This window comes from Rosa chinensis, chromosome 1 (genome assembly GCF_002994745.2).
Source record: "Rosa chinensis cultivar Old Blush chromosome 1, RchiOBHm-V2, whole genome shotgun sequence".
Taxonomy (NCBI): Eukaryota; Viridiplantae; Streptophyta; class Magnoliopsida; order Rosales; family Rosaceae; genus Rosa; species Rosa chinensis.
In genome coordinates this window covers 57,247,898-57,308,845 of record NC_037088.1, presented here as the reverse complement: position 1 = coordinate 57,308,845, position 60,948 = coordinate 57,247,898, and the positions used below count along the sequence as shown (strand labels likewise).

At 38.3% G+C, this 60,948-nt stretch overlaps 2 protein-coding genes and 2 pseudogenes across 2 annotated transcripts; all 4 read right to left on the bottom strand.

The window, feature by feature from the left end:
• Positions 1 to 18,755: 18,755 nt before the first annotated feature.
• LOC112170524 (heat shock cognate 70 kDa protein) lies at positions 18,756 to 20,953 on the bottom strand. The gene is made up of 2 exons (XM_024307855.1): positions 20,740 to 20,953; positions 18,756 to 20,113 (listed from the first exon to the last, which is right to left on the bottom strand). The coding sequence occupies exons 1-2, from the start codon at positions 20,951 to 20,953 to the stop codon at positions 18,756 to 18,758; spliced, it is 1,572 nt and encodes a 523-aa protein (XP_024163623.1).
• A 677-nt stretch (positions 20,954 to 21,630) lies between these two features.
• On the bottom strand, positions 21,631 to 25,103 carry LOC112182688 (annotated as a pseudogene).
• Positions 25,104 to 25,581: 478 nt separating this feature from the next.
• On the bottom strand, positions 25,582 to 33,502 carry LOC112170516 (annotated as a pseudogene).
• A 16,465-nt stretch (positions 33,503 to 49,967) lies between these two features.
• Positions 49,968 to 52,264, bottom strand: LOC112182684 (heat shock cognate 70 kDa protein). The gene is made up of 2 exons (XM_024321200.2): positions 52,014 to 52,264; positions 49,968 to 51,521 (listed from the first exon to the last, which is right to left on the bottom strand). The coding sequence occupies exons 1-2, from the start codon at positions 52,219 to 52,221 to the stop codon at positions 50,173 to 50,175; spliced, it is 1,557 nt and encodes a 518-aa protein (XP_024176968.1). The 5' UTR covers positions 52,222 to 52,264; the 3' UTR covers positions 49,968 to 50,172.
• Between the last annotated feature and the right edge of the window lie 8,684 nt (positions 52,265 to 60,948).

Here is a 60,948-nt window from a genome sequence, read left to right as displayed (position 1 = left end):
AGAACCCTATTGAGCTTCAAAGATATAAGAGCCAATGGTTTTCATGTGGAAACACATTGTGAGAATGGACAAGAGTTCATTTGCATCACCTCTAATGACTACGGACATAAACGAGTATTAGAGAAACTTATGTTTCGATCTAGTGGGTTGTATGCAACCACTATTCGAGTACTTGAATCCAATCATGTTATGAGAGATGATTTATGGGATTCTGACACATATAGGCTTTGGCATGACCGTCTAGGACACCCAGGTTGTGATATGATGATCCGTATATTAAAGACTTCACACGGACATCCATTCTTCAGAACGAATAGAAGTATAAACCAAAAATTGGTTTGAGAAGATGCACATGCGCCTCACGGAGCCAAGACTGTGCAAGACTGGCCACTTAGGGCTGGAGTCATCTACCCTCTATGGCAACAACATGGCATTGACGCCATGGATCATTGTTTGACACATCCTTCTACTTCTAAAGTCAATTGTGACTTCGTGGCTACACCAGAATCCTCATTGGTTGTTTCTAAAGCCCATCATTCATTCTGCAAAGCCTGCTCTTTAGCAAAATTAGGATCGAGACCATCCTATGCAAAGGACACTAAAGAAAATATACCATTCTTACAAAGAATCCAAGGTGATATTTGTGGACCTATTCAACCATCTTGCGGACTATTTAGATATTTTATGGTGTTGGTTGATGCGTCGACACGTTGGTCACATGTCATGCTATTGTCCACTAGGAACGCTGCATTTGCTAAACTCCTAGCACATATTATTAAGTTAAGGGCTCACCACCCTGACCATCCTATTAAGTCTATAAGATTAGACAATGCTGGGGAGTTTACATCAAAAACTTTTGATGATTATTGCATGTCCATTAGGATTGATGTTGAACATCCAGTTCCTCATGTTCACACCCAAAATGGTCTCGTAGAAGCCGCCATTAAACGACTACAAATGGTCGCTCCATTTGGTAATGCGCACCAATCTCCCTATTTCTGCTTGGGGTTATGCAATATTGCATGCAGCTGTACTTATTCGTTTGAGGCCCACTGCCACTCAACCCTTTTCTGCGTCCCAAATGGTGACTGGGTATGAGCCTAATGTCTCACACTTACGCATATTTGGGTGTGCAGTATATGTGCCCATTGTGCCGCCACAGCGCACCAAATTGGGTCCTCAACGACGATTAGGCGTCTACGTTGGATATGATTCTCCAACGATTATCCGCTACATAGAACCCTTGACAGGCGATCTCTTTACCGCTCGATTTGCAGATTGTCACTTTGATGAGACTGTCTTCTCGTCGTTAGGAGGAGATAAGAACATCAATGTTCAACAGGAACGACAGGAATTGTCGTGGTCTGTCCCCACTCTGTCTCATCTTGATCCCCGAACCCCATAGTCCGAAATTGAAGTGTGGAGAATTCTCGATCTTCATAACGTAGCAAAATCGATGCCTGATGCGTTTTCTGATATCGCTAAAGTGCCGAGATCACACATACCTGCTGAAAACGTGCCTGCAAGGATTGATGTCCCTAAAAATAGAGGACATGACGCCATCTCAAGGGAAATTAAGCATGGAGCCAACGTCCCCTCTCACAGTGATGGTGACGTTAGGCCCATGGCCCCTGCCAGGAAACACGGGAGGTCCATAGGTTCGATGGATTCTCACCCAAGAAAGAAAGCGAGTTTGGCACAGAATAATCCATTAATCATCGATGTGAATAATTCATCTCATGAGAATATTTCGGATTATGGTTATGTCCAAGAGACATCATTGGGGGACGCTCCAATGTCAGAACCAACTCCACAGAATAGAGAGATCTCCATAAATTACACTAGTGTATATGAGATGATGGATAGAAATTCTATGGCGATTGATGATGCATTTGCATATCATATTGCAAAAGGAATCATAGAATATGATGATATCGAACCTCGCTCTGTTGAAGAATGTCAACGAAGAGCAGATTGGCCTAAATGGAAAGATGCGATCTAGGTTGAATTGGATTCACTAACAAAGAGACAGGTATTTGGGCCTGTAACGCAGACACCCCCAAATGTAAAGCTTGTTGACCATAAATGGGTCTTTGTTAGAAAGCGTAATGAGAAAAATGAGCTGGTAAGATATAAGGCCCGCCTTGTGGCGCAAGGTTTCTCACAACGCCCTGGAATCGACTACGAGGAGACATATTCTCCCGTAATGGACGTTATAACGTTCCGCTACCTTGTCAGTTTGGTAGTTTCCGAAAAACTTGACATGCAGCTTATGGATGAGGTTACAACATATCTCTATGGGAATCTAGATTCAGAGATATATATGAAGGTTCTAGATGGACTTCAATTACCCAAATCAAGTGGCTTTAAACCACGGAGCGCGTTTTCAATAAGATTAAAATGCTCACTATATGGATTAAAACAATCCAGACGGATGTGGTATAACCGTCTAAGTGAATACTTGATTGGGAAGGGATATATTAATAATGAAATATGCCCATGCGTGTTCATTAAAAGAACAAGTTCCGGATTTGCAATCGTAACAGTTTATGTTGATGACATGAACCTAATTGGAACTCTAGATGAGTTAAAGAAAACTACTAAATATTTGAAATCCGAATTTGAGATGAAAGATCTTGGGAAGACACGGTTTTGTCTCGGTTTAGAACTCGAGCACCGTAGTGATGGAATTTTGATCCATCAGTCTGCATACACTCAAAAAATCTTAAGGCGTTTTAATGAAGATAAAGCAAAGCCTGTGAGTACTCCCATGATTGGTCGTAGTCTTGAGCCCGGAAAAGATCTGTTTCTTCCAAAGGATAAGGACGAAGAACCATTAGAGGACGAAATGCCCTATTTAAGTGCAATAGGCGCATTATTGTACTTAGCTCAATGCACAAGACCAGATATCTCATTCGTAGTGAACTTGTTAGCTAGACATAGCTCTGCGCCAACACGCAGCCATTGGATTGGTGTAAAGACAATCTTTCGATACTTAAGAGGTACGATTGATATGAGCCTATTTTATCCCTGCAGAGAGAAGAGGAATGACGGAAGAATGGGATCGGACCCCATTAGGTATGAAACTGCCGTCCATAACATGACCGTCGGCCATGTTGTCACCGCCAACGCCGCCGCCGCCCATGGTGGCCGGCCTCACCCTATTCCCCTCTATAAAAACGACAACAATGTTTTGATGGGTTTTGCTGATGCAGGGTACCTCTTGATAGGAGCATTTTAATGCAATGTTTTAATACTTATTTCCTCATATTTTACTTAGTTATTTCCTTAAATAAATAAGTTTTAATTTAGTTTTTATTTTCTAGGTACATTGGAATAAATGGAGAAGAAATGAGCTGAAATGAAAACACATGGCGAAAAGAGAGGAGTCCTGAGGGCATTAGGAGACCACATGATGACATGACAGATATTTTGGGAGATTAAATCTGATTTTTGCATGGGAAATCAAGGAGATTACGTTGAGAATATCAAGGGAGAATTTCAAGGAAGAAAAGGTTCAAAACAAGTCCAGATTCGTTCCTCAATTCCCTCAAGATATGTTGGCTGAAATTAGAGAATAAAATCTGTAATTTTAATGTGAAAATCAAGAGAAAATCAAGGGGAGGACATTAAGGATAAAGCCATGAAGAGATTTAAGGGAGAAAAGGTCCAAAATGAGTCCGGATACATTGTCTAGGTTCATGCCTAGATATTTGGCCGAAAATGGTGAATAAAATCAGATTAAATCTTGGAAAAATCAGCAATAACATATTTGGAAAGATTATGGGATTGATTTTGGAGCTTTTTGATTGGTTGGATGACACAACAGAGCTGACGTGGCGCTATGTGATTGGTAGAAGCTGTGTGGTGCAACCAGAAAATACTTTGGAAATTAAATTCATAAAGCCTTGCCTTCCTCTATATAAACCCCCCTATGCTACACCAACACACCTCTTCATTCAGAAAATTCTCTCCATAACGTCAAGCTTTCTCTCCATCCTCTAGTTTCAAGTCTCTGCGTCTTCAAGCAAAGAGAAGAAGAGAAGAAGAAGCCGTGAAGCCTCCTAGTCGCCATCATCCACCTTGTGTCGTGAAGCTTTGGAGCCTTGCTTTCAAGATCCAAGACCAACGTCTCAAGCTTTCCACCATTCATCCTTCATGGTGTAATTCTATCTTATTCCTTGTAACCTTTTCAGGTTTTCTTTGTTTGATTTCGTATGAACTTGATTTCTAGTTGACATAACGTTTAGGGCAAAGTTTAAAGCCCGTTTATATGTTTTGAAGTAAATTTGTGATTTTTATATGTTGATTTATATGTTGCTTATGTGAGATTGCTTGATTGATTTTGGATTACAGAAAACTTTTGCATGTTTGTGTTCTTTGGTGGCCAACTTAGGATATATGCATGTAATTGGAGCTAGATTTAAGTAGTAAAGGCTTTGGACAAAAGTCGAAATCAATTAAGGAGGATTGCAAATAGGTGAACTTATTCATAACTAGGTTGTGCACTTTGGTTGACATCTTTTCTTTGTTCTTCATGCATTGAAGTCGCGTTTGTTAATATTGGCCTAAACCCCTTTTTGGTACCTAGTTCAGGTCCCTTAAGGTTGTGGGCAGCCTTTATTAACACTTGTTGAACTGTCTTCACACTTATGAACTTTTTTATCTTAGTAAGTATAACCTATGTGGAATGGTGTCTAGGAAGGGGACAACGTTCATGACGGGTTTTCGAATCCAGAAGTGCTTACAAATGGGCCTAAACCACAGTGTGGGAGCAGCTCATGCCAAAATGGATTTTTCCTCTCGTGTGCGTCCTCCCCCACCTGGCCATTTCAGTAAGGTTGCCCAAAGGATGTAAGAGGGAGTTTGTGTCTAGGCGACTATACTTGGGCCGCACGTCCACTTGATTTACCGCTTGGAATTAAATTCGATATCAATAATATTTATAACAAAAGAAAATGTTGTGATACACTAAGGTACAAAAAAAAAACACTTGTGTAAATATTTTTCGTGTTTTTTCCTTTACTCACTTGTGTACTTAACTTGTGTTTTGTTTAAATTATACTTGTAGTTTGTAATTCATAGTTACTTGTTTATATATTTTATATTTTTCTTTTTAATTATAGTCACTAACTTTTTTTTTAATGGAGGTACCGTCTGGCTGAAAGACGTTAAACTCAAGCGCTGCTTGGGAGGCAACTCAATTCAGAAGCAGCTGTGAAGGAGTCAATAACACATTTTCTTTCTCTTTCCCTATTTCTTTTTATATTTTTAATTTTTCTTCTTTGTTTTTGTTTTAGGATTTGTTTTCGTGAATGTCTTCTATCTATGCTTATTTGTTTCATTGCATGCTTATGATTGATTACATTGAGGACAATGCAATATTTAAGTGTGGGGGAAGGGATTTATACTTTTGTTTTGAGTCATATATATTGAAAAATACAAAAAAAAATTGAAAAAATGTCAAAAATAACAAAAAAAAAATTTCGTTGCATTTATTGTGTCATTGAGTCATTTTTGGGTGAAATAATTTCTTCATCGTAGGCGCATCTATTAAGGTGTGATGTCTTAGGTCTGGTTTGGATCCGAGAAGTGCTAGCAAAGGGTCTCGTCCCCTGCTGAACAAGTGAGCTGAGCTCCACCAAAATCGGTCTCTTCCTTACCTGGTCACATCCCAAAGGAGTTACCGAAAGGAGAAAGGAAATAACCCTAGTCCAAAACACTTGTTAGCGTGAGTCTTAGTCCTTTGTTTTTATTTTCGAGTCATAGGATGCCCTTTCAACTGTCTAGGATGATTCTATATCTCTGAAATTATGGCTAAAAGATGATCACAAGATTGAGATGATTTAAAAATGGTATTCTTTGGTTAATTGAGATATATGAAAAGTGTATGCATGAGTAGTGGATATGGATTTCGTGACTTTGGTACAGAATATGGGCATGTTATGATGAGTTTTGATTCATAAAAGCCCATGTGAGATATTCGAGCCCATGTCCCTTTTCTTGGAGTGATAAATGAAAAATATAATCTTATTTTCTTGGCGATGTTTTGATGATCTCATTATTCTTTCATTTGATTGATTGCTTGCCATAGATTAAGTTTGATGGACTAGAGAATGCTAGAATTCACTCTTGTGCTTGTTGAGACTTTTATCAATACATGTCCCTGATTCTGGAAAGGATAGAGGCACCCTAGGAATTATCACCATTGCCAAATAAGCATGTGTCCCTATTTGTGCCCGTCGTGGGACTCCCCTAGATAAACCCCTTTGAGCCTACATTAAGCCTTTTCTTTCATCACCCTTAAAATCCTTAACCCTAAACCTTAGTATAGTTACAACCCTACCATTTGTTCTACGAACTTAGTGGAGCTATCTTTTGAGACTACTACATGGAGTTGGCGTTTAGGATGAAGTGTGAGAAGAGGTGAAAGTTCAAGTGTGGGGGTAGACTTGTTCATGAAAAAAAAATGAAAAAAAAAATTATGTGAAAGCCGTGAAAATGAAGAAAAAAAAGTGTACGGCTAGAAAAAGAAATATGTCTATGGATTTTAGTCCCCCATACTTGGTGAGTTTGGAGTTTGTTTTGAATTGAAGACCCACTACAGAAAAATTTGGTCTTTGTCCAATTCACGAGAGTTCAAGGGAAGTTTAGAGTGAAAATTAGGCCCAACATGAAGATATTAGGCCGTTTTATAAAGCCTCTATGGGTGTGACGTTTTGAATGCCTTGGTGGATTTCTACAAGTATCTACATCAGCATGAGCTCTGCTAGGTTTTTAGGACACTTTGTTAAACTCCTTACCCTTTCATTTCTTAAAACCTTGAGCCTTGGCCCCATTACAACCATTTATAAGACCTTCTTGATCCTTAAGATGGGACAGCCTTTGATCTGTGGAGATGAGTTACAAGAGTTGAACCTATGGCTTGGGTCCATTCGTGCAAGTAGTTGATATCTTTCATGAGATCTTTTGAAAAAAAAATTATATTCACAAAGTGCTTTTCATTTCTTATATATGTGAGCTATTTGATTGCCTTACAATATGTTCTCTCACATATAATTGAGTAATTATAAGATTTTAAGCATTGCCTTGATCTGAGAGAAGAAAGAGTGGATATACCTTGTGAGGATATGAATCATACTTGTCTGAAACATGCTGAGCTCCACCCCATCACCATTGTTACAACCAAGTCCTACTTGTGTATGTGTGGATTATGTGTTTTAATTAACTCTCGAATGCCTAAACATTGATTCTTGGTTGAGTGCTAATCTTGATGTTGTGAAAGTAAGAGATTTATGAGATAAAATGTTGAAGGCAATAAAGTCTTTGTATATTGTAACGTTTGAGTCTTTGCCTTTTCTTTAAATTTTGTTGAGTCCAAGTTGTTTTTTTTTTGTTTTGATTTTGCTAAGGGACTAGCAAAAGTTAAGTGTGGGGGAATTTGATAGGAGCATTTTAATGCAATGTTTTAATAGTTATTTTCTTATATTTTACTTAGTTATTTCCTTAAATAAATAAGTTTTAATTTAGTTTTTATTTTCTAGGTACATTGGAATAAATGGAGAAGAAATGAGCTGAAATGAAAACACATGGCGAAAAGAGAGGAGTCCTGAGGGCATTAGGAGACCACATGATGACATGACAGATATTTTGGGAGATTAAATCTGATTTTTGCATGGGAAATCAAGGAGATTACGTTGAGAATATCAAGGGAGAATTTCAAGGAAGAAAAGGTTCAAAACAAGTCCAGATTCGTTCCTCAATTCCCTCAAGATATGTTGGCTGAAATTAGAGAATAAAATCTACAATTTTAATGTGAAAATCAAGAGAAAATCAAGGGGAGGACATTAAGGACGCGGATCCTCTCCTGACCTCTTTTCTTTCCTGAGCTTCCTGAGCTTTTAACCACAACACACCATGTGTAAAGGTCCAGATCTAATGGCTCAAATTGCTTGGATTCACATTCCCAGGTTTCCTCTACTCTTCTTCTTCGTTCTGCCTCATCAGTTCCATTGCCACTCTCCCTTCTCTTATCATATTTTACTTGAAATTCTAAATCCTGAAATCTAGAACAACCTACTTCTAAAGGGAGCAAGTTGTTTATAGAAGAAAATAGCTATGCTAAAGATAAAGCTACAATCTTGACAAAGCTCCACCTATAAAATCTGGAAACTTTGCTCAAATTCCATCATGGGTCTCTTTAAAATCCTCTGCCATTGTTGAATATCCAACAATTACAGATTGGGCAAGTCGAAAATGTCCACTTGATTTCGTTAATGAAACAGAGGAAGATGAAAGAAGCCCGCGAATTTTTGCAGCAAATGAACGAGGGTTGATTTTGTTTGCAAATCAGAGAAGCTCACTAGTTCAGTGGCTGTCTCTTTGCTTTTGGGGTTTATTTTTCATGATTAAAAATGATCAATTCAAAGCTTGATTCTGTCTTTACCTCATTTCCTCAGTTAGCAACTGGATCTTTTGGGCTTTCATCTAGATCTGTGGAGAGTTGTTCGTGCACTCAAATGAAATCTTTGAACAGAAAACAGTGATTTTTGACTGATGGATAATTTTGTTTTAGCTCTCATTTAGACTGAAATCTATCTGTGTTCACGTTTTATTAAATGGTCTTGTTGTTCATATCCGGGTTGTGTTGGATCTGCTACAAGATTTTCGTCTTAATTTGATGTCTTAATCTTTGATTTCTTGGTTTTTCTTCTTTCTCTCCCCAACCCTCTTCCTTTATTCGTTAAAATCTGAATATAGTTGTTCTTCATTATCCTGGATTTATTTAAGAAACTAACACAACACCTATTACCAGATCGATCAAACCAATACCCAGATAACTCAATGACTCTATAGACACACATCACTTCAAATTCTCTTCCGATCTAACCAGAGTCAAGTCATAGTAAACATTTGCAATTCGAAGTTACAAGTAGATTTGTTCTATGCAATTTTGGGTTGTGAGAGTGAAGAAGAAGGGAAAAAACAACAGAAGAGACGAGAGAGTGAAGAAAAAGAACACAACACAATACAAAGAAAGGGAAGAAAGAACGTGGGGACTGGTTGTGAAGGAAAAGGGTAGGAAATAAGATTGAGGAATTGTAGACCATTAGATTTGAAATAACCACGTGTCATCATCAGATTAAAAGCTCAGGAAGCTCAGGAAAGAAAAGAGATCAGGAGAGGATCCGCTTCCGGACATTAAGGATAAAGCTATGGAGAGATTTAAGGGAGAAAATGTCCAAAATGAGTCCGGATACATTGTCTAGGTTCATGCCTAGATATTTGGTCGAAAATGGTGAATAAAATCAGATTAAATCTTGGAAAAATCAGCAATAACATATTTGGAAAGATTATGGGATTGATTTTGGAGCTTTTTGATTGGTTGGATGACACAACAGAGCTGACGTGGCGCTATGTGATTGGTAGAAGCTGTGTGGTGCAACCAGAAAATACTTTGGAAATTAAATTCATAAAGCCTTGCCTTCCCCTATATAAACCCCCCTATGCTACACCAACACACCTCTTCATTCAGAAAATTCTCTCCATAACGTCAAGCTTTCTCTCCATCCTCTAGTTTCAAGTCTCTGCGTCTTCAAGCAAAGAGAAGAAGAGAAGAAGAAGCCGTGAAGCCTCCTAGTCGCCATCATCCACCTTGTGTCGTGAAGCTTTGGAGCCTTGCTTTCAAGATCCAAGACCAACGTCTCAAGCTTTCCACCATTCATCCTTCATGGTGTAATTCTATCTTATTCCTTGTAACCTTTTCAGGTTTTCTTTGTTTGATTTCGTATGAACTTGATTTCTAGTTGACATAACGTTTAGGGCAAAGTTTAAAGCCCGTTTATATGTTTTGAAGTAAATTTGTGATTTTTATATGTTGATTTAGATGTTGCTTATGTGCGATTGCTTGATTGATTTTGGATTACAGAAAACTTTTGCATGTTTGTGTTCTTTGGTGGCCAACTTAGGATATATGCATGTAATTGGAGCTACATTTAAGTACTAAAGGCTTTGGACAAAAGTCGAAATCAATTAAGGAGGATTGCAAATAGGTGAACTTATTCATAACTAGGTTGTGCACTTTGGTTGACATCCTTTCTCTATGCTTAATGCGTTGAATGTGTTCTTAATTAGCTAGCTTTCTAGACTATGATTGCATGTTCAATAGGATTGATTTAGGTGCTTTCACTTAGATTAATTATTCAAGAAAAGTAAAAAATGGGAAATCGTTTGTTTTCTAACGTTTCACATGGTCAACTTCTTTCTCATGACAAAAATAATCAACTATAGGAATTGTGATTGGATTTCTTGCATATAATTGTGGTTTTGATCTTTGTTCCTTGCGTTCCACCCTTGTATATATATTTTTATGTTTTCTTTATTTTATTTATTTTAACTTTTGTTTTAATAATTCTTAAACCCCCCTTTTATTTCGTTATTTGTATATATTTTTGTAAATAATATACTTTGTTTTTATTTTAATTCTTTACTTGTTTTACAATGACAGGTGTACCCTCAATCCCCGGAATAGAACGATCCCTATTTACCATATACTAACGATGACATTTTCAGGGTTAAATTATGCGCTTGCTTTTGAGCGTATCACCTCTCTGACCCTGATCACAAAGGTCGCTCCCAAACGGGTTATGTCTTTACCATGGGAAGCACTGCGATATCTTGGAGGTCTACGAAACAGATCCTTGTTGCTACTTCCTCGAATCATGCAGAGATTATTGCTCTACATGAAGCCGTTCGTGAATGTATATGGCTAAGGTCTGTAATTAGACATATTCAAGGAAGTTGTGGTTTGAAGTCTACCACAGATGAACCTACATGCATTTATGAGGATAATGCAGCTTGTATTGAACAAATGAAGTTAGGTTTCATCAAAGGTGACAACACCAAGCATATATCGCCTAAGTTCTTTTATAATCAGCAACAACAATCACTTCTAAAGATTGAAGTGAATCAAATCCGATCAGAGGATAATGTAGCGGACTTATATATTCACTAAGTCGTTACCTAAATCCACCTTCGAGAAACATGTGAAGAGCATCGGATTGAGAAAATTATCTGAACTCTCACAATTGTAGCAGTCAGATGGAGATATCGATATCAGGGGGAGTTATGATGTCTACATGTTCGATCTCGAAGAGTGAAGGACGTGTTGTGCTCTTTTTGTCCTTCGACCAGGGTTATTTTTATCCCACAGGGTTTTTGTTACCTGGAAAGGTTTTTAACGAGGCAACGGATGAATCGTCACTGCCAAGATTGAATGGCACAAGGGGGAGTGTTGAAGGAATATCGATTTAGTGTGCCTTATCAAACTAGGAGTAGCAATAGGAGAGAAGGTTCTAGATTTCCCAATCCTACATAGATTGGTATTCCTTGTAACATTAGAACTAGTACTTTGTAATCCCTATATATAGGGCACCTATTCTCAATAATATGACACAATTCTCTCACCAATTCTCTCTAGAATCTATTTTACTTAAACATCCAATATATATTTCAAGGAAAACACAGAATTATTAGGGATTTCAAGATCTTATTCCTCAAATCCTTTAAATTGGCATGATAAAAGGTTAAAAATAAGTAAAGATGTTAATTAGTGTAGTTGGACTATTTCTTACTAAATATTGGAGGAAAGAAATAGTCCAATATTTAGTAAGAAATAAGTTTTTGTTTTAGGGAATATGAAATTAAGAGATATTCGCTGTGTATTCTCATTGATAATAGGGGCCTCTTTATATAGAGGATTACAATGCATAGAATCTCAATCATACAAGGAAAGTAATTCTACATTGATTAGGATTCTATATCCTTCTAATTAAATCCTATTACCACTAGGTCAAGTAACCTAGAGTTTGGGCTAAACACAAATTAGGTTTTCCTTGAACACTCCCCCTTGTGTTGCCCAAACGCGGTGCTTCTCTCATTGCCTCATTAAAAACCTTACCGAGTAACAAAAACCCAGTGGGACAAAAATAACCTCGGTCGAAGGGGAAAAAGAGCACAACATACCCTTCACGTTTCGAGGTGAACATGTAGACATCTCCCCCTGATGTCTGCGCCTCCCCCTAATGACTACGATTATGGGAGTTCAGATAATTTCCGCAAGCCAATTCTTGCCACATGTTTCTCGAACGTGGATTTGGGCAATGACTTAGTAAACAAGTCTGCCTCACTGTCCTCAGATCGAACCTTGTTCACTTTGATCTCGAGGAGTGTCTGTTGTTGCTGATTATGCTTGGTTTTGTCGCTTTTGATGTAGTCTTGCCTCATTTGTTCAAAACAAGTAGCATTATCCTAAATTTTTGTAGGCTCATCTATGGTAGACTTTAGACCACAATTGTTCGAACACGCGTAACTATGGATCTAATCCATAGACATTCACGAATTACTTTGTGAAGAGCAATGATCTTTGCATTGTTTGAAGATATAGCGACGGTCTATTCTGTAGATCTCCAAGATATCATGGTCTTTTCCCATGGTGAACACTTAACCAGTTTGGGAGTGACCATTGTGTGGGTCAGAGAGATACCCAACATCAGCAAAACCTTCCAAAACACATGTCGTTTTGGGATGGGGATAATGGACGCAGGCCAGTGTTGGCAGCGTACCTGGTGTGTGATGGGTCCGAATCCATCATCTCTTTGTAGGAATAGAACAAGCCCATATCAATCGTACATCTCAAATATCGAAAGATATCTTTTACACCAATCCAATGGCGTCGCGTTGGCGCAGAGCTATATCTAGCTAACAAGTTCACAACATATGAGATGTCCGGTTTTGTGCATTGGGATAAGTACAATAATGCGCCTATTGTACTAAGTAAGGCACTTCTGCCTCTAGCACATCTTCGCCATCATCCTTTCGACGAAGAGGATCCTTTTCAGGATCAAGACTATGGACGATCATGGGAGTGCTTGAAGGCTTGACCTTGTCAAAATGCCTAAGCATCTATCGACACAGTGCTCAAGTTCTAAACCGAGACATAATCGTGTTCTCCCAAAATCCTTCATCTCAAACTACGGATTTCAAGTGTTCAGCGGTTTCCCTTAACTCTTTAAGGGCTTCTAATGAAGGTCAAGTCCAACATGAACCGCGATAGAATCCGAAACTTGTCATAGAAACGCGTGGGCATATCCCTTCCCAATCAAGTAGTCACTTTAGTGAGCGTTTCAACCTCATTGTAAACGCGCTCCGTGGTCTATAACCTCTTGACTTGGGTAAATGAAGTTCTCCATGAACCTTCATGTATATTCCGTATCTAGATCCCTATAGAGATACGTAGTGACCACATTTGTAAGCTGCATGTTTAGTTATTCGGAAACTACCAAACTGACAGGGTAGTGGAGTGCAATGACATCCATTACGAGAGAATATGTCTCATCGTAGTCGATTCCAGTACGTTTTTTTGTGAGAAGCCTTGCGCCATAAGGCGAGATTATCGTCTCTTTTCCTCACTACGCTTTCTAATGAAGTCCCATTAGTCAACAGGTTTTATGTTAGGAGGTGTTGACATCTCTAGCTCGAAAACCTTCCTCTTCGTTAGAGAATCCATCTTAACCTGGATCGCACGCATCTTTCCATTTAGGCCAAAAACTCTCTACGTTGGCATTCATTCATCAACGGAGCGTGGTTCGGTATCATCGGACTCAACAAACTCATGCGTAACTACATCATCAATTATGATGGAGTTTCTATCCCACGTCTCATGTAAACTAGTGTAATTTTCATAGAGCTCTATATTCTCAGGAATAGGTTCTGACGTTGAGGCGTCCCCCAACGATAACCATAACCCGGAAGATACTCATGAGATGGATTTTGAGTCTTGATGATCAAAGGATTGGAATGTGCCAAAGTATCCTTCGAACCCACGGGCCTCCCACGCATCTTAGTTAGGGCCATGGCCTGTAACGCCAGAGTGCCACTCTCTTTGGCATTGGCGCCATGCCTACCTCCGTGTAGGGTGGCGCTACGTCCTCTCGTATGAACGTCCTTCCTTGCAGGTATGTTTGCAGCATATTTATGTGATCTCGTCACTGTAATAGGGATCGAGATAAGACATAGTGGGGACAGGCCACGACAATTCCTGTCGTTCCTGTTGAACATATGTGTTCTTATCTCCCCTGAACGATGGGAAGACTGTATCATCAAAGTGACAACCCGCAAATCTAGCGGTAAAGAGATTGCCTTGCAAGGGCATTAACTGGCGGACGATTGTTGGAGTCTCAAATCCAACGTAGTTGCCCATTTGTCTGTAAGGACCCATCATAGAGCGTTGTGGCAGCGCAATTGGCACAAAAATGGCTTACTCAAATGTGCGTAAGTACAAAAGACGTGTACCCAGTCACTAGCTGTAACGCAGAGGGACATTGAGTGGCGGTAGGTCGTAGACGAATTAGCATAGCTGCATGCGATATTGCATCACCCCAAGCAGATGTAAGAAGATTCGTGCGCATTACCAATGTTCGGACTACATCGTAGTCATTTCCGTGAGACCAATTGGGTGTGTACATGGGAATGTGATGTCCAACATCAAGCCCATTGCAATATCCATCGAAAGTCTTTCGATGTAAACTCTCTAGCATAGTCAAATCCAATTGACTGAATAGGATGATCTGGGGAGTGAACCCGTTGTCATATGATATGTGCTAGGAGTGTAGCATAAGCAGCATTTATAGGTGGACAATGGCACAACACGTGACCAGCGTGTTTGCGTGTCAACCAACATCATAAAATATTTAAGCGTCCGCAAGTTGGTTGAATCAATCCACAAGATCCCTACGGATTCTTTGTAAGAACAGAATGAGTATTGTCATATCCTTTGCATAGGACGGTCTCAGTCCTAATTTCCCTAAGGAACGGGCTTTGTAAAACGAGCGAGAGGCCTTAGAAGCAACCATTGAGTATTTTGGTTAGGCCTGAGCGTCTGAAATGCTATGTGAAGCAAGTTGGTGATAGCAATATCACCTGGGGAGCCATCACCATGATGGATGCTATCCATGGCGTCATGGATAGGGACTGCACCAGCCCTAGGCTGGTGGTGGACGGAGGCAGTGCCCTAGGCAGCTGCGTCGGTCACACTTAGTCGGGAAATCAATTTTTGATTCATGCTTCGTTTTGCTCGAGAGAAAGGATGTCCGTGTGAAGTCATTGTAGACGGATCATCATATCATGACTAGGATGATCTATCCTGTCGTGACAAAGCCAATATGTGTCTAAATCCAAGAGATCTTCTCGCATAACTTTATTGGATTAATAGCTCAAACAGTGACATAGAATCCACTAGAGAGACACATAAACTTCTCTAAGATGCGTCTTTGTTCGCAATCATTAGAGGTAATGCAAAGGAACTCATTTCCGTCTCTACATGCATTTACATGGAATTCGTTGGCTATTCATAGGGTACGATTTGCCCTAAGAGAGTAGAGAGTTTCTGTGACAACTGTAATCAAGGTGCCATTTGGCAAGTGGAACTTGGGCTATTCCATGTCCTTGAATTAATATTGATGGCCTAGCCATCGTAGTCACAAAGTAATATGCTTAGAATCAAAATTGAGTCATAATGAAAAGAACTCGAAATTTTATTCACAAGCCAACGAAGTACATCATTGTTTCTTTGATCAAAGAAAATCTAATCCAATAAAAATAATATGGCAATCGCCTACATCTCTTGGAAAATAAAGACTTAAACAGAATTGGCGATCTATTGATCCCAGCCAGATTTTGAGTCTTCAACCCTTCACTCTAGATCATCTTCTTGATCTTCTTGTTCCACATAGTGAGCTTCTCTTGCTTCACAATATGCTTTGTAGGCGGTGACAAGTTCTTCACGAGCACTACAAATGTGTGCCCAATGCTCAGACACTCCACATCGAGAACATACATCTCTTTGCTTGAACTCCATTGATTGAGGCGTTTTGAAAGCGTCATTTAGATGGCTCTTAGTGTTGGTGGCGCCACCAACATGGCCAGAGGCATTGCCTCCCTCTCTCTTTCCACGCTTACCTCTTCGGTTCCGTGTTCGCCTATTTTGGCTGTTACCTTCCCAAGTAGAGCGATTATATGGATCAGAATGTCCAGAAGTATACCTAAGATTAGGGTTTCGCTCTTAGCGCTCTCTCTTAGATGTGCGACTATAATTGGATTACAGAATATGTTATGTTTCCACGGATCTCGAATTATAGTTCTTCATAAGGATATTGTCATGCTTTTCAGCGACATTCATAGCTCTAATGAGCTCATGAAACCTTGTGATCCATCTTGCATTTACATCGATTCGATAGTTCTTAGCAACCATCAATGCAGAGACGGGGAAGGTAGAGAGAGTCTTCTCAATCAACATCGCATCTGTGATCTCTTTATCACAGAATTCCATTAAGGATTTAATGTGAAGTGCTTCCGAGTTATAGTCAAGAACTGACTTGAAATCACAGAAGCGGAGGCTATGCCATCTCACTTCTAGGTCAGGAAGCAAGGAGTCACGGACGTTGCCAAATCTTTCTTCAAGTGAGACCCACAGCCTTCTGGGGTCTTCTTCATTCATATACTCGTACTGGAGCGAATCATCCATATGACGAGTCAATAGGATGATGGCTTTTGCCTCTAAGGCTGCTCTATTTGCTTCCAAAGCTTGAGCTTGCTCAACAGTTATCACATACTGGCTAGGCTCGAAAATCATATCCAAGATTCCTACAGCCTTGAGATGCTGGTGGATATCACGAACCCACCTATGATATCCAGAGCCAGTTGTTCCCAATGGAGCAAAGTCCAATTTGTTCAGGTTACTCATCCTGAAAGAGAACAAGAAAATTAGGGTTAGTTTCGGAGCGAAATAGGCTACCACGAAAACATATGAAATTTCTAAGCGTAATCGCTTCCAAGAAATTAGGAATTTCCGAGCGTAGTCGCTTCCAAGAAATTCGATTCCAAGAGATATTGGATTAGATCGAAACAATGATGTAAGTGGTCGATCATAAATTCTCTACAAACTCTAAGTTTGGAGATCTCAACAAGCTCTAAGTTTGGAGTGAGCACGAACCCCCACAGTTCGGCTTTTGGTCTCCCCTATGTAGAGAAAGGGGGGTAGAAGAAGGGATGTTGGAAGTCCCCGAGAAAAGAAGAAGAAATTAAAAAAAACTTCAAAAACGGGAACTTTTAGAAAAAAATTACGTTAAAAATGGCTGGAAAATGACGCCTGAAAAGTCATTGTAGCTGACCGGAAAAAGTCGTCGGAAGTGGCCGGAAAGTCTTTGACCGGGAGTTGACCGTAGACTGTTGACCATTGACCTATGCTGACGTGGCAGTGGGTCCCTGTGTTGACGTGGCAGTGGGTCAGGGTGCTGGCGTGGCAGTGGGTCAGGGTGCTGACGTGTCAGTGGGCCTGGGTCAGTGGGCTTGGGCTTCTGGCCTTCTGGGCTTCTTTTGCTTTCTCCTTTTTTTTTCTTTTCTTTTCTTCTCTTTTCTGCCGGTTAAAGATGCAGCAGCTCAAGTGGCCGGTTCACGCCTTTTTAGGCCGGTTTTTGTAATTTTTCTTCCGGTTCCTGAAACTTCATATCAATGGGCTTCTGCTACCAAAATTTGGTGAAATTTGGAGGTCCGGAAGATGGTAAACTGGTGGAATATTTGCTGCGAGTTGTATGGAGCTTCCGGTGGCCGGTTCGGTAAGTTTCCGGCCGGTTCTTGGGGTGGGGCCGCCGGTTCTGGACTCCTGGGATCGATTCCTTTAAGGTGTGAGGTGGAGGCAGAAAAGGCTTCAACGATTTGTATTCGGATTCAAGGTTTTTAGCTTCTTGAATAAGGGTTTGGTTATTTGATTCAGGGTTAGGGCTTCGTGCTGATAACGTGTTTTAGGGAATATGAAATTAAGAGATATTCGCTGTGTATTCTCATTGATAATAGGGGCCTCTTTATATAGAGGATTACAATGCATAGAATCTCAATCATACAAGGAAAGTAATTCTACATTGATTAGGATTCTAGATCCTTCTAATTAAATCCTATTACCACTAGGTCAAGTAACCTAGAGTTTGGGCTAAACACAAATTAGGTTTTCCTTGAACAGTTTTCTAATTTTCTTTCCTCCAATATTTAGTAAGAAATAGTCCAACTACACTAACTAAAATCTTTACTTATTTTTAACCACTGCAAGTGGCTTAGTAGTTCTTGCCTAGTTGGGTGTGCTCTTCAACCTATGTTCAAACCCCGAAGCTGTCAAAGTGGCCAGGCACTGTGCTGCAATGCACAGTTGGAGCATTTCACATGCGCCGAAGTTATCTTGGGCCTGGGAAGCCTTTGGGTTCCCCTTGACAAAGTAAAAAAAAAAAAACATATTTACTTATTTTTAAGCTTGTCAAGAGTGAAGATCATGGTTAAAAAGAGAAGATCATACTTAAGAAATAGTCCAACTCTTTTTAGACTTGTCAAGAGTGAAGATCTTTGTCAAAAAGAGAAGATGAGATTTTGAACCACATTTCAAGTTTTTAACCCAATCCCGGTTGACAATAACTTCTATTTATGTTAACGGAATGATCAGTGTTGTAGAATGGACTATCTAGATCGATGCCAGACAAGTTTACATATGGGAAAGCATTTCTTGTAGAGAAGCAAAAGCATTTGGCAGCACCAATTTACATCAACGTTAATCGGAAACAATATGATCATAAAACCAAGAAAAATATAAAGTTTTCACCACTGGTTTTAGTCTGGACCTTCTATTTCAAGCATGGCATAATAAATACTGGTCATTACATAAGTAACATAACCCTTCCAATTCCATCAGAGTTTCTGTCATTTGTAAAGGTAATCCCTTTCTTTTGGCCTGTCAACATGTCCTCAGCAGATACATTCAGAATGCCACTTGCATCAATGTCAAAGCAGATGTTGAACTTAGGAACACCCTTGGGAGCTGGAGGAATATCTTGGAGCCTAAAGTCACCAAGAAAGTAATTATTCACAGTTGTTATACTCTCACCCTCATAAACAGAAAATTTTACAACAGCTTGGTTATCATGCCGAGTAGTGACAGTATAGTTCCTCCTGATAGGAATGCTGGAGTTTCTTGGAATCACAACTGTCATGTCCCGTTCTCGCCCAGTCTCAACACCTAGTGAAAAAGGTGTGACATCCAAAAGACTAAAGTCTTGAAGCTTCCCATTTCCATTCCCACTCAAAACTGCAGCCTGAATAGCAGCACCTTGTGCAATAGCTTCATCAGGATTAATGGCCTTGCACAACTCCTTACCCTCAAAAACATTTTGCAATAGTTGTTGAACCTTGGGAATTCTAGAGGAGCCACCAACAAGAACAACATCATCAACACTTCCTTTGTCCATTTTAGCATCCTTCAAGCATTTCTCTACGGGCACCATACACTGGTTAAAGAAATCCTTGTTGATCTCTTCAAACTTGGCACGGGTAAAGTTTATGTAGAAATCAGTATTCTGATACAAACAGTCAATTTCAACATCAGTTGAAAATGAAAATGACAGTCGCCTCTTTGCCTTCTCACAAGCACTTTTCAGCTTCCCAAGAGCTTTCGGGTTTCCATCAATATCCAAATTATGGTTCCTTTTGAAATGCTCAACACAATGCTTCACCATTTGGCTATCAATGTCTTCACCACCAAGGTGACTGTCTCCAGCTGTGGCATTCACTTGAAAGATACCACCACTAATGGTAAGTAGTGACACATCTAAAGTACCACCACCAAAATCAAACATCATCACGGTTCTCTTTCTATACCAACTGGCCTTCTTGTCAAGACCATAAGCGATGGCTGCAGCAGTTGGTTCATTGATCATCAGCATCACCTTCAGGCTAGCTGTGATGGCAGCATTTTTGGTAGCATACCGCTGTGAGTCACTGAAGTAAGCAGGGACTGTGATAACTGCATTTTTAACAGTTGAGCCGACGTAGGCCTCAGCAATCTCCCGCATCTTTAAGAGGACCATGGATGAGATATCTTCAGCAGAATACTGTTTCTCTTGGCCCATGTGGGTAACCACAATCATAGGCTTATCATCAGGACCTTCAATGACCTTGAATGGCCAGAGCTTTATATCACTTTGAACAGAAGCATCGCTGAATCTCCTACCAATTAATTCTTTGCTTCTGAAATTGGTGAGAGAAATAGAATCAGAACCCCTCCAAGCAACTTAGATTTTGCAAAGGCAACAGGCTAAAACAAAAATCTAAGAAATTGAGTGACAACATACTTCTTTACTAACAAAATTAACTAAAACCATTTAATGTTTCTGTAGTTTCACCGCTTCGTAAATATGTTGAAACATTAAGCCTCTAAACAGCTGGAACCATAACAAGAAACACAACATGGAGTCAACCTCATTCAAACATGGGGTAAAGAAATAAAATTTATATCTACTTGAAGTAGCAGAAACAAATAAAACAAAGATAAAGATAAAAATTAGAACATCAAAACTATGAAACAGGCTAAGATAAAAATTTATTCAGAATTTGGTGACAACAGTCTTCTTCTAACAATGCTATGTTAGTATAGTTTCACTGCAAAGTAACCTTTATTGTTAACTCAATAATTCAAAACATGAGATACTGAAAAATGGTCAGCTAATCAAAGTGACAGACAAAAACAAAACCGAGAGTGAAATGAAGAAAGATCACTTAATCACTGCATCAATCGTTATATATATACACATTTAATCTGAGGGAAGAAACATTTTTATGTATGTATATATGGGATGATAACCTTACCGAATATGGAGTTTGTAGGGTTTCTGATGATCTGGTTGAATGCTGCATCACCTACAAACGTCTCAGTATCAGTGAAGGCAACTTGAGATGGAGTAGTCCTGTTGCCCTGATCATTCACTATGACTTCTGCATGATCATGCTGCCATACCGCCACACACGAGTATGTTGTCCCTAGATCAATACCAATTGCATGAACTTCTTCTCCTGATGCCATTCTCAGCTTAAAAACTCAGATCAGAATAAGGAATGTGAATGATGTCAGAGAAAGCTTTATCCTTGTGAGAGTTTATATGGCTAGAGTGGTTACGAGAGGGGTAAGGAGAAGTCCTAGTTGTGTTGGTATATTAAGTTGTAGGATTAAATTATACTTTTGATGGTGCCGCAATGAATGATATTTTTCTGTATAGATTATTGTGCAGGGAATTACTTTGGAATGCAATTAGTCTCAAGAATATATTTTTGGTGCATTGGTTTTTGCCAAAGCACAAATTTCCATCATAAATACACAAACCCCAATTGTGAATAAGTTGTGATAACCTAAACTTTGCCTTGCAACATCTTTTCAGCTACCATAATTACTCCACCAAAACTTTTCAAATGAAACATGGAAGCTTGTGATGTTTAACAATTTTAGACAGTCTCCTACAGAAGAATGCCAAAATGCCCTACTTTTGCAGTAAACAAGTATTGGTAATGCCATTAAGGTTTTTCTTTTCATGTTTGGGAAGATACGAGCTTCAAACATTTTTCATATAAAAAATGTGAACAATTTGTTGAGTAAAGAAAGAGGCGGTACAACGCTAAACAGAGACTCAGGCTTTTTATCATTAGAAGTTTAGAACAGAACTAGTTGTCCACAATGTTAAGAACATAATTGATAAATACATTGGCTGCTGAATGATGAGAACATAAATGAAACAAAGAAGTTTAGAACAGAACTAATAGTCCACAATGTCAAGAACATAATTGGCAAACATACAATGGCTGCTGAATGATGAGAACATAAATGAAACAAAGAGAATATGCCCCAGCTGCAATTTGGTTAAACTGCATATGCTACTTTACTCTTCAGCAAACCATATTAAGATTTCTTACATCACAGTCTCAATTCCTTCATAAGTTCTTCTATCCTTGTTGAATTTGATCCCTTTCTTTTGTCCGGTGGACAGGTCCTCGGCAGAGACACTCAAGATACCATTTACATCAATATCAAAGCAAATATCAAATTTAGCTTCACCCGCAGGAGCAGGAGGAATGTCCTCAATCTCAAATGCACCCAAAAAGTTATTCTCTAAGGTCGTTTTACTCTCACCCTCATAAACGCGGACCTGAACAACAGCTTGATTGTCATACATAGTATAAAAAATCTCCTTCTTCATAACTGGTACTTTGGTGTTTCTTGGAATCACAACAGACATGAAATGCTTTCTAGTTTTTTTTTCTTTGCTCAAGAAATGACTTTTAGCAGTCTCCACACCAAGTGATAGAGGGGTGACATCCAAGAGTGTGAAGTCTCGAAGCTTTCCAATTAGATTACCACCACCACTCAAGAAAGCAGCTAAAACAGCAGCACCACATGCCACAGCCTCATCTGGATTAATGCTCTTGCAAAGCTCCTTCCCCTGGAACAGATTCTTTAATAGCTGTTGAACAATGGGAATTCTAGAAGACCCACCAACCAGAACAACATCATGGACGCTGCTACTGTGCATGTTAGCATCCCTAAAACACTTCTCAACAGGCTCCAAACATTGATTGAAAAAATCTGAGTTGAGTTCTTCGAATTTGGCACGGCTCATGCTTATACAAAAATCAGTATTCTGATACAAACAATCAATTTCAATGTCAGTTGCATATGTAAGTGAAAGTACCCTCTTTGCCTTCTCACATGCGGTACTTAATCTTCTAAGTGCTCTAGGGTTATCACTAACATCCAAACTATGCTTCTTTTTGAACTGCTTAACACAATGTTGAACCATTCTATTGTTGAAATCTTCACCTCCAAGTCGAGTGTTTCCAGCGGTGGCCTTGACTTCAAAGACACCATCGCCTATCGAAAGCAATGTCACATCCAAAGTACCACCCCCCAAATCAAATATCAGCACATTTCTCTTGCTATACCAACCAGCCTTCTTGTCAAGCCCATATGCAATGGCTGCTGCTGTTGGTTCATTGAGAACTTGCATTACCTTTAGCTCTGCGTTCACACCGGCAAATTTTGTAGCTTGACGCTGTGCATCATTAAAGTAAGCAGGCACTGTGATGACTGCATCTTTCACCTTTGAACCAATGTAGGCTTCAGCAATTTCCCTCAACTTTACTAGAACCATGGATGAGATTTCATCAGCAGAAAATTGTTTCTCCACACCCTTGTGGGTAATCACTATGAGGGGTTTATCACCAGGACCTTCAGTAACCTTGAAGGGCCAGAGCTTCCCATTTGAACAGAGGTGTCACTGAATCTTCTACCAATCAATCTCTTTGCATCTACAAGTTGGTGTCAATTAACATTTAAAATATGATCAGACAGCAAAATAACCAGAAAAAATATGAGTATTTTGATAGAGAAATAACAGAACTACATCATCATATTGTTAGAGGCTGACTTTTGATATGAGCATTCATTAGTAATTGTAATAGTACTGTTGAACGAAAAAATTTATATTGTCATGAGCACTGGCTAGCAGTTATCATAGCTGAAAGTAGTATGAGAGGATGTGAGAAAGTCTATGCTTTTATACGGTAATCCAGATCCTCGATCTACTAGGGCTTTGTGGGATGGTTTATAGTTTCATAAATCATAGGGTGTATGAACAAAAGAGAGGCATGCTGGACTTCAAATTTGTGTGAGCACAGATCAAATGTGAATCTTGGATTTCCAAATTGCAATACACAGCTAGGATTGACGCAAACAAAAACAGCAAAAGCAGAAAATAATCCATGTCCTTTGTAGCTCCATTACAGGAAAAGAATAATGGGTAGATTAATATATTTCAAACCAGCATTCCAAAGTGAAAAATAAAGAATGATTAAGAAAATAAACAAAAAGATTAAAGAAATAGAAGAAGGCTTGGAGGATGATAAATAAAATTTGTACATATGCAGATGACTGTTGGAAATTTAGCTTACCAAAGATGGAGTTAGCCGGGTTTCTGATGACTTGGTTAAATGCTGCGTCACCTATTAACTGCTCAGTCTTGGTAAAAGCAACATAGGATGGAGTGGTCCTGTTTCCTTGATCGTTCAGTATCACTTCTACATGGTCCTGCTGCCACACCGCCACGCACGAGTAGGTTGTTCCGAGGTCAATTCCAATTGCATGGTTATCTAGTTCTCTTGCCATTCTCAGCTGAAAAACTGAAAGAAAAGTATAAATGAAAGAAGTGAAATAGCCTCACAGAATGCAGAAGATCAATGATTATTCTGTTGTTATATCAGCATGAAAGAAAGAGAAAGGGTGCTAATTTAATGGGTAAGAGGAAAGCTTGTGGGGGAATGTAATAGACTAATAGGTACATAGAATTTATTTCAGGTTCATTATTCTCTACGTATTCCAATGTATCAGCCTATAGGTATTTTGACGCTCACTGGAGTTCATAACACTATATAGTTTGGTTTGATCAATTTGAGTTCAAGTTTGGGTTTCGAAAATCATCCAGGCAAGTAACAGGAAACCTCAATAGACTTGGCTATATGATTATGAAGCTGAGATATCTCAATTCAGCTTTATTTGAGACTAAAATTTTATCCACTAAAAGAGTCCAAATTGAACTTTAATGTAAACAAACATAAATAGAAGTTGATCACATAATGGAGTGATCACTTGACCAAGCCAAGCTTCACGTTGTAAAAGGGCTGATTCAAATAATGGACTGATTGCCTAGCAGTTGAGTCTTGAAGTGATCACTTGGGAAAATACCAGTTACTTGATTGACAAATACATACTTCAGTTTCAGATGAACAAAGAACAAATGGTCTCTTCAACAATTTTCATTTCATGTATCAACTGAAGCGCGAGATAATAACTAAACAAGTTCATTTCATCAAACTAACCACTCCCCCTCAGCATTCAGCACATCAACAACTCCTTTAGAATAAGCTTCAACATAAACATTAGTAAAAGCAGTTGTACCTATGGTGAGATTCAACTAAAACCTTCTAAAATCAAACTGATTTTTACAAACATGCTTTATAAGTCTTAGCAGGCAATAAATTCTAAACCCTTACCTCATCTTCCCAATTCCCTCAAAACTTGTTCTGCCTTTGTTATTTATAATCCCTTTCATGTGGTCGCTGTTAATATCCTCAGCAGAGACACTGAAGATATCATTGGCATCAATGCTAAAGCAGGTCTGTAACTGGGGGACACCCTTGGCAGCTTGATATATTCCATCAAGCATAGTCATCCAGAAAGTTATTATCCACTACCTTCGTACTCTGATCACCTTCATAAACAGAGAATCTGCCACTAGTTTTGCAGTCGATGGATGTACTAAAAGCACAGTTCTTCTTGGTGGGAATTCGAGTGTTTCTTGAAATAACAACCATCATGGCACCTCCCGTTGCACTCTCCACGCCAAGTGACAGAATGGTGACATCCAAGAGTCTGGTGGCCCATTCCCCACTCAATCTGCAGCTTCGGCAGCAACTATGGTAGTACCTCATCTACATTAATGTCCTTGCACAACTTCTTCGCCTTGAAATTTTTTTGCAAAAGCTGTTTCACCTTCAGAATTCTGGAAATGATTACTCGAATCCAAACTGGCAATCTCACTTGTAGACAGTCTCCTCTTTTCTCTCCCACATACATGTATCGATGCCTCAATAACTCTGGACTTTCCACTAATTTACCATTCTGCTATCGAAGTCTTCACACCAAGGTGATTGTCTCCAGCAGTAGCCTTCACTTCAAAGTTACCATCCCCCTGTGGCAAGTAGTGGAACATCTAAAGTACCACCGCCCAAATCAAATACCATCACATTTATCTGACTATACCAACCCGACTTCTTATCAAAGCAATATGCAACAGCTGCTGCAGTTGGTCCATTGACAATACAACGCACATTTACGCCAGCAGAAACAGCAGCATGCCAGTGTCTTTGGTATTGAAGTAAACTGGCACAGTAACAACTGTATTTTTAACAGCTGAGCTGAAATAGGCCTCGGCAGTCTCTTGCATCCTTGCAAGAAAGCATGGCTGAGATTTCATCTGCAGCAAACTGTTGCTCTTGACCAGTTATGTAACCGCAATCACAGGCTTGTTACCATGACCTTTAGTGGCTGAAGTTTCAAATCATTTTGAACAGTGGTAACACTGAATCTCCAGAGAATTAATTGTTTTCATCTGCAAATTCATGCGAAATTTAGATATACAATTAGACAAAGGAAAACTAGAACCGGTTAACACACATACCAACAGTTTAAGATGGGTAACAAAATAGCAACAATAGAATCAATCTGATATGCATTTAAGCATTTTAACACATTCCATGTTTCATAATGCCCAGTAACATTGACACTCACACTGTCATACGAAACAACATATACTATTACAAATTTACAATAAGATGGATATCAGCTAATTAAAAGAAACACAATTGTAGTTAACCTTTAACTTTGGAATCTTTACTAAAGAACTGAACTCTAAAATGAAAGTCTAATCTAAAATGGAAGAGTTTGTTACTTACAATCTAATCTAAATGAAACTCCCATACAACAAAATAACCCTCAATGCTGTAGTTAAGGAATAAGGAGAAAACCTTGGAATGAAATTACTAATCAGTCTTCATTATTCATTTTATTGGTTCTATTTTTACATCAAATCAAGGTTTAACAATGCCAAAGTAGAAATTTTCAATCTTTAATACACAATCAAACCCCAAATCTGACAACAGTTCATTGGCCTTGTAATACATTTTCAGCTACCATACTGGTTAGTAGTGACTACTGCATTATGGCTGTTATGCAACCTTACTAATTCTACCAAACCAAAACAAAAAATGGTGTCCAGAATACACGATTCAATATTTATCTGTCCATCATCGATTTATTTCAATCTAGAACCCTATTATCATCATCAGAAAAAAAAAAAAAAAAATGGAGAGAGTTACATGATAAGGTACCAGGTTAAATTGGGTTGCCGCCCGTTAAAGTGAGGCAGAACTTCTGAGAAAGCATTTACTTGATGATTGTTTGTGGAAAGCTTGAATCGTGGTTTGTGTTATGAGTTATGACTTGTGAGTGCCGTGCTATGGCACAGGTTTAGGCTCCAATAACGGGCCTTGTAAACGAGGCCATGTAACACTCGCTCAACACTGGTAAATGATGGGCCTTGTACCCGTGCCTTTCGGGCCTGGTAAGAGGAAAATACATTTATCTGGCCATTTTTAAATTACTCTTTTTCTTTTATTTTTTATTTTTTATACGAATTGAGGATGGAAGCCACTAACTATTGGAATCGATTTTGCTCAAATGAATTTTAGTTATAAAATTTATTTTACAATGACCACAATTAATTTAGGGGTCTTGACCAAATGCCCAAATTTGGCCTGAAGTGTACTCACTTACACCACCAACAAATTAGAGTTCTCACTTACCACATTTAAATGCAAAAAGATACATTTAAACTCTAATAATCTAGAAGTTACGCCAGTGACACTCATTCTCTCTTCACAGACTCATCTCAGTAGTCTCTCTCTATACACCGAGAGCGCTGGAAATTATGGCGGCCAAATCGAACGGATTTTGCACATCGGCGCCACCAGAATCGCACCGTCAAGGTCGACAAAGTGGATAAGAAGATAGATCGTGCTGCCCATTGACTCGTCGTAGAGAAAAGAGGGTAGGGTTTGAAATTGGGGGTTTTGCTTAACGAAATTGAAGAATGACCGGCAGTCTCCGAAGACGAGATCAACGTTTAGGACGAAGACTCTGAGGCAGTTGGATTGATCGTGGGATTCGAGGTCGAAAGTGAAGCAGGCGATGCCGTCTTGGTTCAATGGAGTAGCTAGAAATGTTAACGAGGAGGTGATTATACTAAACAAAAATGAAGTTCATCAATTAACATAAAATTACATTATTTATTGTTTAAAAAAATTGCATATATTAGTATATATGTCATTCTTTTGATAGAAAAAAAAATATAAATCATTAAAATACTTAAAAATAACAATTCTCTGTGGAACAATTATTGTTCAAGTAAATCCAAAATATGTCTCTGGCCCAAACTCTAAGTTAATTGACCTAGTGGTAGGGTTAGAATTAGAGATAATATCGGAGAATCTTGGAGATATCCAATCAATGTAATATTACTTTCCCTCGTACAACTTTGATTCTATATCTTGTAATCCTCTATATAAAGAGACCCCTATTATCAATGAAAGTACGACTCAGTTCTCTCTCCATTTCAGTTTTCCTTAAACACGTTATCAGCACGAAGCCCTAACCCTGAAACCCTAAAATCATAGCCTTCAAACCCTAGCAACCACCGCCGCATATATTCAAGCCCCCAATCCCAGGAGTCCAGAACCAGTGGCGCCACCCCCAGAACCGGTCGGAAAAGTACCGAACCGGCCCTCCAAGAAGAGAAAAAAGATATCAGCCCGATTCACAAGCTTCCAGACCTCTTTTCATCCTCAAACCTGGCCATCATCGCCGCCCTGACCCCAGACTCCAGGAACCGGAATCACCACCACAGGAACTGGCCAAAAACTGACCGGACCGGTACCTGATCCGCCAGCTAAAGAATAAAAAAAAGGAAGAGAGCAGCCCAGTGCAAGAAGCAACCGAGCCCAGAGCAAGAAGCAGCCCAGAAAGAAAAAGAAAGGCGCGCGACCCATAAAGAAAAGAAAAGGGACGCGGCCCAGCAAAAGAAAAAAAGGAAGAAGGTGGACGTGAGCCCAGAAGAGAAGAAAGAAAGAAGGAAAATAAGAATTAAAAAGAAGTGGGCTCAGTAGGCTTGGGCCTAAGCAGAAAAAAAAAAAAAGGAAAGAAAAAAAAGGAAAGGCAGCCCACCAGCCAACCACCGCCGGCCGCCAGCTACTTTTCTGGCCACTTTTGGTTTGCGGCCAAAGTAGCATCGTTTTGCGGAAGTTAATAGTATATATACATGCACTACTAGAAAAAACACATACAAGGACATCCAACAAGGACACATAATTTATGTAGTGTCCTTGAAGGTTTTTAAGGACACACAACGTGAAATTGAAATTTTTTTAGTGGGTGGACAGTTTTTAAGGACACCTGAAACCATTTATATTGTGTCCTAATATATATTGGGCTCCAAAACTTAAATCTAATTGAAATAAAGAAACTCGGCACCATGTACAGTACTTCGGGTTTTCAGCTCCCTCCCCAAAATTTCACTTCCCTCTCCAAATTTCACTTCCCTCCTTCCGCATTTTCGACTTCCCTCTTCAATTGAAACCCTACCCAATTAGAGAAAAGATGTTCCATTCACTATATTTCCAGTTTTTAGTTGTAATAGAAAAAAAGAAAAAGAATCTGGAGTTGAAAACAGATTCGATCTGTTTCGACTCGGTGGATGAGGCGGCTACTATTTGAGTGGGTTAAACTCGGAGTGAGGTTACTTGGTGTGAGAGATACTCTGGGTTGACAGATTCTAGGAAGAATTTCAGTACAAGGTGAGGTTACACCATCGAAATTGGGGGTTAATCGATCCCAATTTTTTTTTTCCTGTCTGTTTTTCTATTGTTGGGTTGAATGTTCTATTACTCGGTGACTTCCAGCTATTGTAAGCAGTGGTGTTGGTGATTTTATGTCGTCGTATGTGGGTTGTGCATAAAATCTCTTGCTTGGTGTTGAGGTATGAGTCCAACTGTTTCAGTTCAATTCAACTCTCTTTATTATTAATTGTGAGAATGCGTTCTATTTGCCAGTTGTTGGGAATCTGAGAGTCCCAAAGGATAGTGTCGGATTTTTAGGCACTAAGTGGGTTCTGAATATATCTGCATTTTGTTTACGAGCAATTGAAAACAATATCATGAAAGTAGTACTGCTAAGTGATGTTTTTGCTGTTTGTCTTATAAGCTTGAACTTTTTTACTCTCTCTAGTAGGTTCTTGATAGTATTACTATAATCATGATTGTCGTGTTGAATCATACTTGAAGAAAAAGGGTGTTGCAATATGTTCATTTGAATTTGTGGTTTCAGGCATGATTTTGTGATTTCAATTAGTAAAACATTGATGCTTTGTCGTCGAAAGATTATTGTGGTTCCTTAGTTCCTGACAATTGTTAGCAAGATCTGTAGTTAATTTTATGTAGACATTATCTCCTTCATGTCATGTGTAGATCATGAAGTGGATAATTAGCTGGCATTATGTTCTAAAAGAAAATGGACCTTCTGCACCTTCTGCATATAATATCTCATATTGATTTAGGTTTTACCAAGTCTTCAGCTTGAATCATACAAGAATGCTTTAAGTCGGTGGTAATAGTAATAGGTGTTGAAAAGAGTATCAATAGGTGTTGGTGATTCTATCTATGGTCAGTGTACTTCTTTGCTTCGGTGTATTCAATTGATAATGTTGAGTTTCTAGATTTAAAACTAAAATGAAGTATGACTTTTGTGATTATTAAAATTTCTGACCAGGTAGTGGTTGTGATTTGAATCTTATGTTTTTAGTGGTCGATACTCATAATAGGCATAATACTTTAGGATTGAGTTTGCTAACAATGTGAAAACTTGGGCAAAGTGAAAACTAGGAGTGAGAGAGTTTGCTTTGCTAGTTGTCTGTTTGAGTTACTTTTGATTGATTTCATCATAAATTAAAGAACAGGAACTTAGACAGTTGTTTATTAGTTGTTATTTGATTGCTAGTTGTTTATCTTTTTAGTGGTTGATACTCATGATCCTAATCAGTCGTTTGTTGTTGGTATCGGATTGGGTCTTCAAAAAATAGAACACCCATTTAACAATACTAGTAATTGTGCAGATCTACCAGTAATATTACCAGGATGAGTCTTGAATTTTGATTCCGTCAAGAGGAATGATGCCATTGGGCACCCTGCTACTGTGACTACTAGAGGGTAAGTAAATAGCCTTATATGGAGACTATAGATCTAGTCTCTAAACAAATAGGTTCATAGTATAATATGGATACTATCTACAATGAGATGAATTTCATATTTTCTTAGATAATCTTAATAAACTTTCTAGTTCTAGCATAACAATGGCTTTGGATGTATAAGGATTGCCACATTCTTGAAGGATAAGTAACTGATTGGATTTGGAAGACTGTCAACTAATAAAAGTATAAACTTTACCTGTTTGTACTTTTGATATGACTCAAAGGAGGATTTACAGTTGTTTATCCTCGCAAGGAGATAAGCTGATAGTTATTGAAATTTGTAATTTCATTAGGAAAATTTGGGTTTGTTGATTGATATGTTTCGAGTGGTAGGGACCTTTCTGGAATTCTTCTCTTTCAGTTTGCGACTTGTCCTTTGTATGGGTTATTTGGCTGGAAAGAAATAGTACTATATTTAATCACATGCTAGCTAATTTGGATCTTCTTTCACACATGATTGTATTATGTACAACAAAGCAACATGTATCATATGGTTATGGAGGGATTAGTAACATAGAAGTTTTAAGAAATAGAATAAATGGAGAAAACAGAGTGTGTTAATAGCTGCTGTAGTTTGAGAAAACCTGGAGAAGTAGAGAAGAAAGGGAGGAGAAGAGAGACAAGAAGATAATACCAAGGCAATAAGTCTTCAACAAAACTCAAAATTTCTTTCGTTCTCTATCTTGACATTACATAGTTCAGATCAAATAGGAACTGCATGGTGAAAATAACTTCCATTTGGTTTTGCAACTAGCTCAGATCAAGTTACAGATGAGGAATATGCATCAGGTTCTCCTCTTTCCTATCAACTACTTGCATGAAGTAGAATATTGTGGAAGTGCTTCTCTGATTGCTTGTAGTTACTTTCACCTTATCAATTTTAGTTGTACTCCCTATATTAATCTTTGCACTGATTTATGTTACTCCAATTTTAGTGAATTGCTTATGCCTAATTAACCATGTGAGTTTTCAGTTTCTGACAATTCATAACTAATTAAAAAGGTCTTGACCACATTACGTGCATGCTACTCTACTCTGCTATCCACATCCATGTTTTTCTCGTTATGAAACAATATTGCACTCCCACTCTTCTTACTCATCTCCTTCTGATGCACAGAGAATCCATGGAAGAGGGGCTACTAGCTCTATCAGGGTCAAAGTCCAATATCAATGGAGCTTCAGGTGTTGTGGTTCTTACTGAGCTCTCCATGATGCAGTGCCATTAAGATGTTTAATGCTCAAAAGGGAAGAAGGAATCGTAAAGCAATTCATCGGGAAGTGGTTAAAGTACATTTCTACTTTTTGGTTTTCCTTGGATCTGATGGTAAAAAATTATTGGGAAGAAATAAATTATTGAAACTCTAAGCTGCTCAATTCTAAATATGGTTAGTAATACTATCTCAATGGTTAGTAATAAGGTCAATGAGCTCAGTTTTGTGTACTGCTGGTTTTGATTAGTTGTGAATGCTTACTAGGTTGCTTTTTAATCTAGTTCTTTTTTTTTAGTGTAATACCCATGTTGTAATAAATATATCTATTGACATTTCAGTGCTTTGACTGTGAGACAAATTGTAGTTGTCAAATATGATTAGAAGCTTTACTTCAACTGCCAAATGATTGGCATATGGCAAAGATATCATGTATTTCTTACCTTGTAGACTGATATAAATTAGTGCTTTTAGATTAGCTTTGCATAATGATATTAGTGTTTTTGTTAGTAGGTTCAGAGTTGAATATATTTGTTAAATCTTTGTTTTTGAGATTGTCTTTCTGACTGTATTATATGATTGCAGATATGATTGCAAGGTGATGGGAGGTTCAAGTTCAATCTTCTTGCAAGGGAATTAGAGGGCTGGAAATTCTGAGACATGTCTGAAGCTAGGAAGTGACATTATTTTGACTGAAAAGGTTAGAAAGTTCTATCTCTTATAAACATTGTTTTCTGAATTGAAGGCTTGAATTAGAAAGTTATGTACTCAATTTGTGGGTCGGTTTGGATTTGAAGTGATTTTAGGGTTTGCAATTGAGTAATTGGTGAGCAAACGATTTGAGTTTGAGAATTTGGCTTCATGAACTCTCGTTTTTCTGAATTCAATTTTACTTGAAATTATAGAAACTGCAATCTGCTTCAGAAAAAATTGATAGGATTGGTTGACTGGCACAGTGAATATTGTATTGATAGAGGATCTTGCTTTTATTTTGGTTATACGTAGTCTGGTTTATAATGACTTCTTTTGTTTCTCTTTTCTTCCTATTGGTTTGCTAATGCAATGCTAGAACTTGTGGATGTATAAAAAGAATAAGGAGAGATTATGTAGCCTCTGCTGTAATTCACACCTCTTTTGTGTTAATATCAGTGGATTTACTGCATAACGTGATGACTATGGGGTTCTAGTTATTCATCTATATGCTGTGATTGTCATTCATACAATTGTTAATGTCCGCACTGCATACTAATGTCTTGTGTTCTTTTTATCTGGACTTGGGTCTATTTTGATGCTGCTATTAATATTTATCAATTGTACTTGTACCTCTTCTATCTTAATTTGTTAAATTTATTGTTTTCTTAAGGTTCAACCCTGCAGTGGTATTTGGAGTGACAACTGCTCTTTGAAAATGGGAAGAAGACACCCCTTCATACTTGCAGGATCTCTCATTGTCTCTGTTGCCATAAGTCAATCATTGCAATTTATTTTCATTTTATTTTGAATCAATTAATGCTTGCATTTTTATTTGCTAAACTAACTGTTGTAATTTAGGTGGTATTAATCAGATTTTCTGCAGGCATTGGATACTTATTAGGAGATCCACACGAGCATTGCAGGTCTGTCGCTTTCTTTTGATTCTTTATTGCAAAAATTCATCTATTGGTAGCCAACTCATGTAACGAAATGCAGACTGAGGTGGGTGAATTATCTGAGGCCAGACCTTAAGAAGGGGTAGATAACTCATGAAGAGAGCATAATTCTAGAGCTGCATGCTAGGTGGGGGAACAGGTAAATATTTTTCTTCACTTCTTCTTCTTAGTGTGTACTAGTGTATTCATTAAAGCCTTATGGATCTTCCTCTATTTGTTATTTCAATTTTAATTAGATTACTTATATGCCTCATGCTTGAATGATGTTATAAAAAAATTGGCAATGATAGAAAGTTGCTTGTTTCTTTTTCTTTTCTACAGGAACTCACCTAGCTTACATGAGTTTTGTTTTTTTGGGGAATTTGCAGGTGATGTAAATAACTACTGTGTTAGTGTAGTCTATCTCAAATACTAAATATTTACTCATGGTTGATATCCAATCAAAAGATTAGTATTCATTAGTTATTTTTTCAAGTTCATTTTGTAGTCACTTCAAACTTATTTTGTATGTATATTAATGTACGTATTTTGGTGAGTAATATAGTCTTTTTGGTGGTTTTAAGATACTTTGATATATTTTTTTGGATACTTTTCAACTTTTAAGGACACGGTTTATGTGTCCTTATAAGCAGAGGATGACACTTCCATTTTGTTTTGAGAACACAAGAAATGTGTCCTAATAGGGAAAAGAGGACACATTTCTAAGCTATGAGGAAACATTTTATGTATCCTCTAATGGATACAAGGACACTTATTTTGCATTTTTGAGGACATTGTTTAAGTGTCCTAATAGGGAAAAGAGGACACATTTCTATTGATATGAGAACACATTTTTTGTGTCCTCTAATGGATTCTAGGACACTTATTTTTCGCTTTTGAGGACACTGTTTATGTGTCCTAGAAGGGAAAAGAGGACACTATTTCGGTGTCCTTGTAAAAGACTTACAATGACTCCCGGATAGAGGACTCTTTTTTAAAGAGTCCTTGTATGTATTTAAGGACACGGTTTCAATGTCCTTAAATCATGTTTTTCTAGTAGTGATGATTTGGGCAGGTTGAATTGATTTGTGGCACATGTAGTTATAAAAGTTTTGCAGTGGGAATTAAATGCCCTTGAGAAGGACAAGGATCCATTTATTGAGGATTTTTCTAAGGTGAGTTTCTTCCTTGTTTTCTCCATGTATTTGTTATATTATTACAGTTCTATGCATTAATTCATGAATTTCTTATTCTTTGCAATCAAAAGACCGGTCCGAACCCAAACTTGAGCAAACGGAGCACAACCTTGCCCACAAGGTTTGTCTTGCTGCGTTTTAGACCACCGAGGAAAGGAGCCTCCGAGATACAAATTGAAACTACACCATTCCATAAACGGCAACAGAAGCTCGTCAATGTTGAAGCCGAGCAATGGAGGCTGCACCGGGGCGACCAGAGAAGAAAAAGAAGGCTTGTGAGGGGGCTGGGGGGCGGTGTCGCTGCTGCTGTCGGAGGAGGAGCCAGCCATTCTGCCCGGGCACGACGAAGATCTAGTTAGGGTTTATCCGTCCTGGGCACCGCGACGAAAAAACCAAAGAAAACAAATGATCTCCCCAAGGACAAGGAGGCTAGTTCCCTTTAATAAAAGATCAAAATATATATAACCTTTTTTTTTTTTACTTGTTTATCCTTGTTCAATAATGTGGTTTTCATAGTATCTCTATAAGGGGTATTTACGTAAAAAAAAATTTGGCGAACAAACATTTAATTTTGGACAAAATACTGTTTACTCCCTATACTTATAGGGTTTCGACGTTTCAGTCCCTGACGTTTCAATTTCACCTAAAAAGTCCCTGAACTTTCCAATTTCATCTAAAAAGTCCCTGCCGTCAATTTTCCGTTAAAAAATCTGTTATCTTGCTGACGTGACACTATTTCAACAGTAAAATGACTATTTTACCCTTATTGACCCAAAAAAAAAAATTTACTCTTTTTTTTTCTTTTTTTAACTCCTTTTTTTTCTATCTTTTTAGTTAGTTTTTTTTTTTTTTAACTCTTTTTTCTCTATTTTTTTAATTTGTTCTTTTTTATTCCTACTTTTTTTTCTCTATTTTTTAATTTCTTCTCTCTTTTTTTCCTACTCTTTTTTTTTACTCTTTTCTCTCTCTTTTTTTTAACTCTCTTTTCTCTTTTTATTTATTTATTTGTTCTCCTTTTTTTTAACCCTTTTTTCTCTTTTTTTTTCCTACTCTTTTTTTTTTTAAAAAAACTTTTTTCCTCTTTTTTTTATTTGTTCTCTCTCTTTTGTTTTTTTTTTTTTATTTCTTTCTCTTTTCTGTTTACCTCTTCTTCCTCTCCCTCCTCTCTGCTCTTCGGCCTTCTTTTCCTCCTCCCTGATCTCAGCTCCAGTTTTCGGCGAGCATCACCACCTCTCCTTATCACCGTTGGCGTGCCCGCCGCTCCAAGCAAGTGCTGACCATTCCACTGTCCATCCATCATCCCCGTCATGCTAGCAAGCATCACCACCTCTCCTAATCACCCCTATCCATACAGCGGTTCCAAACCAAATCAGAGCACACCCAAATCAAATCAATTCACGTGCCACCTCCCTTTCTTCGGTGCCAAAACAGTTCAAACATTTCTCTCTAAAGTTACGATCAGAAACTGCCAAATAGACCAAACAAGGAAACTCGCAGGAAAACTCAAATATCTTATCCTCTTTGAATCTCTATTGGCTCATCATCTCAGCAAACTAACACCAAAGAAACGTTATTGACGTCGAGAGAAAGCTTCTGATATAGCTCCAACACCACGAAGGGGCCGGAATCTGAAGGGAAGAGAACCCGACCATTCCGGCTTCCAAGCGTGGCCGAAAACATGACCTGCGATCAAGGAGGAGGAAAATAAGGCCGAAGATCAGAGAGGAGGAAGAGGAAGAAGAGCTAAATAGAAAATAGAAAGAAATATATATATATATATATATATATAAGGAGAGCGAACAAATAAATAAAAAAAGAGAAAATGGTGTTAAAAAAAAAAGAGAGAACAAATATAAAAAAAAGAGAAGAGAGTTAAAAAAAGAGTAGGAAAAAAAAAGAAAAAATTAAAAAAATAGAGAAAAAAGAGTTAAAAAAAAGTAGGAATAAAAAGAACAAATTAAAAAAATAGAGAAAAAAGAGTAGGAAAAAAAAGAGAACAAATTAAAAAAAGAGTTAAAAAAAAAGTAGGAATAAAAAAGAAAAAATTAAAAAAATAGAGAAAAAAGAGTTTAAAAAAAAAAGAACAAACTTAAAAAATAGGAAAAAAAAAAGAGTAAATTTTTTTTTTGGGTCAGTAAGGGTAAAATAGTCATTTTACTGTTGAAATAGTGCCACGTCAGCAAGATAACAAACTTTTTAACGGAAAATTGACGGCAGGGACTTTTTAGGTGAAATTGGAAAGTTCAAGGACTTTTTAGGTGAAATTGAAACGTCAGGGACTGAAACGTCGAGACCCTATAAGTATAGGGAGTAAACAGTATTTTGTCCTTTAATTTTTTATAGATAATAAAATCCTAATACACTAAACTCTTTTCATATAAAAGATGACTTAGAATCCGGATTTTCGAAAAAGTTCTAGTAGATTCTTAGTAGTAGTCATTGGTCAGCAATGCAATTGTCTTCTAGTCGAGCCTCTTAACTTACTACGACATCAACAAGAAAAGATTAGCAGTACCAAAATTAAAAAAAGAATGAAATTCTGCAACATTGAAAACCCTAATTTGAGATTTAGGGTACTAATGAGAAGAAGAGAAACTAAAAGAGGCGAGATAGATGAGAGGGATTGCATGACAGAGACACTACTGCTAGGAGGTATTGGCATTCGAAGGTTTGTATGGACAAGTCGCAGAGCAGTGATCGTTAACTAGTTCGAAGAACTAAGATAAAGGGAGAGGCTATTTATATGTGAGATCGGAACTACATCGTTTCAATCTCAATAAGTTGCTACACACTATTTATTTTTTCCAAACACCGTCCAGATGAAAAGTTAAAAAATAAATAAGAGAAAATACCACCAACAAAACTAGGGACTAAAATTCTTGCAACTAATTTTGTCCAAAATTTGAAATTTGTGCAACTAACCGCTTAAATTTTACCATTTTTTTTTCTAAATCTCATAGGAGACAAAATTAAATTTCATCCCCAATTAAATTTTGGGCCAAATATTTTTTTGTCTCTAATTGAAACCTATTTGTCTCTAAGTAGTGTCGAATGGAGAGTTTTGAAAAACAAAACTTTTAGGGACAAAATAAATTTTTTTTGTCTCTAATCATGTGTTTAGGAGACGAAAAATTGGTCCGTCCCAAAAAGATTTGTCTCCAAATGGGTTTTCTCTAGTAGTGATGGGCTTTTTCTTGTCGGATCATATAGTTCCAATGTTGTTGTCACTGGATCTAGTCATTGCTATATCTTGGAATGTTGTTGGTTGTGAAGTTGACGGTGGTTATCCCCTTGGGTTCTAGTGTCAAGTGCAAGTTCGTGTTTGTTAACATACAATTGAGAAAAGGCCCTAAAAAGGCGACGAGGGGTTGGCTTCCGGTCAACTATGGCTATTTTGACTTGAATGCTTGGAGAGGAGCTATAAGGATTTGGGCTCAAATATGTTTTCTTTTTTTTTCAGATTTGGGCTTGGACTATTTTGAGTTATAATGGCAGTACGGTTTGGATGTACATATTGCTATTTGGATTCGCATTGGAGATCCAGTGATTCTTTTGTTGGACTGTTGATTTTGGTTCTCAATCTCTGGTAATTTAGTCACAACTTGAGTGGAAGCTAGATTGCTCTCTGTTTGACATCTGATTTTACGTGAAATATGCATAACCGGTCATATCACTGATTACTTTGATGGAAGATTTCTCTCTAATCGACATACATTTTTACGTGAAATATGCATGGTCGGTCATACCATCGATTACTTTTTTCATCGCCCGATTTATATCTACTACTTTATCCGATGCTCTGTTGTATCCAACTACGTTTATGCTAGGATTTTTTCCCACACATTGTTGCATCAAGTATTGTTCTGATTACTTTTAATTTTGATGTAGTTCTATAAATACTCAAAAAATCATACGATAAGTTTGATATGTAGTTATGGCCAAAACAAAGTTGAAGAGTTAGTTTGGATAAAATCGTAGGTAATTAGCAACATGCAAGCCTATAATTTTAAAGCAAACTCTCGATTTTAGCGTGTAATCTTAAACTTAAAATCCATTAGATCGCTTCACAAGGAATACAAATACAATTGTATAAAAGTAAGAACAAGAAATAAATTAGAAATGGATCATGAACCTTTGAACTGAATGGCCACTCAATCCAAGTCTAAGTCTTCTGCACTGCATCTCAATATTTGGTATTCTTGTATGGGGCAAGAGACTGTATTACTGAGAGCATATGAGAGAGTGCAGGGACCCAAGCTTTATATAGAGAATTGGATATTCTGTAACCTCCCATAAAGGAAACAATTCAAGTCCAAATCTCTATTATAATTGCATATCTTTTTAGGTTAACTTAATAACCAAGTCATATTAGATTTCTTCATAATTTACGTGGATACACCATAAACAAATTATACAGAATTAAAGTCTCAAAATTCTCCAATTACTTATTCTGCGTAAATTGGTAAGTTGTTGATGACTCGATGTAAACTAATGATAAAGTCCATTTTAGTCTTACATTCTCCCACTTGGACTATCATAAGTTTACTCAACAAGAATACCATTGTGATCAGATATAGTAATCAATTCTTTAGTGCGCACAAGAGAATCATGATCTTTTAAAATCTAATTCAAAACTCCGTCAAAGAACAACCACAACATAGAGCCAAGAAGGAGCTTTATGCTCAACAGAACACAAGACCTTCATAACTACTAATATTGCAACTGTAATCTACATGAGTTACCAAACAAAAGATATATCTGTAATGTACAAAGGCTCCTCTATGTATCAAAACTTTATGCCTTGTACTTTGGTCCTCTTAATGGTTTTGAATGAAAAAACCTTAAGGAAACACAAAGTTTCCAATGAAACTCGGATGTATGTGTGTTCCTTACCATCTTGATAGATTCCATATGTTGCCTTTGCAATACGAGAACAACTAAAATCAAATAGCTATTTATATTTTAAAGCACATAATGCTTTAGCCTGAAATAATAATGTTGCAGCAAGGAATAAACATAATACCATGGAATTTTAATCATGAAATCCTTAGTAGAAAACTTCATATCATAGAGCAGACATCCCAAATCAAATCTTAACAAGAAAATCATCAATCAGTAGAAGTTAATAGCTCCAGCTGAGACTATGAATTATCTCATTAGAGAATTCTAACCTTAACGTCGCCTTAAAAGTTCAAAGATAATGTGAACAAAAACAAGGTTTCGAATATTCACAATCTGTAAATAATAACCAAAACCTTTTGAGCATAAGATCTTGAGTCCATGGAAAAACTTAATCCAATAAATCTGGAAATGCACTTTCAAGATAATCAGCAACTTAACAAACAAACAAAAAAACAATTGCTAAAGGAAGAACTATATGTCAATAAGAAGAAAATACTCCCACTAAACCAAAGAAATTTAGAATTTTCACTAAAAAAAAACTTTATTCAGTGAAAATGGATCATAAAACACACCACCAATTTCTTGATTTATCCTTACCTAATAGCAATATCTAAATAAGACAATTTAACTTGTCCAAAATCTATAAGATTGGGAAAACTTCATAGGCTATTAAATAATGTCAAAACTTTAATGGAATTTTCCTTTTGATAAAAGAATCGAGAATACCCTTTTCTCATGAAAATATAACTTGTGAAACTAAATCCTTACTCCCACTATCCCTTATCAAGTCCGAACATCCATATGACCATGAAATATAGTGAAACCATAAATTTCCTAGTAGATCTTAAGCAATCAAGTGATAAGCCACACAATACTTTTACAATAAACAACACACATACGTCAAATACTTTCCCCTGTTAAAAAAAAAATAAAAAATTGTTGTCTAAAATCAAAACTTTCGTACAGACAATAAGACACATAAACAATGGAACTGTGTAGCCAAATGCTCGTTAGGATAAAAGGTGGTGATGCTATTTGCAATTTTCATGTCAATAGGCAAATCAAGTATCATAATATAAACATGCTCCTTATTGCAATTTGCATTTAGATCAAGTAACTAAGGAACTTAAACCATGTTTATACCTTGAAAAATATACCATAACAACCTTGTCAAAAACATGACAGCAATTTTGTTGACCAAAAATATCAACACATACCAGATATATTGAATACCACTAAACTTCACATTAAACATGTGAATGATTCAAACAAGAGATTCACCCTCCAAGTACTTGGAAAATTTGCTATTGTAAATTTCCATGCTCAACTTAAACCATACTGATAATTTCAACATCCATGCCAACTTTAATATTTATGCAGTTTGCTATGTCTCACAGGCAATGGAAAAATAACAGGCAAATTAGCAAACAATATAAATATAGTGATCACATCAAACAAGATGTACTGTAGTAAGCCCCTTTAGACAATGTCAAGCAACACCTGTGTGGCAAGAAGACATGACATTCTGAAGTTTCTTATTCCCAAAACCAAAATGGATAAAAATGCTAGGACTAATTTCAGTTTACCCCCCTGAGGTTGGGGGTCGTCATCATGTTAGTCCCTCGAGTTTCAATTTAATCAGTAACACCCTTATACTCTCCAAATTCATCAGCCGTGTCCAATTTCTACTATTCCATCCAATTTGGACCGTTAAGTCTGACTTTTGAGGGCTAAAATGGTCATTTCAAGACAAAAAAAAGAATTTTTTTTCTTTTTTTCGTTTCTTTTTTCATTATTTTTTTTTATTTTCTTGTATTTTTTTTTCTTTTTCTTCTCTTATTATTATTTTTTTTATATAATTTTGTCTTCAACCTATACACCACAAGTTATAATAGGTTTATAAAAAAAAAAAAAAACTCTAGGTGGTCAAAAAGCCGCTCGTTGGTCTACAATATTTGTGATATATCTCCGATAAAGCAAAGAATTTTAGGATATATCTGTAAAATTTAATAGGTTTATAAAGTGAAGAATTTTAGGATATATCCCCAATAAAGTGAAGAAATATCTATAAAATATGATTAAAAAAATAAATACATATATTTCTTCACTTTATTGGGGATATATCCTAAAATTCTTCGCTTTATCAGAGATGTTCCACAAATATCGTAGACCAACGAGCAAAATATCCTCGATAAAGTGAAGAAATATCTGTATTTATTTTTTTAATCATATTTTACAAATATTTCTTCACTTTATTGGGGATATATCCTATTATTCTTCACTTTATAAACCTATTATATTTTATAGATATATTTTACAACTATATCCTAAAATTTTTCGCTTTATCGAAGATATATCACAAATATCGTAGACCAGCGAGCGACTTTTTAACCACCTAGAGTATTTTTTGTTTTGTTTTTATAAACCTATTATAGGGTTTATTTGTAACCAGCCAGTGAAAAATTTTAGGATATATTTGTAAAATATATCAATAAAATATAATAGGTTTATAAAGTGAAGAATAATAGGATATATATCCAATAAAATGAAGAAATATATGTAAAATATGATTAAAAAAATAAATACAGATATTTCTTCACTTTATTGGGGATATATCCTAAAATTCTTCGCTCGCTGGTCTACGATATTTGTGGAACATCTCCGATAAAGCGAAGAATTTTAGGATATATCCCCAATAAAGTGAAGAAATATATGTATTTATTTTTTAATCATATTTTATAGATATTTCTTCACTTTATTGGGGATATATCCTAAAATTCTTCACTTTATAAACCTATTATATTTTACAGATATATCCTAAAATTCTTTGCTTTATCGAAGATATATCACAAATATCGTAGACCAGCGAGTGGCTTTTTGACCACCTAGAGTTTTTTTTTTTGTTTTTATAAACCTATTATAACTTATGGTGTATAGGTTGAAGACAAAATTATAAAATAATAATAATAATAATAATAAGTGAAGAAAAAGAAAATAAAAAAAATGAAAATAAAAATATTTTTAATGAAAAAAAAACTGAAAAAAAATGTTAAAAAAAAAACGAAAAAAAAGAAATTTTTGTTTTGTTTTGTCTTGAAATGACTATTTTAGCCCTCAAAAGTCAGACTTAACGGTCCAAATTGGACGGAATAGTAGAAATTGGACACGGCTGATGAATTTAGAGAATACAAGGGTGTTACTGATTAAATTGAAACTCGAGGGACTAACATGATGACGACCCCTAACCTCAGGGGGGTAAACTGAAATTAGTCCAAAATGCTATTTTGCTAAGATCAGTCAACACCTTTAATGGCAAGAGGAAAAGATCTAGGCAAACCAGATGCATTTGTATCAATTTTGTGATGTGCTGTATGTGCAAGTTAAAGCCATGTAAAGTTTGAACCTCCTTTGGGAGATACAGTCATGATATTAAAATGCACAACACAAGTTTCTTGATCCTATAACCTTTAAAATCAATGAGAGATCCTAGTGGCGGTTTGCTGTGTGCAACTTGTACCACTAAGACACCCCAGAGATCTAAGATCAAAGTTGGTTCCCGAATTTTCGTCGAGCACAAGGCTTGATGAAAGACACCAACTGTGCTTCGGTAAAATTTAACAAGACTTACGTTGGGAGATATTTTCTTGTTATTTAAATTTTACACCATCAAATTGTACACAATGATTATCAACATATGCAAGATATTCCAGATCATACAAGAGCACTAGATATAACATATTCACTGTAGTTATTGACATATGATCATCACAAAATAACCTAGTTTTAAAATACTCAAGGCAGCATGCTTTAAACTCATGTATATCCCTGATAAGTATCACTTGATAATCAATGATGAAGGTTTTTCAAGAGTCCTTGAAAACATACCTTAGTTGTGTCAAATCATGTTAGCAGCAAATGCATAGATATAACCCACATAGCATCCCAAGCAATCTCTATAGTCTGATTTCAAGGAAAACTAATCAGAAAAACGCCAGAAGACTATTAAGTGGCTTCAAAATTTAATTATGTGAATGTGGCAATTCTCTTTCAAAATACATCACTTATACTAAGAAAATGTCGATTAACAACAAGGAATTATTTTAGTCAAGTTCTCATTCACAAGATAAAATCTGAAATCGATCAGACATTAAAACTTTTATGCTAAACTTGATTTATCGCACAGTGGAAACTGATTAGGACGTACCTCTATCCATGTCTCTTTTGTGTTTCTGTATAAAAACTTTATAGCATATATATCACAAAAGTAGCCTTAATTCTTTACTTGATCGTTCATATAATTACACATACTTATGAAGCTCAATTATGTGAGCATACTTCATCAAAATGCTAGTAGCCCAAAACAATAGCCTCTGTACATATTTAGAAGAGCAAAGACTTGTTCCAATACCCGAAAACAAAATCAGAATATGATTAAGGAGGAACAACAATAGGTTTTGCCAAAAGGCATGTATTTGATTGTTCGAACAAATAGCTACTAAACTTAGTTTCATTGTCTAATTCTTGTAAAACTACATGTTGACAGCCAATATCTACTAAAAATCACTGCAAGTATGTTCCAACACATGCATATCTAGCAATTTTCCAATATGAATACTATGTGCACATCAATTTGATACAGACCAACACATAAAAAAAGGGGGTTGAAATTTGCACCCCTAAAATTACAAACTACACCCCCTTTTATTTTTTTAATAATATTTCTTGTCTCTTTTTTTGCACTTACTAAAACACCCTCGAAGTCGTATTTTCTTTTTTCTTTTTCTTTGTAGGTCTTTTCTTGTCTCTCTCCCCCCTCCTCTTCCAGACCACCACCAAGGTCCTCTCTCTCTCTATCCTTCCCGATCTTCACCAAGGACTCCGCCGCCACCGCCATTATCAACCTCCACCACCTCGCCACCTCACAATAACCGCTCATTGACCGTGAAAACCTTAAGTTCATTCTCATCATCCTCCTCATCGTCGTCGTCACCATCGTCGCTTCATTCTTCCTCTACCGAATCCGCCGCTGCATCCACGACGCTCCTGCCCGAGTCTCTAGCCGCGGAGTATCTCCGGCCAAATTCGCCACCGCCACCGCCGCCGATCAAGATTGGCAACCTCAGCCGCTGCCAAACAACTATGACGTCCAACTCCAGCCCGCATCGCTCCTACTTCATTGGATCGTTCGACTACCTCGTTGACGACGACTCCAAGGTCGGATTGTCCAATGCCAGAAACTGCTGGTCTGATCAGAAAGAAGAGGTGATTGTTGTTCTCGGCGAGCTCCTGCCGGAGGCCAGTCTAGGCGCTAACGTGGCCTCGGGAAAGAGCTGGCTTAAAGAATTCGTGCATAGACTCTCCAACTCTTCTCTACGAAGCTCCGGCAGATTCTTTACCGGTAGTAGCCGTCGGAGCAAGATAGGCGGAATGGGAGATCAGGAAGATCGGGAAGGAGAGAGAGAGAGAGGAATTTGGTGGTGGTCTGGAAGAGAGGGGGGAGAGAGAGAGAAGAAAAGACCCAAAAAGAAAAAGAAAAAAGAAAATCTGACATTGAGGGTGTTTTAGGAAGTGCAAAAAGAGATGATATGAAATATTATTAAAAAAATAAAAAGGGGTGTGGTTTGCAATTTTAGGGGTGCAAATTTCACCCCCCCTAAAAAAAATGCTCAGTGTCCAGAAAACGCAAGTCCTTACACGGTAGTAACACCAAAGAGTAGAACATCCTCATAAATAACTAATCCAAAACTGATTTACACTCAATACTAATAGAGATACAAGACAAAACTTTAATAGCAACCAACAATCATGTAAATTATAGTAGCTATACATGCCACACAGCTTGATCAAAGATTAAACAATTTACCTTCCCTTGTATATGTCAACATTCAGTGCATCACCTTTGAAACGTATCAAGACTATATCTATATAAATATATATATATATATATATATATATATATATAGGGCTTCCACTAAGGGATCCTTTTTTTTTGTCTTTTATAGGGATAGACATTAGACCAACTTTTAGATCATATTTTCACATCTTAACTGTTCAGTTTTTAGGTCCTAATGTATAGATCACTTCTGCAAATTTTCAGCCAAATTGGTGATCGTTAAGGCATCCAAAACTGAAATTTACACGAACGGACCGAATTTGTCGAACCGGAACCGTTCGTGTTTATAATGGTAAATTACAGTTTTGGATGCCTTAACGATCATCAAATTGGCTGAAAATTTGCAGAAGTGATCTATACATTAGGACCTAAAAACTGAACGGTTAAGATGTGAAAATATGATCGAAAAGTTGGTATAATGCCTATCCCTATAAAATACCAAAAAAAGGGATCCCTCACTAGAAGGGCCCTATATAAATATATATATATATATATATATATATATATTTATATATGAAGCCAGTTTTAAAAGCATCCAAACAACCATCAAGTATGCAGCAAAGGCGAGCATAAGGTTACAACCACCAATGCAGGAAAAAAAGCAATTCTGAAGCAAACAACATAATTCTAGTGTTTCTAGTAGTCATGCATATATGTATATCAATGACTAAATAAACTTACATTCATGCTCACTGTATATGCAATAGGAAATATCTTCACCAATAACAAGATGAATTATTGGGCCAAGTTATTATCATTATTCTAGAAACCGCAACAATATCTATGATAAATAGTCTGTGTACCTATCATGTAGTCCTCGTCTAAAATGGTTAACTAATTAAAGTATGTCCACTACTATTGCAGTTTAACGTACAACAGAACTCAACATTGCACAAAAGAATTTTCAGAAATCCTTTTAAATGTCTAAAAAACATACTCTTGATGGTAAAATCTATTGTCATTAGGCTTGAGGAAATGTGATTTCTTCATTTTGTAATGTAACAATTATTCAACAAGGAGAAGCACCACAATCAATTTTTCAAGACACTATGAAGAAAATCAAGAGAGATTTGAATTTCCTTACAATTACATCATGGAATGGAAGCCTGATATGCAAACTTTTTCATGTAAGCACCTCTAACAGTAGAATAAATAACCAGAAGATATATATTTTACTCATGCATATTCAAATGTATGTTGGATTGCAAGTTCCACAATGATCCTTAATAAATACATGAAGAATTCAATTTTGCAGTGGGTAAGAACATGTGTCAATGATCTTATAATTTTGATTGACAATTTATTTCGGTCCCAACCCCAGATATAAACATGTACAAGACAAAATTCAATGAAGTCCCAAAATTTAGTAATTTCAGCAGCCACAGTTTCAAGGAAACAAGACTTAGATTTGGTCTTTCATGTAATGATCAACTTATCATGCATTCCTGATAAGGCATTACTTCCTCAGTTACCAAGCTATCAATTAGTCCATCTATTCAGTCACACATATTTGCAATCATGCTTATAAACAGCATATAATACCTCTTAAGAGAAACCTGAAGAGAATATTCATGTGCTCTGTCTTTAAGTGTAAAAGAAACAATTCCTATGCAATTTTAGATACAAAATGGGTGCTTGCCCAGATTAAGATGAACAATTCGTACTGTTTGTCAGAGAGTGCAAAATGCAAATATACAAGTATTGACAAGAGTATGCTATATTAAAAGATCCATGGTCATAAGCCTTGCCAAAACAAAGAGATGGCCTTATGTATGTACAATTGATACATTCATTAGACCGACCGATCACTATATTATAAAGCACTGTATATTAAAAACAAAACCAAGGCCATTATTCAAAGTCAGAGACGAATTCAAACAGATGCCTACATGCACTTGTTTAATATATGAATGTCCTTCATGCCTTTTATATCCATAACACCATGCTCGATGTTCACAAGTTTAGACTAATTTGAACAAGTCCCTAACCAAGCATGACAATAGTAAACCCGGGCAGCATATATGGATATTGGTATTTCAAAGAATATAAGACTTCAAAAAACAAAAGCAATATAAATTTGCTTATCTGTTCGTTCCAGCTTTCTGAATTTGGGATTGCATGACGTTTCGACTCATCATCGTTGTCAGATCCAGCATAAGATTTCGATCACACCGTCACTTTGACTTCTATTTGTTTCCGTCAAAGTCCAGGGGATATCATTGGGTTCGTCTAGTCTGTATCCAACGATCGGTTAAATCAACTTCTTTCAGCCTTGCCCTTTCGTCATGCTCATCGCTTTCGGTTCATGGAAGATGATAGTTGAGCAATGAGTTGAGACCCAATTCTTCTTTGGTTCATCGTGCAAATATAGTGTACAACCCAATTTTTTTTTGGTTTCCTCGCATAAAAAGAAAAACGCATTAAAAGATAATAATATAGAAACAAACTTCGACCCATTGTTAGTTTACAGGGTTCATGTGAAAACCATTTTCTTGTTGCTGCAAAATGATTATTGACAATGATCTATATTTTGTGAAGGTTGCTCTGATACCACATGTAATCTTAAACTTAAAAGCCATTATATCGCTTCACAAGGAATACAGATACAATTGTATAAAAGTAAGAACAAGAAATAAATTAGAAATGGATCATGAACCTTTGAACTGAATGACCACTCAATCCAAGCCTAAGTCTTCTGCACTGCATCAAATATTTGGTATTCTTGTATGGGGCAAGAGACTGTATTACCGAGAGCATATGAGAGAGTGCAGGGACCCAAGCTTTATATAGAGAATTGGATATTCTGTAACCTCCCATAAAGGAAACAATTCAAGTCCAAATCTCTATTATAATTGCATATCTTTTTAGGTTAACTTAATAACCAAGTCATATTAGATTTCTCCATAATTTACGTGGATACACCATAAATAAATTATATATAATTAAAGTCTCAAAATTCTCCAATTACTTATTTTGCGTAAATTGGTAAGTTGTTGATGACTCGATGTAAACTAATGATAAAGTCCATTTTAGTCTTACATAGCGCGCCAAGCGAACATGCCCTAGTTGTGGACTCAAGACACATCCAAGCATTTTCAAGCTTGCAGAAGTGGGTGTGGTGTGGAAGGTTAATATCATTGGTGATTTCAATCTTGGAGCCCAATAACCTAAATTAATCAAGAACAAAATGGTGAGCAATGTGTTTCTAACTCCCACACTGCACTTCACGTTGTCAAGCTTTATTTTTTTTCATATGATATAAATCACACACAAAGTTCTCTCATTAATCAAATTATTGAGTTGCTTTTGGTCATTGCTCAGTTTAAAAAAAAAAAACTTTTCATTAATATAGATTGTCTCATTAAAGAACTTTATAAAAAAATTCGGAACGCGCGTTTAGCCGACTTGACATTCAAATTCATGTTTTTCTATTTTATCTCTCTCTCTCTCGCTCGGAAACACAACTTCCCTTAAGAAGAGTTGCTGCCACTTCTTCTGTTCCGTCCGATGGCACGTCGTCATGAGTCACGACGTCATCGTTGGACAGGCCTCCAAGGTCTTCCCTGCTAATCTGCTCTTCTCTCAGGGATAGGAGGCGAGTGTGGGGGGCCAAATATGCGCCGGGTTTGTTTGACGCCTGGTTCGTATTCCGATCCGGTGTGTTTCATATTGCAGGTCCAAGACGGTGATATGGCGGCTTTATTGAGGTTGAGCACGACGAGGTCTGCGTGGTGGCAGCGGGGGATTTGCCGGTTGTGGCTGGTTTTGTAGTGGCTCCTTCATGGTTATGTGGGTGCTGGGTACGATTCGTTTAGCAGGACCGGAGGGCGGCTGCTCAATTCTTCTGGTTTGGATCGAGCAAGGTGTGCCGTTGGCGGCTGCCGTCTTGGCTGGGTCGTGGTCAAAGGGTGGTGTGCTGGGCCTCAATTTAGGCTTCCGTGTTGCTGGGTTAGGGGATGGGCCTGATTTGTTTTGGGCTCAGTCTTCTAGTTTTTTTTTTTTTAATGTAGCATTGTTTAGGTTTTTAAGCTACCATTTGTTTATGCTTCATTGTGCCCTTTGGGATTGTGAATAATATTGGGGAAGACTCTTGACTGCGTTCGGAGGCTTCCCTGGTAGTGTCAAGGTTACTTGGTTACTAAAAGCTTCACTCTGGGGTTGCATTATGTTAGACTGCTTTAATCTTTTACTTTAGAACAATCTTTCATGGTTCATTTCAATCGTAATTCAGTTGTTCGGGTAAGTTATTTTGTAATGTAATCTTCATTTGTTATTAATGGATTGACGCTGTTCCAAAAAAAAAAAACCTTTCAATATCATGGATTTCATGCTATGCTTTTGCAAAGCTTTAATTGGATTGACCAACAATACAAATTAAATAGTACAAGTTCGTGGTATAAAACCAAGTACCCGAGTCCATCAACAGAGTAACTCCACAAACTTTATTATTCTTCTCCAACCGACACCAGGGTTCATCCATGTGATCGCATTAATATGTTTCTCTGAACTCAAATCTCAAATCCTCCGTAAGTTCTTCTGCATGCGACCGTTGATTGTAATTCCTCTCTCTTTGCCGGTGGACATGTCCTTAGCAGAGACATTCAAGATACCATTTTCATCAATTCTAAAGCATACATCAAACTTAATTTCCCCCTTGGGAGCTTGAGGAATGCCAAAGAGTGTGAAATCACCCAAAAAATTGTTATTTGAGGTGTCTTCACTCTCACCCTCAAAAATGGGGAACCTGGCAGAAGTTTGATAGTCATATAGAGTCCTATTAGTTGTGTTTTTCGTGATAGGAACTCGACTATTTCTTGGAATCACAACTTTCATACAATTGTCACCAATCTCTACCCCAAGTGATAGAGGGGTGACATCCAAAAGACGGATATCTCGAAGCTTCTCATCCCCCTTCCCACTCAACACAGCAGCTTGAACAGCTGCACCATATGCTATAGCCTCATCAGGATTAAGGCCCCTGCAAAGCTCCTTCCCCTGGAACACATCTTGTAAAAGCTGCTGTACCTTGGGTATCCTGGAAGAACCTCCAGCAAGAACAACATCCTGGACACTAGATATATCCATGTTAGCATCTTTCAAACACTTCTTTACAGGCACCATACATTTTTTGAAGAAATCAATGTTCAGTTGTTCGAATTTGGCACGAGTGATAGTTATGTAGAAATCAGTACCCTGCGCCAAACACTCGATTTCAAATTCAGTCGTCATAGCTGAAGAGAGTCTCCTCTTTGCCTTCTCGCAAGCATTTCTGAGCCTCCTAAGAGCTTTGAAGTTCTTACTAACATCCAAACCATGCTTCCTCTTGAATTCCTGAACACAGTAGTTGACCATTTTGCCATCAAAATCTTCACCTCCAAGATGAGTGTCTCCGGCCGTAGCCTTCACTTCGAAGACACCATCACCAATGGTAAGCAGTGACACATCTAAAGTACCACCGCCCAAATCAAATATCATCACTGTTCTCTTGCTATACCAACCAGCCTTCTTGTCAATGCCATAAGCAATAGCCGCTGCGGTTGGTTCATTGATAATACGCAACACATTTAGGCCAGCAGTGATGCCGGCACTTTTTGTAGCCTGACGTTGTGAGTCATTGAAGTTCGCAGGGACAGTGATGACCGCATTCCTTACTGGTGATCCCAGGTAAGCCTCAGCAACCTCTCTCATCTTTCCAAGCATAATGGAAGAGATGTCTTCAGCAGCAAATTGTTTCTCTTGAGCCTTGTGACTAACCACAATCATGGGTTTGTCAGCAGGTCCTTCAATGACCTTGAATGGCCATAACTTCAAATCAGTTTGAACCGACGTGTCACTGAATTTTCTACCTATTAATCTTTTTGCATCTGCAAATTGATGGTGAGCTTAGTAATTAATTAGCTATCATGAAATGATTTTTTTTTTTCTTGTTATATTAGAGGAGATCGAATCCTTGATATAGCCAAGTTCTACTATATCTCCACTTTCACAGACCATATGCTCTTGAAAAGTATGTGAACTATATAATTGATAGCTAGAGTTGAGTATGTTAACTCTTTCTTAACCAATAGAGCAATACACCCTGTTGGCAGAACACAAAAATGGATATCAAAACAAATCGTTCAATCTCCTAATAGCCCAATCATAGAGAATTTCCCTTATAGATAACTGGCTCAAGCAGAAATAGTGGGGGAATTAAAAAGAAGCAAATGGAAGAAAAAATAGAACAGAGTTAAACCAGAAAAGTCAACACTCGAGCACATAGGAATAATTGATGAGTGAGCAATTACTGGAATACCAGCTAATATATGTGTATGTATGTATACATATGTTGGATTTGGGAAGATAGATAAACATACCATAGATTGAGTTGGTTGGGTTTCTCATGACTTGGTTAAATGCCATATCACCTGCCATTTGCTCGGCATCAGAGAAGGCAACGTAGGATGGAGTAGTCCTGTTGCCCTGATCGTTCACTATTATTTCTACATGATCGTACTCCCACACTGCTACACATGAGTAAGTTGTCCCCAGATCAATTCCAATTGCGTGGCCTTCTCCTGCCATTCTCAGCTATAATAAGTACTAGGACAAGCCTTTCAAAAAAAAGAAAAGAGGAAGAAGGTACTGGGACAAGAATTAATAGAATGAAGAAGATTGCAAAGACATAACATTGTGGTCGATCGAAACGGCACGGCTGCACCCGGAATATTCAAACCAAAAGAAAAACACAACAGAGTAGCCAAATAGCCGTCTTGGAATTTAGTATTACTATATTAGAAAGGACATAGGATATACTAACACAAAAAAAAAACTACAAAAGTATTTGTCCGGCCAAAAGAATAATCTACAATAGTAGAGGATATCATATAAAAATGATTGGGGTTTGCTTATTCAAATAAATATTTTGTTATTGCAAAGAAATTTTTGTGAAGATGCTAGGTACTTTATGGACGCAAATCCTTGGGGGAACGCTTACAAGGTCATGAAGAAGAGAGAGTATATGCAATCACTTCTAAAATTGTTCTTATTTGTTTGTGGAAGTTTCCTTCAATGAAGATTTTAGATCTATCTAACACCGTGGAGGGCCGGTTTGATATTAATGGCGGATTGGTGGAGTGAAGATAAGAAAATATTTATGATAAAAACAGACTTTAGAATAAGGATTCAATAAGGCCATGTTTGTTTCATAGATTTGAGGAATCAGGAAAGGAAAATTGTTCATTTCCTTTGTTTGGCAAGCACAAAATTGGGAACTACTTTCCTGGCAAAGGGGAATATAGGGGAGAAGATGATTCTTTTCAAAACCCATGGAATTGATTTTCCCTTCTCCTTTCTCAGCATTTATTATGAAAATTAATACCCCTACTTAAATGAGTTGTTGCGAATTTCACCCATATGATGTTAAATTTTAGGGGTCGTGACCACTTACCCATTTTCAGCTTAAAAAATGCCCATATACTCCACTAAGAGTTTTTTAACCTCATTTACCCAATCTAACATCCATTGACAGTTTTGCCCCTATTTTAATTAATAAATTACATCTCTCTCTCCCTCCCCCCTATTCGATCTATTCTCTCTCTCTCTCCTCCCCCCTCACCGGAGACTTTCCTTCTCTCTTTGCCGGATCGTCGTCCACCTCATTCCATCCCTGCCGCGCAGAGGAAAAACGTCACCCTCTCCAACCATTCCCTTCCCCATGCCGGAATCAAAAGCCCAGACGCAGATCGAAAAATTCCGATTGGATCCAACCCATATCGGGTCAGATTGCGCCGAGCCACGCAACGTCACGACGATCCCATCAACTCCAGTCCACCTCCGAACCCGCGACGCCACTCTACGCCGTCGACAACCCTGAACTCGACGCGGACCAGATCATTGACGTCGGTGGCAAACTGTTGATGGTGGAGTCGGACTCCCCGACAGATCGAAGGACTTGAGGAGCGAGCGGACTCGGTGGCCGGTGAATCTGATTCGGATTCCGGCGAGGGCTTGGGTGTGATTCACTCTCTGCTCTACCATCCCACCGGTCCCCTCGTCCCAGATACCCCAGCCTCCAAATCGCTGCTGGGGAAGCACTGGCGAAAAAAGAGCCGGTCTCACACTTTGGTGGGTGCCCAGAGCACTTTTTTTTTTAGGTACACTGTGAGCAGATGGCTTATAAGGAAGGAAAGAAGAAAGAAGAATGAAAAAAAAAGGTTTTATTGAGGAGTTATATATGTCTATTGCGGGTCAATAATACGATTATTAAGGGCCAATAATAAGATTATTGGGCAATAATAAGATTATTACGGGGCAATAATAAGATTATTTATTTGGATAAACCTATAAAGACTTTCAAAATTGTAAACATCTTCATTTTTCATTAATTATTGATCCCTAATAAACTTGTTACTGGGGGCCAATAATATGTTTATTGGGAGCAATAATATGGATTCCGGTCACCAGTCGCTGGATTCCGGTCATCGGTCGCCGGAGTCCGGTCACCGGAGCACAGCAAGGTGGAGGATGACTTTTCTCTCTAAGTGAGAAAGAAGGAGAGGGCAAAAAAGTCCCAAAAATAAATAAAAAGAATAAAAAAAGAATTAATTGGGTATTAGGGAAATAATCTCTTAGAGTGTTTTGGGTAAAAGAGGTTAAAAAACTGTTAGTGGAGCAAGTTGGCAATTTTTAAGCTGAAATTGGGTAAATGATCATTTCCCCTAAATTTTAAAGTACAATGGTATTATTGGAACATTCCTATTTTTTCTTTCCTTTCCTGCACCAACCAAATACTAGAAGGGAAATCCCTACTTTACCAAACACTGGAAAGAAAACTTGGCAAGAATTTTAATTTCTCATCCCCATGGAAAAGACAATGGAATTGATTTCCCTTCCATGAACCAAACAAGGCCTAAGGGCAAATTAGCCAAGCTCTTGTGGTTGTAACTTCCTCGAGTGAAAATGTCTCGACCTAGCAGAGCTCTGCTAGGGTTGGGAGAGCGCCGCCCTCGGGCTTGGCCTCTCTGCACCTCTCTCCGTCCTGTATGGAGTGCATCTACGACGTCTTCTTTGGGGGCGCCTAAATCAAGACCGGCTACCATCGTGTCTTCTCTGTCGCAGATTCCTTCTGTGCCATCGTGGCTGGTAGGCGTGATGCCCTGTGTCCTACCAGAATTTCTGCCTCTTGATTGTGGTGGCTCGCTTAGGCCGAGGCTCGCGAGGCTCAAAGGTCCAGGCGCGTTACTCGAGGCGGAGGTAGTTCAGTTTCAATCATGGCAGAGGGGATCGGATTTTGCAATCGGGACGGGTCAATCTCTTTTCGGGTCTTCTCTCCATGGATGGCAATACCACCATCGAGGACGTTTTCTAAATACTCGGCGTCCCTTAGTTGTCTGGCGACAAATAGATCTGCTGTTTGGGTGGTCCGACTTCCGAGTCGTCTACGCTGGCTTGGATGGATTGATTGATTCACACCCTCGTTGCCGGCAGGTTGAAGGCACAGTGGATGCCAGCGCCCTTTTTCTACGTGGGTCGTCCGGTGGTAAGGGGGTCAGGAGATCTCTGGTTCCGTGGTGCAGGGAGACCGGAGGCGTGGTTGCAGTTTGGTACGGCGGCTGCAGGATCACAACTTTGGCTGGCAGGGCAAACCCTAATTGGGTTGGGGCTTTGGCTTATTTTTCTGACTTGGACTTAGGCCCTAATGGGTTGACTAAGGCTGCAGCTTGTGGGCTTATTTTGTTTTGGATCCGGATTTGGGATCCTGGTGGATTTCTTATAAAAATTTGGGATCCAGGTCGATTTTCTTCTCGATGCCTAACTTTTTATTTTTATTGGGATCAATACCCGCGAGGAACTGCAAGGATTATTGGTCTGAGGTTGTTAGCGAGTCTACTGATAGATGCTGTGGAAAAATTTTATTGTCAGTATTTTATTAGTTTACTCCCCCCTGAGCTTCACTCAATAGGTGGAGTGGTATTGCGTTTAGCGGTGTCTCTTTCTGACGGTCCCACAGGGGCGGGTCACTGTGTAATATTACTTTTTCTTATTGAATAAAATGGCTAACCTCCTTCTACTAAAAAAAAAAAAGTGGTGAGGAAGGAAAGAAAATTTTGGTTCGAGTCCCAACCAATGTAAAAAAAAAAAAACATTATATGATCAGAACTATTAGGAAATGTAATTTGAGGTACTTCAAACTTTGTTTTACTTACTGTTTGTGCTACCCGGCAGAGCATTTGTATGGTGACCTATTGTGGTATTTTTATCCATTTTGTTTGTTATAAAACGAACAAAATTGTCAAACAAGGCCTTTAATCAATTTATATATTATCTCATCCAATAAGCTTAGTGATGCTTTTTTTTTTTTGAAAGAGAGGACGTCATATTTCATTGAGAAGTACTAATTGTTACAAAATAAATTGCTAAGTCCAGGAGGGACATGCCCACTCCAAGAAATCTGCAATCTTGAAACCAAAGCATACTTAGCTAGCTTGTGAGCTAGCATATTTGATTCTCTATAAACATGAGAGAGAAAAGAACCAGCTAAATAAGAAATAGACAAAGAAATGTCATCAACAATTCTACCCAACTACGAGGTATCATCTCCATCAGTTTGGATAGCTTGAACCAACTGCAGGCAGTCTGATTCAAAAATAACTGGAGCTAGAGACTTCTCCTCCACTAGCTTGCAAACTAATCTGCTTGCCAAGGCCTCCACCACTAGTGGCTGCAACACATCAGAACACTAACCGCAAGCACCTGCCACCACCGTGCTATCTGCATCTCATACTACTATCCCTAACCCTCCCCGACGTGTGCCTTGATCAAAGGCACCATCGATATTCACCTTAAGCCAACCTGCAGGAGGAGGACTCCATGGCTTAACCTGCCTCCCCAATCTAGGTGTCACACTATGTCTGGCTACCACATATGAATGCAATATAGAAGTAGTATGACAAAAGACCTGCTGCACAGTCCTTTCCTTCCGAACCCAAAGTCGTTGGTTTCTCTCTTTCCACACCCCCCATAACAACATCAGCAAAAAAGCAAAAGCACGAGGTGTGACTAGAGTATAACATAGAGCAAGCCAATCTAGCAAAGAGCTAGGTGGAGTATGCAAAACTGGAATCAAATCTGGTGCCAACCCAATGACATCACGCGTAAAACAACACTCCCTACTAACATGAGATAGGGTCTCCTCTTCCGAGTTACAGAACAAACAACCATCCTCAACTGGGACTCTTCTTCTTCTGAGTTGAGAAGCAGTTGGGAGTATAGAAGCACAAACTTTCCAAACATGTACCTTAACCTTTCCAGGGATAGGAGCTGCCCAAATAAACTTCCAATGACTCGGATTGGAATTAGAGGAAGAGCCACTAGTGAGCACCGGATGTAGTGAAGCAAAGGCAATTTTATATGCACTCTTTGTAGTAAACAGACCTTTCATATCAAAATGCCAAATTAGTCTATCCGGAACAATGCTTCTACTAAGCGGAATGGAGCAAATTAGTAAAGCTTCATCCGCAGGAAAATTTTCAAAAATAAGCTCTTTGTTCCAATGACCATCCACCATCAGATCGCTAACTAACACCAGAGGAGAGGGACTATACCTTATTGGACGAAACAAATTTGGCCTTGGAATCCAAAGATCATCCCAAATCCGAATAGAAGTACCGTTTCCAACCTGCCATCTAAGGCCCGCTTGTAACACTGATTTAGCAGCAAATATTCCTCTCCAGCAAGCAGAAGCATGAGTAGGTGTAGTAGCATTTAAAAAAGAAGAGTGTGGAAAATAATGAGCTTTAAATAACCGACTCACCAAAGAACCCGGATACCGTATCAGTCTCAATCCTTGCTTGGCAAGCAAGGCTAAATTATGAGCATGCAAATCCCGAAACCCATTCCACCCTCCTCTTTGGAGCGACAAAGATGCTCCCATGACATCCAATGAATTTTTCTTTCATTAGGTTTGCTGCCCCACCAAAACTTAGCACACATTTGATGTAGATCATCACAAAAATGATTTGGAAGTAAAAAAAAACTCATAGCATAGGATGGTAGAGCCTGCGCTACCACCCTAACCAACAAATCTTTGCCAGCTCCACTCAAGAGCTTACCTTGCCAACCAACTAGTTTCTTACTCAAGCGTTCTTTTATATAAGCAAATGATTCAGTCTGATTCCTCCCCAAGTAAGTAGGAAGTCCCAGATATTTCTCATGCTTGACTTCAATGGCCACACCCAAAAAACTTGCCAAAGAAAGCTTATCAGCCTCAGGAACTCTCTTGCTGAACACAATGCTACTCTTAGCAAAGTTAATCTGTTGACCAGATGCCAACTCATAAGCATTCAAAACAGATTGTATATGCTGACATTCACTTACAGTGGCCTTCCCAAAAAGAAGACTATCATCAGCAAAGAGAAGATGGTGAATTACCGGAGCACCCTCACAAATTTTGATCCCCTGTAGCTCACCATGAGTAACTTTACGTGCTAGTAGAGCAGAGAAAACCTTAGCACATAGTAAAAATAAATATGGTGACAAGGGGTCTCCTTGCCGGAGTCCTCTGGTAGGAGTTAGATAACCTCTCGGTTGGCCATTAATAAAAAAGAGTACCTCACAGTAGTGACACATTTCATGATAACTCCAATCCAATTCTCATCAAAGCCTAACCTGTACAGCACTGCTTCTAGAAAACTCCATTCCATCCGATCATACGCTTTGCTCATATCCAACTTCAAAGAAAAAACACCCTCTGAGCTAGAGTAACAATTATGGATAAAATGAGACACCTCATTTGCCACCAGAGTATTGTCTGTAATCAACTTGCCTGGAATAAAAGCGCTCTAAAATGGAGAGATAATATGCGACAAAATTTTCTTAAGCCTGTTAGCAATCACTTTAGAACATATTTTGTACAACACATTGCACAAAGCAATAGGCCTCAAATCTGATACCAAAACAGGATCCTTCACCTTTGGAATTAAACAAATATGTGTATAGTTAATCTCACCAAGAAATTGACAAGTATGCAAAAAGTGTTGAACAACAGACACTACATCACTTCCCACAATCTCCCAATATTTTTGAAAAAATAAAGGTGGCATCCCATCAGGACCAGGGGCCTTCGTAGGATAAATCTGAAAGAGAGCAGCTTTTATCTCAGCTGCTGAGTATGGAGCACACAAATCAGCATTCATCTCCGCAGACACCTTTGGTTGCACCAATTCAACCACACTCTGCATATGAATATAGTTAACATCATTTGCCTTAAACAATCCAGTGAAATAACGCAAGACAACCTCTTCCATTCCTTTCATAAAATCCTGCCAGACCCCATTGTGATCAAACAAACCAAATAATCTGTTCTTAGCTCTATGATTGGAAGCCTTCCGATGGAAATACTTTGTGTTTCTATCCCCATCTGTAAGCCAAGACACCTTAAAGCGTTGCCTCCAATATGCACTCTCCTCAGCTAAAAGCCCTTCTAACCGAGAATGCAAATCAAAGCATTCCTCCTGGTATACCTGAGTCATAGGCAGCGAATAAAGGATCTGCAATCTGTCCCTTATGTACCCAATCTCACGACTCCTTGCCCTAAATGTGACACGCTGCCACTGATTTAGAGAGAAACGAGTCTGCATTAGCTTCTTCTTGACTTGAAGCATAGGCAAACCTTCCGCTGTCATCTCCCAACCCTGACGCACCACATCCTGACAATCAACATGCAAAGTCCAGAAACTTTCAAACCGAAACTGGAATCGACGACGTTCCACAGTGGGGAGATTACCACGATGAACACCTAACAAAATTGGAATGTGGTCACCATTAACTGGAGGCAAATGCACAACCCTGGCTGCGGTGAACACATCCATCCATGTTGTAGTGGCTATAGCTCTATCTAGACGGCTGCGCATACCTGGACCACTCCATGTGAACGGCTGCCCTTGAAATCCTAAATCATAGAGATCACACTCTGACAAGCAATCCCGGAAGGGCTGCATTTGGCCTTCCCTACGCACTGCCCCCCCTTCTTTCTCATAGGTATGAAGGAGCTCATTCATATCTCCCACCACCACCCAAGGTAGTGCACACTCAGCGCTTAAAGAACGAAGCAAATCCCACGTTCGGTAACGATCAACAGTAAAAGGGTGACCGTATAGCCCAGTTAACCGCCAGGCAATGCCGGAACCGTCCGTCTCACGCACCTCAACATCAACATGGTTTCAACTCTTAGAACGGAACCTGATATCCAATCCATCTCCCCAAAACAGAGCCACACCTCCGCTTTGCCCTTTACTGAAGACTGCTTCATAGTTAAGATATCCAATCTGCAGTCGCAGATCGTTCAGATAGTTCCAATCATCCACCTTCGTCTCCGAAAGAAAAATGATCGAGGGTTTCTATTGTTGGATCAACAGCTTCAGCGCCTGAAGCGACGCAGAGTTATTAAGACCACGACATTTCCAATCCAGAACCTCCATAGCTATCAGAAACCAGGATGTGCAGCGTCTCTGACGAACTGCAAATATTGTCACCGACGAAGCAGCGAGATAGACAGCATGCTGTGAAGCAACGCCTAAAAGACCTCCCACATGAGAGATCAGGATTCACGGACGACGAGAGTCTGCCTGGTGGTAGCTACGCACCGGCGTCGGAATGAATATCGAAACTGCGGTGAGCAATCTGCCGAAACTCGTACTAGGGTTTTTTCGAAAGCTCTGAGAAACTCTCAGCTGCTTCTGTGTTTAGTGATGCTTGATTGCCCGTCTTTCTTTAAACTTTGGTTCAATGTACCAATGATTATAAAAGCAATCTTTTTATTCCAAGCATAATAAGCTAACCCTAGTCGCTGCATGTTTGCTTCCCCTAAGGTGAGAGAAGCAAAACCCTAGCTTTTCCATATTCTAGTTTTCTGAGACAATGGATGCAATGGACAAGATGGCTGTGAGGCTAGCTGCTTCGCTTGGTTCGACTTATAGTAAGAAGCTGGTTGATCTCCGGCCACCGAGAGGAGAAGGTCTGCGGCGCTCGCAGACGTATTTGGTGGGTAAACTGCTGACGGCTAGGGCATTCAACAAAAGGTAGTTCATGGAATGTTTCGCCGTGCTTGAAGATCGAATGGTAGGTATACGGTGCAAGACATGATGATCACTTCCTCTTCACATTATCAGACCTTTCGAATCGAAACCGTATCCTCCATGGCGGTCCTTGGGGGTTTGACCAGGCCCCGGTGGTGTTGGCACCGTATGATGGGGTCTGCCAGATCAGCGCGGTGCCTCTGAATACCTGGCTTTCTGGGTGAAGGTCAAAGGA

What these genes read in the sequence shown, in the direction of transcription:
- LOC112170524 (XM_024307855.1), bottom strand. Translation starts at nt 20,953, where the DNA reads ATGGCATCAGGAGAAGAAGTTCATGCAATTGGTATTGATCTAGGGACA. An exon ending in CCCTACAAACTCCATATTCG is followed by an intron (nt 20,114 to 20,739) that starts GTAAGGTTATCA and finishes TCAGAAGCAAAG; the next exon opens with AATTAATTGGTAGGAGATTC.
- LOC112182684 (XM_024321200.2), bottom strand. Translation starts at nt 52,221, where the DNA reads ATGGCAGGAGAAGGCCACGCAATTGGAATTGATCTGGGGACAACTTAC. An exon ending in CCCAACCAACTCAATCTATG is followed by an intron (nt 51,522 to 52,013) that starts GTATGTTTATCT and finishes ATCAATTTGCAG; the next exon opens with ATGCAAAAAGATTAATAGGT.